Raw genomic sequence first — 72,089 nt, 5'->3', positions numbered from 1 at the left:
CTGCCAAGTAAAGCTTGACTGAGCTATTAGCCAATCCACGCTGTTTAACCTCCCACAGGAACTCAAGAATCTCAGACAAGGGGGAGAGAAAAGGATCCATATCCCTTCCCCGACACCACTCAGAAAAACGTTCCCACTTGAACGCATAGGATTGTCTGGTGGACAAGCGTCTAGCATTCAATAAGACATGAGTCACTGCGGAAGAGAAAGTCAAACCGGCTTGATCAGCCAGGCCGTCAGTTTGAGTCTCTGAATGTCATGATGCAGAACTCCCTGCGACGACAAGAGGTCCGGGGTCAGTGGAAGACCGATCAATTGTCTCTGAACCTGTAGGTGAAACCATGGCTGCCTCGGCCAGAAAGGGGCTATCAGGATGACCGATGCCCCGTCCCTCTGGATCTTGCTGAGGACTCTGGCCAGGAGAGGGAATGGGGGAAATGCGTAACACAGGGGACCCAACCACTTGACTTAAAATGCATCCCCACGAGACCCGAGGCCCACACCCTCTCTGGAGCAGTAATGGTGTGTCTTGCGATTCTCTTCCGAAGCAAAGAGGTCCAGATCTGGAAACCCCCATGCTGAGAAGATCGGGAGCAGGTATTTGTCTCGAAGGGACCACTCGTGATTGTCCCCGTGGAGCCTGCTCAGCTGGTCTGCCTAGAGGTTCTCCACCCTGGGGATATGTACTGCTCGGAGCCACACAGAGTGATCTATGGCCCAAGTCCACAGTTTTATTGCCTCGGAGCAAAGAGTCACAGAAGCCATGCCACCCTGTCTGTTTACATAAAACATCGCAGTCATGTTGTCCGTCAGAATGAGAACGGACTTGTTCTGCACGGCATCTGAAAAGGAGACCAATGCATTTGAAATGGCCCTCAATTCAAGAAGGTTAATGTGGTCTGTACGCTCAGACTCTGTCCACACCCCATGGGCATAAGAACCCTCACAGTGAGCCCCCCAGTCCAAGAGGGAAGCATCAGTAGTCACTGACAATTGTGTTTGACGATAGCCAGAATCCACACCTTTAAATAAATTAGCATCCTCCAACCACCAATCCAAAGAGGCTACCACTCTCCTTGGAACCGACAGCCTCCTGTCCTGGGAATCACTGTTAGGTGAGAACGAGGCATTAAACCACAATTGTAAAGGCCTCATAAACAGCCTAGTGAACGGGACCACAGCCGTGGTAGAAGCCAGACACCCCAGGAGAGTTTGGATAAAACGGCCCGATTGGAAACGGCATCTCTTGAGTCTAGAAATAAGGTCCTTAATTCTAGACGCCCTCTCAGTGGGCAGAAAGCCCACATTTTTAATACCATCCAAAACCACTCTTATAAACTGAATAAAACGTACAGGGACCAATTTCGACTTCTTCTGGTTAACAAACAGTCCCAATCAAAGACATAACGTCAATGTAAGGGACACCTGGTTAGAGACATCCTTGGCCGATTCGCCCACCAGAAGCCAGTCATTCAGATATGGAAACACCCGGCATCCCTGGAGTCGCAAGTGGGCGACCACTACGGCTATACATTTAGTGAACACCCTCGGGGCCGTAGCCAATCCAAACGGCAAGACCCTATACTGAAGAACCTTATGGTCATAAGTAAATCGTAAGTACTTTTTGTGCTCTGGAAAAATGGAAATATGGAAATAAGCGTCCTTTAAATCAAGGACTGCAAACCAAGAGTGCTGGGGCAACAGGGTCAAAACCATTTGCAAAGTGACCATTTTGAACTTCCGCACTTTAATCAATTTATTAAGAGCCTGCAGATCTAAAATGGGCCAAAGGCCACCATCTTTCTTCTCAACCATGAATAAATTAGAATAAAACCCCAAATAGGGAGAACCACGGGGCACCTCTTCGATCGCACCTTTCTGTAAACGGTGGCCAGTTCAGTCAGGAACTCAGCTTGCGGAGGCCCAGAAGAAAAGAGAGGGAGTCGTAAGTAAGGTAAGTGCAGAAACTCAATTTTATAACCAAACTGAACAATTTCAGAAACCCAAACATTGGAACCAATGGAGCACCATTCCTCCCAGTATGCACTAAGCCTGAAACCAAACATGGGCTCAGGCCCCTGTAATTGTCAGAATTGTTTGTGCATCTGGGGTGCATCCTTAGCCTGTTGTTGTTGGGAACCAGGCTTGGAATGGTGACCCTGCCTGCGTCTCGGAAAGGCTTGTTGAGGGCTCTGGTAACTCCTCTGGGACTGGTATGCATACCCATGGTAAGGCTGATACCGGTATTGTCTGCCTCGCTGGGAAGACCGATAGTAAGGTCTAGAAGGATGTTGCAGGGCTTGGTGAAGGACACCATAGGACCGTGCTGTAAGACGATCCGTTCTCTTTTTCGACAGGTACTCATCCGTCTTCTCAGAGAAGAGGGACACACCTTCGAAGGGTAAGTCCTCCACTTTATTTCTTGTTTCAGGTGGGAGAGCGGTTGTACGGAGTCATGAGAATCGTCGCAGAACCACTGCGGAGAGCAAGGACCGAGCGGAAGTATCAGCTAAGCTCCTGCCAGTGTTTATTTGGTGGTGGGAGAGACGGGTCGCCTCCTCCTGAATGACCCGGAGAAGGGTCCTCTGGTCTTCAGGAAGCTTCAGAAGGAAGGATGCAACTTTCTTCCGCAAGAAGAGTTGATAAGCTGACATCATGGATGCATAATTCGCCACCTTAATGCCAAAGGCAGCTGAAGTATAAAGCTTTCTCCCCATAGCATCTATCTTTCTACTGTCCTTGTCACTGGGGGCTGACAGGGAACCTTGTTTAGACTTCGCCTGCATTTCCTCTGTGACTAAGGAGGATGGAGGGGGGTGAGTTGTCAGAAACGGGTGAGCATCATCTTTGATGCGGTACAGACCTTCCATCTTCCGATTAGTGGCTGGTGTAGATGCTGGCTTTAAATTTAACTTTTTCCACTGATCAATAAAACCATCAATTAGTGAGAAAGCTACAGAAGGCGTAGACCCAGAATAGATGTGTTGGTATATTTTGTCCGTAAATTTGGACTCGTTTGAAGTCATTTCCAGGTCCAATGCTTTAGCCATGCGATGAAGCAATTCATTATAGGCCCTGAAGTCATCCGTGGGTGACGGTTCCTCCGTAGGGCCAAGCTCAGCCTCAGGTGAATCCAAGAGGGGGGATTCGCTATATCTTGGTCAACTCTGATGATAGTCAGTTTCAGACAGATGCGGAGTTCGATGGGAGTCATCGTATGACTGGGTTCGAAACGAAGGGGACAAGGATTCCCTCCTATATGACCAATCCGAATAAAGCGGGCTGTCCCCTCAATAGTATGGGGTAAACCACCCGACACTGCTCCGATGCTCCCTCGACCGGCTCCAAGAAGGATACAGGCTATAGCGATGCCCAGATCCACTCCGATAGCTCCTCACAGATCGAATCGAGCCCGATTCATGAGAGGTCGATCGAGGTCGTCCCATAGGAGTAAGAGGTTTTTCGACTGATGCGACATCATCCTGCTGAGACGTCCTCACAGGAGGGGTCATCGCGGGGGCCTGCACATCAGATCCTTTGTGCCTCTTATTGGGTGGGTCGGAACCGATCGCTTCCGATGGAGCCGACAGTGGAGATGATATTAAATTCTCCAACACCGCCTTGTCACGCTTAGACGAATGCTTGCGTTTTTTCTTTTTCTTTTCCAGCTTGATGAGAGACCTGGAAGAAGCAGGCGGTTCCGAAGCCGTTGGGTCCGAGGTGGCTGTACCTTGCGCGGGTGGAGGAGTCGCTCAAGAAACCGACGGTGTTCGACTCCGAGGAGTGATGCGGTCTGAGACTGGGGCGGACGACGTCAAGGGAGGTCGGCTCCGAGGGGTCTTCGGAACCGATGGAGCCGGTTCCGATGCGCTCCGAGTCGAGGAAGCATCTTTCGGTCTCGATTCTGAAGGACACGGAGAAGGTAAAGAGCGTGGAGTCTTGGAACTCCCTGAGTCAGCGTGTTGAGAGGCAGAACCAGACACGGCAGATGGTGGTGCCTGTGCCGGAGGATCAGATACTGCCATAGCACGCTGCCAAAGAGAGGCATGCAGTCGATCCGCTCGCTCTGCCCTAGCCTTAGAAGTGAAGGCACGGAAATATTTACATGCCTGGGTATTATGGGTTTCCCCAAGGCAATACAGGCAGTTGGAATGGCCGTCTGACCTGGTCATCTTTCGATTGCAGGTGACGCACCTTTTGAATAAAGCTGTATCCAACATCGCAATCATGTAGAAGAGACAGAAACCTCATCTATCGGCGGTGAAAAGGAAACTGAGGGTATGTGTGGGGCGCTCCACCTCCTATAAGGCCGTTTCGGCAGGAAAACGGCTGCACATTAGTGCTGGGAGGCGTGAGCGCCCCCTAGTGTTATTAAGCTATAGAAATCTCCGGAATCGGAAGGCCTGCGCATGTGCAGTCCCATGTGGGACTGCACAGGAAGACCGTGGATGAACATCAGCTTTTGCATAAAAATATTAAAAACTGAAGTTTACCATAGTTTTAGGTGGGTAGCCATATTGGTCAGCAGTAGAACAGCAGGATTTGTCCAGTGGCACTTTAGAGACTAATTAGATTTCCAGGGTATAAGCTTTCAAGAGTCAGAGCTCCTTTCTTCAGATACTTGAGTTTACCATGACACCCATCTACTCCCTGTACTGTTCTTGGATAGTCTGTTCTTCAAAAAAGGTTGTGATTAATTCTTTTTTATCTCTTTCCATAAAATTAATATAGCTATCCCCAAAGTGTAGAATCAGGTTCCTATTCAGCCAAACACCACCCTTAGAGAGCCAGCTCAAGCAGATGGTGACAAATAACCATTTTTCTTCTAGTTAATCAGGATATTCAGACATCCTTTGAGGTGCCTTTCTCCCGCAGGATGACTCCAAGTGCCTAGATCTTTGAAGAAATATCTATAATGAAAAATTCAAATATATTCTAAAATGATCATAAATAAAATATAATATTTTTCATCTTTGTTCTACAAAAACAGTTGCCTTTTTTTGGTATGTATTTACAGAAATATCCAGCCATTTGTGTTTTCTAGTAAAGACTCTCACAAACAGCGGCAGGCTTCAGAGCAGATTAATGTCTGATGAGAGAGACTGTATAGTTTTACTTCCCTTTTCCTGTTTTCAGCGGATATGAATGTGCACCGAAATAGTTTTCAGGTAATATGTGGCCCATTAACTGCTTTAATATTGTATTTTTATCAGTTAACATTCCTGTTCTCATTCTTCTCTTCCCTCCACCCCCATGCATTTTTTTCATTTCCATTGGTTTCAGAGCTTGTAAGGGGTTGGCGGGGGAGCTCATCTATTCAACTCTGACTAATAGGAATAACCTCAAAACCAGCACATGTAAACAAGACTGTGTTAATCTAAAATGAGAAAATCCTGCCAAAAGCCACTGATAAAACAGGGCAGTGATCAGCAGAAAGTGGCCCTAGGTGCAGAAACACCAATCCGTATTATCCTGTTTAGTGAAACCATCATCCAATTGCTCTAGTTGGATAAAGTTTCTGTCAGGCAATATTTGTTGAATTGCTCTTGTCCTTCATTGCTCACCACACAGAGGCAAGCAATGGCAAACCACCTTTGAACATCTCTTGCTTTGAATACCCTAGAGGGTCACCATAAGCCATCTGTGACTTGATGGCAGTTTCTATTACTACATTCAGATTATTTATAACAAGTGCATTAAAATAGATGAATTTGGGTTGAGTTGGAATTTGAGTCATTATTAGCCCAATACACATACCTATTGTTTGACATCTTTTTAACTGTCGAGGCAATCTGTGATTGGCTCGATAGGTGTCAGAGCAGATGTCTACAGGTTTTGTTTTTAAATAGAGAGATCCAGGTGGTGTGTTTCTGTTGTTGTAGAGTATGAACAAAGCATGACAGACGGTAGCACTAGCCTTATGAGCAAAAGATACTAACAGCAAACAGCAGCATCTAGTGACAGAACTCAGGATTGCAAACCCCGGAAAACTGTAAATAGCAATACCTAGTGATGGAACATGACATTGTTTCTACTAAATCAAAGAGAGGCTAAAGTTTGAAAAAAGTAGTAGCCCTCACTTCCAGAATTATTTATGGAAACCTCTCCAATGAAACTAGAAAGAGCATATGTTAACTGCATATTAACTATAGTACCCCAAACTTAGGTCTGCTGTGAACCATTACAGATTCCCAGAAAACCAGATCTGACTCAAATATCATATAGAAACAGATCTGATGACTTGCCCTACCCTGTGGACTACCAGAGCTCTTGCCAACAAGTCTCCCTTTTTTGTTGGTCTTTCTCTTTCCTCTTCTATTTTAGTTTCAAGGCTAGCCATTCTCTCTACCAATCATATCATACCTTCAAAGGGTTTCCACAACAAAGACAGAAATCCAACAGAGAAGTGGCAAGAAGATACGCAACCCCACCCTAATTTCATTGTGCTCACTGGAAAACAAATAATGATAGCCACCGAGAGATCCATATCCACCTGTCACCAGGGCTTTCAAATCATTAGTCAGGGGTTTCCCTCAATCAATTAAGTTGCTGTTTGATGTAATACAGTTATATTATGCTAACAATCCTCATTAAAAAGAGTCTAGTTGCATATCTGTTAGCAGTCAGACCCCCCTCTCCACACCGCAAGGGCAGTTTAAGATATGAAATATCATAATCCATTTACCATAAGTCCTAGGCGGTACCTGGTCTCAGGCAGAGATGATGCCAGCTGGCCTGGAGATTTTAAAGTTACCAAGCCATGAGTCATACAGTGAAGAATGACTGACTGGTAGCCCTCCCTGCCCCAGAGAGCAGCAAAAGTAACAAAGCTTCGTGAGAGAAACTCTCCGCCTAATCTCATCAACAGCTTCCTCCATCTTTCCTCCAGCATATCTGATAGCCTTCCTGCCTGGCACTTACCAGGGCTTTACCTATAGTCCATCCCTGTCAGTCACTTCAAATCTCTCCCAACTCCTTTGTTCACCTCCAGAGATAGCCATTAAGCCAATGTTTTGGGGCAAATATGTCAGTTTTGCCCCCAGATACATTTCACCCTATAACTGGGCTTCCCAGCGATGTGCTCTGTGTGTGCTTGTTCTAGATTCAAACACCCACCCTCAAGTTCACTTAAGCCCTCTCTTCTCACTATGAAACACTGGTCATTTTGCTGCTCCTCCCACAGACTTTCCCACCTTCTTCAGGACTGGTAAATATCACCCTATCCCAATTACTCTCTCCCATTTTCTTCCCTGTTTTCATAGCTAGCCTTGTATGTGTGCTGTGTGTGTTTTGTGCTTGTTTTTTTGCCTTTTATTTCTCTTTATATAAAGAAACCTTCCTGGTTGAACATCTGCCTGTTTTATTTGAAAGTTCTCTAAAGGAATAATCCCCATAAACTTTGTTGGAGATTCCCACTTACCCCCTCTTGCTGTGTCTTCTCTAAAGCTAATTCCCCCAACTAATTAATGAGACCTCCTGTTTGGGTAACAGATCAGCATCTTCACCCAAAAAGCTTTTCCACACATTACTCTCTACTGAACAGCTGAGAGGTACGTCTGACATCCCATACTTTGATGATCTAGTTGGACTGCCCCTAATGTGCCTCTTCACCATCGTTCCTTCTTTCTTTATTAGGAAACATTCCCAGGAGCTCCCTCCTTCTCACCCTCCACCAGTCACAGACCATAAATTAGAGTTCATCTGAACTCTCCTTCCTTTTCCAATATCTAGGGGAAAGGAACCTTTTTATATTATATTCAAGTTTCCAGCCCTATAATTAGAGCTAGATCTGCCCCACTTGCTAATCTCACCCCAAGTGTGGGCACAGAAGTTCTCCTGTTCTAGGAAGACACCAAATGCGTTCCCTGCTTTTCCTTCCCAGTTCTTTGTTTCTCTATCTGGATTTGCTTTGGTTATTGCAATTGCAATATATAATAGTTGCCATTGCAATATATAATGTCATTGCAATATAATAGTTGGCCGTTCACCTCTTTACTGCCCACATTGCCTTTATTAAGGGCTATTCTAGAGCCTTTGTCATGGGGTAGGGGGGCCTTAAGAGGTCCTGTTTAATAAAAGCATCCCCTTCTAGGAGACTTCTGCCTCCTTCAGCCCTGGAGCAGGCAAGGGCCTTAATAGCTGCCATCGCTCTGGTCTGGGAGTTCAACTAGGGAGGGTCCAGAGTATCCCCTCACCTTTCCAAGCAGTGTCCCTATATTAGGGAAGTTGTTGCCAGACAATGTCCCCCCTTCAAATAGGGCTTTATATCATTTCTCCCAGAAGCCAGTCTCCCTGGAGCTAACTGGTCTTCTTTTCCCTTCAGTTCCCTTATTCCCACACAGGGTGGGGGAAGACTCTCATCTTTCTCCCCCAGGCACACTCAAATAGTCAACAGGGGGAAGGCATGGGAGTTCCATGCTCCCCCCATCACGCTGGCGACAGAGGAACCACAAGGCGTGCTGAAGCCCAGTTCAGTAAAATTCGCAACCAAAGAGGCAATTTTTATTGAACTGGGCTTCAGCACAACCCAAGGATCCTCTGTCACATTATCATCCAGCATGACAGGGGAGTCACGGGTTGTGCTGAAGCCCAGCTCAATAAAAATCACCCATTTGGAGGTGATTTTTACTTAACTGGGCCTCAGCACGCCCCAAAGCTCCTCAATCAAGCTGGAAAATGACGTCATTTTCTATCATGATAGGGGAGCACAGCAGGTAAGTACCATGCTGCCCCCTCCCACTTTGGCCCCTGAGGCCCCTGGCAACCCTATCCTAAAGCTGGGAAGGATCTTGGGAAATGTATGCCTGCAGTGCAATTGGCAGTAATGCCTATTGGAAATATACTCTAAAGTCTCATGTTTCCTTGAAGCCTACAGGCCCTTATGATAACCTTGTATAGATTCATGTATTATTTGTTTGTTTCCTTTCATATATCCCATATAGTTTGCTGTGGCCACATAGATCTTTTAAGGGTTTTTTCTTTCCTCACTTTTTATCATTTACTGTGCCTTTGTAGAGAGTTATTCACAGTGTCTCAATAAACATTGATTTCTAGCAGCTAAACTTTTGACTCTGTTTCTTCCTACCGGCAGTCCTTATCCCCTGGGTGATGATAATACCTGATGAGGGGACCTAATTAACACCAGTTATCTCAGCCTTGGTTACCTAGTTATAAACAGAAAAGACAGTTTTGTTTCTTACAGAGTTGCTGTTAGGATGACAAGTTCTTGCCCAGCTGTCTCAAGAACCCACATTTTGAAATGAGATACCAAACAGTGGCTGATAAAGTGGCTGGATTCCTGCTACAGCATGGCCTTAAATAGGCCAAGGAATGGTTTGTAAGGCCACTGAAAGAGGTCCAACTCCTCTGTGCCAGTCTCTTTCCAGCAACTGGTTCCCTCTTTCTCTTCGTGGGAGCAGTTTGAGAATAATTGGTCTTTTGGAAGCAAAGTAGGAATTTTGAGAGTTCTTAAATTTGCTAAGAGTAGGGCATTTTGTCCTTCATATTGCTTTTGGGTAGAAGGCTTATTAAATAGGCCTGGTCTCAATGAGAATGGTTAGGCCCTGATGAGTCTTGGCACTATTAGTATGGGCATATGTTGCCAGTTGGCAAGCACCCTGAGGCACAGAGAAGCACAGAGGGAGAAGGTACCCAAACCCTCTCTGACTGACTTGAAATGGGGATAAGCTGGAGCTCAGGCAGTGAACCTTCATACTGACCAGCATATTATTGGGTTTAGTTAAGGCATGTTAACTAAACAAACTGCATGCAGAAAGCTCTCATCTGAGTTAGAGAACCATCAACTGTTTATTTATCTAAAGAAATACATTTAAGTTTAGTGAAGAGAAAGAACTAGTAACTGATCTAACTAGCTAGGATGGCTTTAGATTGAAAGTAGGCCATCTCTCTCAGAAGGAGACACCATGCTGCCTCTCCTGGTGCATGCAGGGAAGAAGAAGGGAGGAGGAGAGAAGGGAAGGAAAGAAGTTCCCTTGGCAGGAAGGAGACTGAAACCAGCCTATCTGTCTGACTAACTCTATGTTGCCTTCCTTTTGCTCTGTTTGCAGTCCTGAAGGTCTGAGCAAGAGACATCGTCAGTCCCTTCTTCCAACACATATGGGGAATGGTGTTGCAGCCCAACATCTCTCAGCACACATTTGTATACACCCAAGAATAAGCATGAAGCAGTGACTGTACTGTACAGTGTGGAGACTGAAATCTTCCTAGTTTGGGGGCAGGGGGAACTTACTGAGATGCCCCAAACAGGGAGAAAGAACTGCCTTTGATTTGCTCTGTTACCTTCAAACCAAAATTCCAGATCATTGTTTCTATTCATTTAGAAGCTAAGTTAACAGGCAATGCCATTGACGTGTTTTAAAGTCACAGAAACTTCCAGGGGGAAAAAATTATAACATGTGGAATCATCCTTTAATGAATAACATATTAATGTAAGCCTTTGGCGGTGGCGGTGGTATTTATTTCTAAAAGCAAAAGAAGAAATTGATAAATCATTAATTGCATATCAAGAATATGAAAAAAAAATGAAAAATAAGAGGCCCAGAAGTCTCTGGAATCCCTTATAAGCAGTTGTTATTATTAATAGAGCTCAATGAAGAAATTGAACCCACCAGTTCAATTCTCATCTTGACATTTCAGATTGCACTAGTGCCTGTTAATCAGTCAATAAAGGGTTGTCATCTGGAGGCGGCCAGTTATCCCCAGCAATCAGTGACAGTTGCCTTCCTCGTCATCCAAGCATGGGCTCTATGTTGACAGGTACATTTTTTGGTACCGCTTTTTATGGCTACAACCATTTCTTAAGGCACATCACAGTGAAGCAAAAGGGCATCTGATGTTTCAAAACCCCAGTTTCATTTCAGAGATGCTCGCAGGATTAGACACTGCAGAAAGTTCTTTTCTTAATTTAAGGTATTAAATTTCTAACCCATCCTCCCTACAAAAAGGTTCAGGGAGGGTAACAACATTAGTAAACTATAACAACAGTAAATACACTATAAATACAAAGTATGACACTCAGTTTAAAACCATAAAAACATATCCAACGGTGGCAAAGATGTTAAGACTATACACCTCTTCAGCAATCAGAGGGGGTAGGGCAGGCAGGTCATAGATGTTTCAGATAACGACAGACCAAGGTCTTCCAAACAATTGCATGCCCTGATTGCCAAATTACAATTACAGATCTTTGTTTTAATTCATTCATAAATTAATTCTTCAATCAATGACAGTGGAGCAATATACCACATCGAGTTGCAATGAATAAAAACATGGTGTCCTCTGGCTGTCAATGGCTGGAACACAAAATATATGTTTGTTAAAATGTTTATATCTTGCCTTTCTCCCCACCCATAAAATAGCCTTCAAATCCAAAGTGACATCATATCACACTGCTCTAGTGTTTCTGCTGAATCTTAAGCGGTTGGTGTGATGTCACTTCTAGGTAAGTTTTGTAGCATGGTGCACTTTAATTATAAAACAGTCAAAGATCAGCAACGTTCTCCGCAGAAGATCTTGTTTCTTTCCACTGCTGCAGTATTCTGTGGTGCCCTTCAGTTTTTGTGTTGTATATCACCTGGAAGCTGGCAACCCTAGCTAAAAGCTTTTCAGTTTCTTGTTAAGTATCACTATATTTCTTTCCTGAGCCAAATTACTGTCAGTGTTGAAAAAAATCAACCAGTAAGTTAAGGAAACTGATTGGTTGTTGTTGTTCCACTATGCAATTGTAATAATTTGCTTCCATGTTGTAAACTGGGATGTGATTCTTGAGATATCCCAGTCAGTGGGTGGTATGCTCATAGATGGTTGTACATTAAAAAAAAATTAATCTGAAAATTGCAGATTTTTTGACATTCTTTCTGCATAACCTATGTGACACTGTATACTAAGGGATTTGATTTTACTATGTTATCATATCATTACCAAGAAATCAGCTTTGCTGGTGCAGAATAAAGAAAAAACGAGCATGGGGGGGGGGGAAAGATTTTCATCGTCATCTCATTGCCTGATCATATTAGTGTCTCTGTATCCTATTAACAACTCTCTAACAAAATACAATTTTTAATGACATACTTTTTTAGTAATACAGTGTGAATGTCACTAATATAATTTCAAGGTTTCTATCAAGCATGAGTTCCTAGATTACAAAATCATTTCTTTATAATGACCAAAAACCAAAAATAGGAAATGCTTGCTTTCAATTTGATTTTAAAAATGAATATTAATTCTGACTCTGTGCAGAGTTAGTGGTAATCCTTCCCAAATAAGTAGGAAACCATGAAACAGAGAAGTGACCAGATTTACCAGCTCTACCCCTGCCCTTGCTTAATGGAGTGACAAGAGCAAAGGGGGGGGGAATGGTGTCACATGATATTGTGACATCAATTCTGTACCTGGATGTGATGTCATGGCCTCACATGATGCTGTTTCCCCAGTTTCCACCCCCACCCAAATGCTCCCCAGTGCTCCCGGCTGGCAACCCTAAGAAGAAAAGGGGGTCATATTTTAAGATTATATCACACCATGTCATTGGAAGAAGCACAAACAAAAAACAGATTCCTTTTCATTGTTTTCTTAAAGCCCAAATATTTCTCAAGTGTTTATGCATAAATTAAAATGCTTTTGAGTTACTCTCATACTATTTGCACATATAGGAATGTTAACACAGAATATACCAATAATTAATTATTTCACTTTCTGCATTTCTGTGTCTCTCATTTGAATGCCAATTATACATTGGTGTAGGTATTGCTGCAGGTCAAACGATCTTCACAGAGCTGCCAGGTTTCCCGCTATGGCAGAAGGTCTCTTGCTGGCTGCCCTAGTGGCCCACCATCGCTCTGTGTGGCAGCAGGAGAAAAACAAAGAAGGAGATATCATCTGCACTTCTAGTGAGAAAACACAGAAGTAAAGTAGGGTAGCTCTAGGAATGCTAGGGACTCTATCATTTTACTGTAGAGTTTCCACAGTTCCTAGAGCTATGTCGCTTCTCAGTTTTCCAGAAGAACCTAGAAAATTGTTTAAAGTTCTCATTCAGCCATGAAGCTCACTAAGTGCGTTTAGGCCAGTCACTCTGTCCCAGAGTTTAGTTTAGGGTTCCTGGTCCCCTGATAAGGGAGGGGAATGCCCTGCTCCTAGTCTCTGCCCCCCACCACTTCTTACCTGGGCGACAGGGGGGAAGGAGCAGGGAACGGCCCTGGGAGCTCTGGAGCAAGCTCCTGTACTCTCCGAAACCTCTGATGTCTCACTGGGAATGACAGCACAACAATGAAGGGAAGACACCCCATGCAGGGGTATTTTGCTTAAAATTGACCAGTTTGGACCCCGGGGGACCTGGCAACCTTAGCTTAGCTACATGGTGCCATTTCCCCAAGTACATTCCTGGAGTGGGTTGACAGAATGTTATGCTTCCCAGAAGTATGTTGGCCCAATTCAGATTGGAAACATAGTGTACAAGGAAAGGAAGCTTAAGTCTTCCCTGCCATGCTGTTTTCCTGACCAGAAATGGCCCTGGTGAGCCTCTACTGGGGAAACTTCTTATGTACAGATAGACTACACGTAAGTTTCCCTAATGCACCAAATAACATTTCCCTGGAGTCACTTCAGGTTGAAAAAACTGTGCTTAAGCCCCACCTTCTCATGAGTCATGGTTCCAACCTGAATCTAGGCTTGACAACATCCAGTTGGGCCTGGAATTCTCCCAGAATTAAAACTGTTCTCCAGACTACAAAGATCAGTTCCCCTGGAGAAAATGGCAGCTTCGGGACAATGAATGGTTTTCAAAGTGTGTTATTATTATCCTCAGGACAATCACCCTGTGAGGTGGGTGGGGCTGAGAGAGATTCAAGAAACTGTGACTGACCCAAGGTCACCCAGTTGGCTTCAAGCAGAGGAGTGGGGAATAAAACCCAGTTCTCCAAATTAGAGTCCCACGCTCTTAACCACTACACCAAACTGGCTCTCACGTCAGATAGGAGGTGATGTGAAATACTTTTGCCTGAGAACCCAGAGAACAGCGGTCAGTCAAAGTCTTTGTAAACTTTCATTTATTTATCCTGTGGCATTGTTTATTTAAATGTCCTTGATAATAATTGTGCTAATCTCACATTATGTAATCCGCCTTGAGTCTCAGTGAGAAAGGTGGACTATAAATAATACAAATAAAATAAATAAATAAAATATACTGACCTAGATAGGCCAATGGTCTGGCCCAGTATAAGGCGTTTTCATGGTTTCAAAAGCGCAGCTCCATTATATTGTTTCGTAGTTGCTTTACGGGATCTGCGAATGACAACAGCATTTCTATTTCATTCCGTTACATGACTGAATTCCTATTAAACTTTTGTACAGCACGAACACGAGCTTCACAATTGCCCCGTCTTTCAGTTTGCTGGGCCTGAAAGGCAAAATGCTGGTGCAGAAGCTTGAACCTACAATTTTTATGCTTTCGGAGTACAAGAGAATTTGTAAGAGCATTAACTCTTTTAAGTTGATGAGGTTTTTGAACCTATTATTATTGTAACTACTACAAAAGTAACATTATAAGAATCAATATTCAATCTATGAAGGCTTTAGCTGCATTGGGAAAGTCACCTTCTTTACTTAGAAGGATTGAGCAGATTTTATGTCCCATAAAGCAAACTAGAAGAACAATTAACCAAGTATTATTCCAAAAGTGAAACTTCAATTGTTCCACTAGCTTAAAGAGAGACCACTGAGGAATTTGGAGTATTCATTTGAAAAGCCAAGATATCTTGCTTGATGCTGAAAGAAAGGGAGGAATAGCACCATCTGCTGGGCGTATTGAGTATGTGGCTGAAATGAATAGGGGATTGTATCTAGTGCATTTTTGATGGTTCTAGTTGCATACATTTTAATATGAAAATAGACCAAATAAGGCATAAAATAAAGATTCAAAATCAGCATGCAGTTGCAGAAATAATAATAAATGGGTAAATTTTTGAATATTATCAGTATCATGCAATCCATGAAGATGCTCTTCAGACAGCAAAATTTATACTGATCCAGCTAGCTTTTTCGCTCAGTATCATTGCATTTGTCTCCACGCTATGATCCCCATCACATATGACTTTTGTACATGTAGATCCCATGATTCTGAGCAAAGCCTTTATGGGTGATCACAGACATCATCCCCTTCCATTTTCACCAGCAGAAAAGGTGGTTGGAGCCAACCTGCTAGGCTGATCATCCATTTTCCAAAAGGATTACATTATAATTACACAGAACATCACTTGTTCTATTTAGAAACCATTGATGAATTTTTCAGTAATGATACAAAGATAAAAGCTGCAGAAGTGCTAAAGAACCATTCTTCTGATGTTTTCACATTGTTTGGCGACTCATTGTGGATGTTAATTGCAGGGCAATCAATGCAGATGGCAAAGGACTGTATGAAATGGAGCAAAATGGGAACAGCAGAGAAAATTGTCTATGCATTAGAAAGCAAATACATGGTAAATTCCCTTGCTTCACTTCTGCCCTCATCTGCATTACTGAAGTAACCCTGTTAGTGTATCTTTAAAAAAAACGAATTAATGACATTCCAGTTGTTTCAGGGTTCTGTCAACTAGACTCAAGTATAGTAATTGAAATCAATTAGTTTGCGAGGCCTGAATTTTAAGTACATTGCAATAATCTTTAGTTACAGCTTTCATTTGTGGAAGAAAAAGTCTGTCCCAAATATTTGAGATTTCACTTAAATGAAGGGACTAATTTGCATTAGCTTGTCCAGTATCTAAAGAGGAGGAGAGGTATACAAGTAAAATACATTTGTATCCCGACTTTGTGTATTATGTGGCAGACCTGTTACTCCACAAGGAAATTGTGATGCTTAAGCTGTACACACAAGCAAAATGTATACATTGCCCTTGTTCAGGGCAATGTATACATTTTGCTATGGGAGGATATGCGCAGGTTTTGGAGGTTACTTTTATGTGTGGATGTAGTGGATTGGATCCAGGCAACTTTTTCCCCCACTCAATTTCACCTAATTTTCCTTCTTACATGTGCATTTTGTACATTTTGTTGTAAACTTTGTTGGATATTGTTGCATTTTGCACTCTGCAAAATTACAGTTTGTTGCATTTTGTTCTCACGGTAGAGAGCAGTGGGGGTCCCACAAGAATTGGTATTAGGTCCAGTTCTATTTAATTTGTTCATAAATTATCTGGAGTTGGAGGTGAGCATTGTAGTGGCCAAGTTTATGGATATGCCAAAATATTCAGGATGATGAAAACCGAGGTGGATTATGAAGAGGTCCAAGAAGATCTCTCTAAAATGGGTGAGTGGGCAACAACATGGCAACCTATTATCTATGCAGGCAAGATGCACATTGGGACAAAAAAATCCCAGCTTTAAATATACATACTTAAATATATGTATATATATATACACACACAAGCATGGAATCTAAACTGGCTAAGGCTGAGAGAGATCTAAACTGGCTGAGAGTGAGAGAGAGAGAAATCTTGGGTTTGAAGTGGATAGCTGGCTGAATGTCAACTCAGTGTGTGGCAGTGGTGAAAAAGAGAAACTCCATGTCAGGGATTATATTAAGAAAGGAATTGAAAATAGGACAGCAAATATTGTAATCCCCTTGTATAGACCTATGGTGAGGCCAGGTGTGGCGCCAGGGTTTCTGGCACCCGAGGCTGCCCCTACACGCATGCACAGAGTGTGTGCACGTGTGCATCGGACTGTGTGATGTCACTGCGTGTGACATCATCATGCAGCAAGCTGGCCCCACTGACCGGCGGGCGGCTGGGACGGCATGCAGAGGCTGCCCGCGCTCCCAGTCGGGTGCGGCGGGTGGCTGGGGAGGTGCACGTGCATCCTCCCAGCCCTCCTGCTCTGTTGTTCCGCACGCCGCCATGGCCACCTGCTGCGCCTGGCCCACAGCTGCTGCGTCTGGCCGAGGGCATGTGTTGGCAGCGACGGCAGTGCAGGGTGGGAGGGTTGGCAGGCTGCAACAGCTGTGGGCCAAGCATGGCAGGCAGCTGGGGTGGTGCGCAAGTGGCTTCTCATCCCTCCCACTCAGCTGCCAGCGCTGCTGCCACCAGCTCTGCGGCGAGCACCCCCGCCACGGCACCCCCTCTGCCGCCCCCTTCGGCACCTCAGCGCTCAAGGCAGGGGCTGGATCTGCCCCAATGGGCATGCTGGCCCTGGGTGAGGCCTCATTTACAGAACTGTGTGCCGTTCTGATCTCAAAAAGGATATTGCAGAGGTGGAAAAAGTACAGAAGAGGGCAACCCATATTATTAAGATGTTGGAATATCTTTCCTGTGAGGAAAGCCTGAAGAATCTGGGACTATTCAGTTCAGAAAAAAGGCAACTGAGGGGAACTTGTTTGCTTTGTTTCATAATAATACCACTAGGGGACCCTGAATGAAATTCAGTTAATGAATTCAGGACAGAAAAAAAAAACCTTTTTCACACAACAAATTGTGGGATTCACTGTAAGTGGATATAGCGATGGCCATGAGACAGATTCATGGTGGACAGGCCCATCAATAGCTAGTGTCTAAAAATAACCTCCATATTGAAAGATAGCAAACTTCTGAAAGCCCATGCTAAGAGGCAACATCAGGAAAAGGTCCTGACCTCTATGCTCTGTTTATTAGTCCTCCAAGGAAACTGGTCGACTGCTGTGTTAGAGAGGTTTCTGGACTAGATGGATTGTGAGTTTGATCCACCAGGGATTTTTTTTATGTTCTTGCAGGCCCCATCATTGTCTTTTTGGTGGTCAAAGGGAACCCTCTCCACCCTTTTTCACTAGCAGAAGAGCTGGTTGGATCCACTCCAATGAAAAGATCTTACCTTACTAGTTATTGTTATTACCTCCATATTGTAACAAATACTGTACCAGATACTGTGATGTTAAAGGGTTCTTCATTTCCAGAAGGCTTCTGTTCTGACACACAGATGTCCAATGATTTTTGGTGTGATTCCAACAATGTAGTTACGATAGGATTTTTAGAACATACTATCCCTTTCTTAGCATGCCCACCCTCATTACAAAAAAATCTAATTCTCTGTCTCTCCAAATTTCTGTAAAATTCACAAATGTATCCTATTGATTTTCAAACCTTCGGGTTTTGATTTTCAGCCCACAGGAAGTACAGCACAGGGAAACAATGATTATATGTACAACATATTGATCAGGAGCTATTGATTCAAATCCCCATGCTCTTAAAAGATTAGTTCCTTTAAGGATAATTCTTTCAGCTGCTACTGCTGCTTCTTTTTAACAAAACAGAGAGAATGTAAGACACAGAGATTCATGTTTGCTCAATGCTGAAAGATTGTCTGTAAAAGCTACTTGCAGAAAAGAAGAAAGTACTTTGGATTATGCATAAGAGACTCAGAAAAAAGTCCCGACAATACAAAAGAAATTTTCATCAGATGGAGAGATTCAGGCTGCCCTATCTCAACTGCTCAAGTAACAACAAAAAATTAAGAGATTCCAGAGCTCACCTTCACTGTGGTACCACTTACTGAGATAAGGAGAAGATTCCCTTCTTCTGTTGTCCAGCAAGCAAGGATTCCCTTTATCCCATAAAACCTGAAGAACAGGTAGGTGAAAAGAGGTATAACCCATAACTGGCAGTTAAGTATAAGATGCTTTTTAGCCATTTTGAATTTTAAGGGATAGGATAAGGGCACTCTTTCGGTTTGAGCCAGGTGAAGCCACAATTTTGAGTTGTGATGAAATGAATCAACAAAAATGCCAAGGAGAATCAAAATAAATAGAAAATTTGCCACAATCCAAGGCAGATGCAAGATTTCTTCTGCCTGTAATGCCAAACTAGGTCTGGGGCATCAGGCTTCAAGGGGCACCAAATCAGATGAAAGTGCGTTTCTTTTCTCCATTAAAAATGAATGTTATTCAATAAAAGGCTTTTGGTCTAAAGTGATACAGCAAATTAATCTCCTTACTGGTTATGTTATGCCAGCACAGCCGGAAGCAATGCTTTTAAATTATTGGCAAAATAATACTATTCCTGTGGTAAGAAAGGAACTAATAGCCACTTTATTAACAGCAGCCAAAAGCCTAGTTGCATCCAATTGGAAAAATCCCACACATTCCACTTTATCACAATGTTTCAACAAGGTATGGGACTTCTTAATCTTTGATAAGATCTCAGATGACCTGTGCAGAAAATTGTAATGTAAAATACAACTTGCTGGATAAATGGCAACCTGTACTTGATAATATTTTTAATTTATCATCTGACTATGTCAACTCTATCTCAAACAAATTCAAGAAATTTTTATGTATTTTTGATAAATGGCAACCTTGTTCCAGTCCAGATGGAGCCTCATACTGTGGGTGCTTTGCTATGCACTTTTAGCAGTACCCATTCCTTGGATAAGTGTTATTGCCCCCTCCCCCAGTCAGAATAAAGAGGCAGACACAAGGCTTGGGTACTAAAGGGCCACTTTCATTTGGCAGCAACACTAACTGTAATGCAAACTAAACCTGGCAAGGGCCTAACTAGTGGTACAGGTCAAGCCCTGGGGTTGCTCCTGGATGCCGTCTTGATTTGTCTGGGCAAGACCCGCTGCCCCGGGTGTGAGCCATCCATATGCATGTCTGGGATCCGGCCGGCCTGGCGGATGGTTTCCCCCTTAAAGCTCCAAGCACCCCACAATGGAGCATGAGGGAAGGACTTGTACAGGGGATCCCACCAGGCAGCCTGCTCTCTCAACTGGCTGCCATAAAGCATGCCAGCTGATCCTGACAGGCCCCTAATATCCCCACCAACGGGGATGTGCCAAGGGTACTCACCATACCACTCAATTTCCCCCAGCTCCATTCTGCTGGTGACAACCTATATCGGCACCACCACAGCCAATAGCCACCTCCCATGCAAGCAGTGCAAGGTAGGCGAAAAACTTCCTTCCCAAGGCCAATCAGGGAAGAAAGAAAAATTCTTACTTGGCCCTGAAGCAGCAACCGGTCTAAACCTACATTGCTACAGGGCAAGCAAGTGGGCTGAGCACGGGGCAGCAAATGCTGAGCAAGGGGGTGGGGCAGCCTTTTAAGGCACCTAGCCCTGCACCCCAAACACATGGCCCAAACATGCCAGGGGACGCTGCTGCTTATCCTTCCAGGGCAGCAAAGGCAGCCCCCTGCCTTAAGCCTTAGCCTGCCGGCCAGGAGGGCCATATTATTTAATAGTTTACCCTAGTTATTAATAATATTGTCATTGTTATAGTAGGGCTTTTGGGGGGAGATGCTCCAGAATGCCATTCCAGAAGCTCTAGAATCTGCCAATGTGATTCCTTTGGCCCTGCGGGCTCTGCAGAGGAAGCTTAGCTGCTTTGAGTTCATTCTGAGTTTTTTTTCATTTGTGAGTGAGAGAGAGAGAGAAAGAGGGAGGGCAAACAGCTTCTGGGGCTGGCTCTCCCGAGGAGGTTTAGCTGCTTTGAGTTCATTCTGCTTTTTTTCCATTCCTCTGTGAGTGAGTGAGAGAGAGCACGAGCTGGGACCCGGCAGGGGCTCTGCAGGGAAGACTAAGCTGCTTTGAGTTCATTCTGCTTTCATTTCATTCAGGGGTTTCTGTGTATGTGCATGCTGCTTTGAGTTCATTCTGTTTTATTTTCATTGGGGGATGGGTGGGTGAGGCTGTGTGTGTATGTGTGCTGCTTTGAGTTCATTCTGCTTTCTTTTCACGGGGCTGTGGGGGCTGTGTGTGTGTGTGTGTGTGCTGCTTTGAGTTCATTCTGTTTTCTTTTCATGGGGGTGGGTAGGGCTGGCTGTGTGTGTGTGGCTTTAATTCTTTTGTTGACTAAAGTTGACATTGTTATGGTTCCCACATCTTTTTAATGCAGATTGGTTCTGTGTTAGTTAAATATATCAGTTATGGCTATTTGTATTAGTTAAAATATCCGTTATGGTTATTCTAGTTTCATGCTAGAAACGGATAGCTGTGTCCAAGTCACAGAAGGCTTGCATCAAGCATATAGGCGTTCTTATGTCTTAATAGCTATAACTCAAATGGTTCTCCCCACCCTCAGCTGATTAACATCACTGAAATTCCAGTGGATATATGGGTGTTAAGGAAGTTTTTATGAATATTGTTTGTCTGGGACATCGGAATATTTATGAGCATTTCACAATGTCACAACACCTTAGCCATTGGTAAGGTAGAGCTGGCAGGCAACCAAAAAAAAAGCCATTTTAAACTAAGTATAAATCTACTGCAGCTAAAGTTGAGTATCTCATTTTGAATTGCTCCAGTGAAGCAAAACCCTCCCTGAAAATTTGAAAATTCAATATTCATTAGCTTATGAATTTCAGACTCTGTGGAATTTTGAGAAAGAATTTTGGAATATTTTTCCTGTGCTGGCAGACGGAATCTGTTAGAATTTAGATTTGTGAGATGGGTTTTGGATTTTTAGAGGCCCCCTCCTTCTTGCATATTTTAAAATATGATTCCAAAGAAATGAAATGTTTGGGAAAGGGAATGGAAGATTTCACTTTTTGTAGAGGATACAGAAAGGAAAAAAAACCCTTTCTCATAATAGTGTAGTTTCCCAAACTTACTAACATTTATCTCATCGTAATGCATTGTGCTGGGTTCTGGGAAGTGGCGTCACTTCCAGAAGTGACATCACTTCAGGAAGTGACATCATCATGCATTTCCAGGAGTGCGCGCACGCTTTGCGTGCACACATGTGATAATTTCACATTGTGCTGTATATATAAATAAAGTCCCAGTCCCAGCGTAGGTTCAAAAGAGTGCCATCTAAGTTCAGGGGCAGTATTAGCAAAGGACAACAGGGAAAGCTTCTCCAGAGCCTCCCCTTGTGGGAGCCCCTGACTACCCACAGCTCTATCTCCTCAAAGGAGAGGCAAAAGAAGAAAAGCAGGCTCATGCTACTGCTCGTACCTATCATCTGGGGCTTGGACAGCTGGCTTCTGCCCACTTTGTACAGGGCAAGAGGACAGTGATTCTGCAGTCCCATCCTGGACTTTTGCCCAGGAGCCCCAGAATCATTAAGAGCACGCTGCTTAAGTTTACTGTCTGGGGACAGGATCTGACCTTTCAATCAGAAGCCCAATGTGAGCTAGTCATTCAGTTGGGTCATTTTACACCACATTTAATCATTCTTACATCTCTTTTTGATTCTTGAAAAAATGCTTTCATTCTTCCATGCTGCAAGAAGAGATTTGTTGGACTGGCCACTGTCTTAGAACAACATGAAATAGCTTCAAAATCTTCAGCGCTATCCTCTTTTTGGGTTAAATACAGTACCTTTGGCACATGTTTATGAGGCCAGTGGGGGCAGATGCACTGCCTGCTGCATCTATTCAGTTTTAGCCAGATCCATGTAGGGCAGTGGAGTCGCTAGCCTATACAGCTCTCCCTGACTGAAATCTAGAAGTAGGTGAAGAGTGTGGAGGGGGGGCTACATAGAAGTAGACACTGTTTTTAGAATTTTTGAGATAATACATTAAATTGTGCTGTTTCATTTGATACAATGAACATAGGAAGAGAGGGAAGTAATGGCCAAAATTTTTTTCCCCTCAGTATCCAGCTTGCTGCCCTGTTTCCTGCACTATTTCATCATTAATACTTTCTTCCCCAGCCACTGTGGGTAACCAAGCAAGATCTCAGTTTAATTTTGGTAGTCCCTTTTGTGTCAGTAAAGCTATTCTCATTAAACACAAATGTGTGATCTGGGTCATTTTCTATTGATTTTGCACAAACAGGTTTTCCCTCAGGAAGCAAATTTCTTAAACTGTGCACACATGTATGTGTCTGCGCAATGCAGCACGGTATTTATGAAGTGCTTGGCAAGCCTATTATCTTTTCTTATGTTGTTTTCCTTTTTAGTACTCTTGGGGGGAAAAGAAGTGGGGAACTACTCTTTGAAACAAGAGAGACCAATTCAGTGAAGTATACAGTCACACAAGTAAGAGATGTTCACTGACTTCTAGTCCAAAAAGCTTATGCTTTTTATCAACAGAAAGAAGTTGACAGAACCCAGCAATACTTGTGGCTTTTGAGAATATTTTTAAAAATGAATGCTTATTAAGGACCAAACCAGACAATATTCTGGGAAATTCCATGTTTAGAGCTTTCAGTGTTCTTCAGACTCAGCTATCAGACACATAGGGGCCTAATTCAGATGGGCAAAGGCATGGCTTTTTTTCAACTGGAACGCAGTGGAACGGAGTTCCGGCACCTCTTGAGAATGGTCAAATGGGCAGTAGTCCCACCCCCTGATCTCCAGACAGAGGGGAGTTTAGATTGCCCTCCGCGCTGCTCAGCGGTACGGAGGGCAATCTAAACTCCCCTCTGTCTGGAGATCAGGGGACGGAGCCACCGGCCATGTGACCATTTTCGCTGAGGGCGATTTTAAAAAACTCCCTCCTTATTCCAGCTGACCCAAAGTGACGTCATTGTGCGGTCCTGGGAGCGTGTGCGCACTTTGCGCATGCGCATGTGGTACCAGGGGCACCACCTCCCGCCAGGAGTTGCCCCCTGTGCTGGCAACCCACTGAGTTCCACCACCTCTTTTCCCAGAATAAAAGCCCTGGGCAAAGGTAGAGTATTTAAGTTGTTCTTGCACACCATCTAGTCTAAAATGCCTCAGTAAACTGCTGTTTCCCTGACAAGCATACAAGTCGTCATAGTTTTCACTGCAGAAGCTCCCTTTTATCCCTCTTTGACTTTGGCAAAGTTACTAGGACAAAGCAAAAGATCTTCCCTGCCCCACACAGGCGATAAAACACAGAATGCTGCCTCATTTTTACAGTAAAACTAGAAACAACACAGACATTTCAATGGACCAATGTGAGCACTAAGAAGGAAGCGTGTCCTGCCTTTTCCAAACTATTCCACCCTTCAGCATGCCTAGCTAATGATATATATCATGAAAAACCTCTCATGCCACAAGCTGTGATGTAATTTTTAAAGCCATTCTGCATGGGAATATGTTGAGAGCCTGATACGCATTCTGCAGTATTTTTTTCCTAGACACCCAGCTGAATACATTATTCATTGATGAAGAAACTTTGCTTAATGCATGTAAGGGTTGAAGGTGTTCACAGGCTCTTTCATCAGACAGAAACAAGAATAATTTATCCCATTAGAGGCTATCCTGTGTTGCCCGTCCAGTGGTCACAGATTTATAACTGCTTTCACAAACTACGTACTATGTAACATTAATCTTTGTGCTAAAACCACAAACACAAAAAGATGACATCGTAGGTCAGCCAAAAGCCCTATTCAATGGGCAGGTTGTGAGCCCTAGAGGGGGTCCTCAGTTTATGCCTGCTGTTCTCTTGTTGCTCCTTTCCCTTTTCTGCACCCCACACAATGGCTGCTGGCAACCAGTGGCACCCAGAATTTAAAAATGTGGCCATGAAGCTGCCATATACTGATTCAGACCCTTGATTGGTCAAGGTCAGCACTGCCTACTCTGTCCCCTAGCTGTTTCCTAGGGTGCCAGGGAGAGGTCTTCTACATTACTCACTACCTGATCCTTTTAGTTGGAGATGGTCTGCTACTGAGCCGTGGCCCCTCTCCAGTTGCTTGTGTTCATCTTTGTACCACTGCTGGAGGGCTGAGGGGAACAAAGTGGATCAATGCCTCTCCCCAGACCTCAGATGTTTCTGCTGCTGACACAACTGCACTCTGTTCAGGGCTACAGTGTGCATGGTGGGTATACCTGGGCCGCTTCCTCAGTCTAAAAATAGCATGATACTTATGGGAGGCTACTGGCTTCCTCACGCAATTTTTGATGCCATCTGTTTACAAAAACGCCACAAATCCTGTTTGTGCTATTTTTAGACCACGGGGAAATGGTCCTGCTGAGCAAGTAACAGTTACGTGGTGGGCCTTCTCTCTTCCTTTCCCACCATAGTTCTTAAAGCAGTCATGTGTGAGTGTGTGTGTACACACACAGGGAGAATGATGGCAGACACGTTCATCCCAGACCTCAGATACACTTGCTGCTAGACGTGACTGCTTTAGGGGGCCTCATGATACTGAGCCTATCAGAAACTATGGCAACCAGTGCTGCCATGACAGCAACCACTGCAAGAAGCAAGTGCACAGAGCAAGGCACAGCCATCAAGTCTGGCTCCCCAGCTTCAGATGCTGAATCAAAGAGCCCTACTGGGTCAGACCAGTGGTCCATTGAGTCCAGCATTCTTTTTCACACAGTGGCCAACCAGTTGCCCTTGAGAGCCAACAAATGCTGCATAGAGGCCAAAGCTTGCTCCTCATACTGCCTCCTAGCACTGGCACTCAGAGATTAACTGCTTCTTGATGGAGAGATTCCTTTACATCATCACGGCTAGTAACCACTGATGGATTGGTTCTCTATAAATTTGTCTAACCTCCCTTTAACCCCATTTATGTTAGTAGCCATCATTACATCCACTGGCAGTGGATTCCACAATTTAAATACTTGTTGAATTAAAAAAAGTTATTTTACTCATCAACTTCACTAGTGTCCCCAAATTCTAGTATTATAGGAGAAAAAAATTCTGTGTTCACCCTCTACCCCATGCATAGTTTGATAAACCTCGATCATGTCCTTCCTTAGTCACCTTTTTTCTAAACTGACAAGTCCCAGACTCTTCAGCCTTTCCTCATAGGGAAAGTGCTTCAGTCCTATGATCATCTTGGTCGCCTACTTCCAGACTTTTTCCAGCACAGGTAAGGCAAAGCCAGGATTTTCCAGTCGTCAGAGGGTTGGATTAGAACTGGGAATGAGGCTGAAATCCCCATTCACCCATAGTTTACTAGATGACTTTATGGCCACTCACTTTCTCTCTCAGATTATCCTATCTCAGAAGGATGTTGTGAGGTTAAAATGAGGAAAGGGAGTACAATGCATGCCATCTTACCAGAGCTCCTTGCCAGAAATGCTGAATGTAATATAATAAAGATTTGGGAGGGGGAATATCTTGATGTATGTCTTCTCCCAATCTCTAGAAACAGCACTGCCTTCAGGAAACAAATTAAGATTAGCTCTTCACATTTTAGCCAGTGCATTACTGAAGACTTTTTAAATGTAATGACCATTCATATATCACCATCATTATTAATAGCAATAATTAGCTAACATGGATTTTTAGTGCAGGGTGTATGTTTTTAAGAAAACCACAATATTCCTGGAAACACCAAAAAGCAAATATTGGACAAATAACTTTGGGTACCTCAACTCTGTATTGTGTTTCCTTATAACAGTAAGAGTTCTGAGACTGTTTCATTATTCTTAAATTATATTCCACAATTTATTTAAAATGAATTTCTTTGCCTTTTACAAAACTCTCAGCAACTAAACTATGAAATTAAACACATAAATTTAAAAACAAACATTGAATGTATGTTGTTAGTAACGATCTCAGTTTGTTGGGAGTGTTGTAAAGCTCTGCTGATGGAATAGAGAGGGCAATTTTGCTCCTTTTCCCCTACACACAGCAGCGTCTCCAGCTGAGATGACTGTTGGATCTTGATGGCCCTACAGCCTCGGAAATAAACTTTCTTGGGGTGGTAAAGGACTGCTGGGGCATGGGGAATGTCAGAAAGATATGCAACCATCAGCACGTACTTTGACAGGTTTTGTGATCCATCCAACCCAGGACATAACCAGATCCAGACCTGTTTAGCTTCAGCAAGCTTACTGTATCACATGCATTCAAACCACTCTTGGGGACTACAAACTTGAGTGCTTTTGCGGATAATGCAGATGCTGAACCTGCCCACCTGAGGCTATTAAAAAGCCCTCTCTCTAAAATACCATGAGCTCCTGCCTGTTCTAGCAGAAGAGAATGACAAAAAATGTATTCTTTTAAGACCACATAGAGAAATCAATGTATCAGTTTACAATTTGTGAGTCAAACAGCCTTCAAAACAGCTAATTAAAATCTTTGTGCCACCAACATACCTAAAATGCTACAGAACTCTTTAAGCAAGAAGGAACACTGTGATTTCGACTTCTATCTGCAATCAGCCCTCATTCGCATACTAGTAACCTTGGAGGGGTTGCATGGGATGGAGACGGCGCTCAGATGGGAAACATTTTAAATATGCAAGAGAAATATGAAGGCAAGGGACTCATTGTGCTGTCTCTTACCCAGTAGTTCTGAAGTTTTTCAAGATTACAACATTCAAGCAGCATGGGTCTCTAGATACAGTTGCTCAGTGAGGCACAGTAGGATAGCAATATAAAGATAAAACATCCAGCTTAATTAATTTTTAATTTCCTACACTCCCAATTTAGGGAGTAAAAACTGATTAAATATCTTCCATTTTCTGGAAACAGGAAAAAAGTGTGCTAAAGAACTGTGAATTCCACCACCTCATTTTGGGGGAGGGGGTAATTTAGGCAGAATTTCTGCATTCACTTTTCTATATATATAATTTTAAAATTACGAGTAATATAAATTGATTTAATGTGAATTGCTCTGTTAAGATGTGTACACAAATGGCTGAATGAACATTAAGATTCATAAGAGATGAACATAAAAGAAAAAATGAATCCTTTGTAGCCAAGTCTGTAATTATGTGAATGAGGATATGATGTTAATGAACCAAAGGAAGAATGAGACACAAATTGACCTCCACAGAACATGATGGTAAAGAAAACTGCAAGAGGCCATTCTTATAAGTGGCTCATCTTCCATTGGTTCAGCAATCTTATTAATAGAAAAAAATGAAGATAAATATAAGCAAAAACATTTTTCATTAAGCAATAATGTCATAGAATTATCTATTAGCATTTCTTTGCTGGCAAGAAAAACCTTGATCACAATTACAGAATTACAGCAAACTTAAGCTTTAACCTTCATAGTTTTTGTTACCCCCCCCCCTTAATTAAAAACAGTACATAGGACAGCGAGTCAACCCAGCAAAAAAAAATTACGTGCACTAGCCTTCATATATGACACCAGTTGTTTTCAGGCAACAGATCAGGACCCTCTGGTAAGTTATGGGACATCTCTTGCGGAATCACAAGCTTCTATAGAACTGCCACTTTTTTGCTCTCTTTCTAAAGGCCCTCTGCATAAAGGTCATTCTGTTGCCACAGAACACGGGTGACTGTGTGTGTGGGGGGGAGGAACGGTTGGTTTTTGTTCAGTTGCTAGACTGATAGCTGGCTTAGGTTTCCTATTCCTCTTTGAGGAAAGAGAGGGACATGACAAAAATCGGTATAGCTAAATACATTAGGAATTATATGTTATTTTGAGGGTTCTTTGTAGAACTTGACCACCTCGCATTGTTCTATTAAATCCAGCACCTAAGTTTCCCTAAACCTACTGGGGAGTTCTGTATCGTCATTTGTTTCAACTCCCTTTTTTATCCCTTCATTTACTGCCCCTCTCCCCAGCACGTTTACTCTACTGCCCGTGGTTCTGGGCTTGACACGAGTGATGTCATAACTCTGGTTCCCCCTCTTTCTATCCATGACTGTCACACAATTGCCACCAGCCCACCACCTTAAATATGCTTTCACTTACACTGAGATTATTCTTTTTGTAGGAAAAAGTAAGCACCTTACTTATTTTTATAAATAAGTTATTTATTTAAACCGTCTTTGTATTGATCTAGTGCTCTAATGTTCTAAGAGTTCAATATGCATTTTCTCAGGTAATCTACTGTTAAATCCACCTAGTAAGACCATGACACTATTGAATTGGGGACTTCTAGGTCTTACACCATATAACCTGTTCACACATGCATCACACTATCAATGAGACCTCTGCATCATTACCTGCACCATCACACCCTTTATTCTTTCTTGCAATGCTCTTCTTCTTCTCTTATACTTCTTATCAGGGCTTTTTTTCTGGGAACTCAGTGGGTTGCCCTCGGCGAAAATGGTCACATGGCCGGTGGCCCCGCCCCCTGATCTCCAGACAGAGGGGAGTTTAGATTGCCCTCCGCGCCGCTGGGTGGCGCAGAGGGCAATCTAAACCCCCCCCCAATCTGGAGATCAGGGGGCGGGGCCACCGGCCATGTGACCATTTTCAAGAGGTTCCAGAACTCCGTCCCCCTGCGTTCCCTCTGAAAAAAAGCCCTGCTTCTTATACTTCTACTCTTTTTCATCTGAGCACTAGATATATCCAAGCAGGGGGCATCCCTTTTATCTGCTTTAAAGTTAGCATTGTTCTTTAAACAGCACCGCCTACCACTGGTTCCATCCCTGCCCATCATGGCAACTAATTTCTAACTAAATGGGACTAGATGCAACTCGCACAAACAGTTTTCACAAGCGTTTGAGTTATCCAAAATGCAATAAAATCTCTGTGTAGTTTTTCTAGGACTTAATTTAGTCTGAGGCCCAATTGCTTCTCACTTGAATTAACAAATGTTTTGTTAATAGCAGAAGGGTTGGATGCAGCTAGTTTTTTCACTCAATCTTACTGAATTTGTCTCCATACTACAGCCCCCATCACATGTGGCTTTTGTATATGCAGGCCTCATGATTTTCGCTATCAGGAAAACTAGCTGGATCCATGCACAGCCTATTTTTCCAGTTCTCTAGCACTAAATGGAGCAATTTGGCAGGGCTGCCAAGATGCAAATTGACTCAAGTGCATTGTTTTGATAAACCCGTATTTTTGTGAAGCATCTGTTTTTCTGCTTAATGAACAATATTGTTTTTGGTCAACACTAGATAATCAGCTCATGGAAGACAGAAGCAGTACAGGGATTTCTGTTTTATTGAATTCGTCTCTTAAATATGTTTCTATTATTTATTTAAAACGTTTATAGGTCTGTAGACTTTTGTGCCAAGATCACTTACTACTACTACACTTCTGATGCTCAGAATACATGCATTTTCAAATGACCTTAATGAGGATTGCTTAGTACATTTTGATCATCCTTTTGTTCACTTAACCACAGGGAAGGGAGCCATTTTGAATGGTAGAGAACCATGGCTACTCCCGACTTGCCATCCATGAACCTGTATGACACATGCTGCTAGAGACACAAATTTCACAGGTACCACATGTAGCATATTTTGCTTGCCTTGTACAATGAAATATGAATTAACCATTAAAGGCTCTTATTTTCTCTTTCATCACATTACAGAAATGTCTTCAAAATGATATTTTGTTTCATTTTCAAATACTTCTCCTGAAGTTTTCAGTCACCAATATGCCACGTTAAGATACCTTCTTCCCATTTACCACCTAGGTATCCATGTCCTAATACTTACATGCACAAGGTACAGGAGAGGATCCCTGTAGGCACTCCCCTAAATGGGGGGGTACCCCAAATACTGTACTGATCTACTTTTTCTACAGAACACTCAACTAATGAGAGTTAATCCCTTGCTTAGGGAAGTTTGCTTTCTCCAAAACTGTTAAATTGCAACCCCACAAATAACAAAGCTGACTGTCCTGGTTTCCTGGTATTTCCAGTGATATCTAGTGTTGTAGCTTTCTACAAAAATATTTTAGTTTATTATTTAGTTTATAGATTATAGTCTGCCTTTCTCACTGAGACTAGAGGTGGATTTGCATAGTGTAAGTCAATATGATCAAAAGGATGGGACATCCAAGAGTGCAATAGGCTTTAGACTGCAGAAAACTGAAAACGAGCAGAAATCTGAAAAAAGCATAAGCATTTAAACATGACACATTAAACAATGCAGAGATTATAGAGCAGGTGCATACAGTAAACAGTAGTCTAGTCCATAGGCCCTATCCATTTACTCAAGCATCTTTCTGAACCATTTCATTACAGTACCCGTGTAAAAAAAGCCATCTTGAATCATTCAGTTTTGCAGTTTGCTGAAAGCCAGAAGAGTATGAGCCTTCTAATTTCATCAAGCAGGCCAGTCTATAAAGTGGGGGCCACAACAAAGAATGTAAGTGTATGAGCAGTTGGTTGTTGGGGGTTTTCCGGGCTGTATTGCCGTGGTCTTGGCATTGTAGTTCCTGACGTTTCGCCAGCAGCTGTGGCTGGCATCTTCAGAGGTGTAGCTACACCTCTGAAGATGCCAGCCACAGCTGCTGGCGAAACATCAGGAACTACAATGCCAAGACCACGGCAATACAGCCCGGAAAACCCCCAACAACCATCGTTCTCCGGCCGTGAAAGCCTTCGACAATACATTGTATGAGCAGTTGTTAATTTTGCCCATTTGCAACATAGCATCTGCAGAAGGCCCTGCTTAGATGAGCCCAGCACCCAGGGCAGGAGTATAGGGGGACAGGCAGTCCTGCTAATATGAGGGACCAAGGCCATGAAGGGCTTCATATAGCTAATGCCTCAGACTGAGCCCAGCACAAAATAGCCTATCTTGATCTATCAATTTTGTTAAGTCAAGACACTGTTATTGAACTAAGAACACTTCTTTACAACTTATTCTGAGGTGTGGTGGGAAGGAAGGGTTGCATCAGTGTTTAGTTCTTGTGGCCTCTTCTTACATGTCCAGGGTAAGGCCAATCACAACCTTGGAGTCAGGTAGCAATTTTCCCCAGGCCAGTTTGGATAGGGATCCTGATGGAGTTTTGCCATCTTCTAAGCATGGAGTAAGGGTCACTGTGTGTGTGTTGGGGGGGGGGGGGTAGTATTTGGGAATTCCCTGCATTTTGCAGGGGGTGGACTAGATGACCCTATAGGTCTCTTCCAACCCTGTGATTCTATGATTCTATAAGGAGTTAACCAAGCAATATGCTTTTCTGCACAAGATAAACACAGAAAGAGGCACTGCTGGAAGGTACCAAATTAGATTTATTCTTCTCTGCCTAAATCTTATGATTCTATACTTAACAGTGACCCTTGGTCCTTTTAAACCTGCCCTTCCTCCATTTTTCAATGTTATTTTTCCCTTCCTTCTCATTCTTTGTTTTGCTCTTTTACATGCAAACAACCCCTACCAGTTCTTACAAGTGTTTGACTTTCTAATGAGATTTCCCTTTCTTATGGAAGTCTACCGTTTAGGGTTTTTAAAAAATATATATATATTACCCTTTGAACACAGAAATAATGTGCATAAAACTTGTAACCTAACATATGGAAAAATTGAAACTGGTGAACTTGAGAAATCTGGCCTTTTACTACAAGAGGATAGGCTGATCCTGCTGGATCAGACCAATGGTCCTTCGAGTCTAGCATACCATTTCAGATAGTGATCAACCAGTTGCCCTGGAGGATAAGTAATGGTGCACAGAGGCCTCTCCCTGTAGTTGCCTCCTAGCACTGGTACACAGAGGTTTATGACTTCTGAATAGAGGGAATGGAATTTCCCTTTAACCATTGCAGCTAGCGGCAGCCATTGATGGACACATCCTGCAAAAATTTACTTAATTCCCATTTAAAGCTATCTATGCTATTGCCCATCACTATATTCACTGGCAGTAAATCTTACATTGTAATTACTTTGTGAGTGAACATGTGCTTCTTTTATTAACTATTTTGGGGTTTCTCTAAGTTCTAATGTAAGTCAAGTATGAGGAGTGCATTATGGAGAACTGCTTTCATCTAAAGAAAAACCAGGGAAAGTTCTGGTGCACATTTCAAAATATGTATGCGTACTCACCAGCCGTTCCAGATTGTGTCTACCATTTGTAATATTTTCCTAATATAAAACTTTTTAGAATTATCTTAGAATTTTCAGAACTTTTCCTCACTATATGATCCTATAAACTAGTTTCTCTAGGTAGTTTCCACCCTTCCTACAGCTCTCTCTGTTTATGTGAAGGTACAGCTAAATATGAATATTTGGGAGCGAACTAAAGGTTTCCATTAGAAGGAATCTGAGCTATTCCATTCAGACGGCAACTTTTTTTTGCTGTAAGTAAAAGCAGCTAGTTAGATGTGAAAAGAAGAACAGACAGTAATATAAAACCAGTTTATGTAAAAATAAGTATAACAATTATTTGCATGGAAGTCAGCCTCCAATTCTGTTCATTTTCTAAAAGTACTGACATATTCAAATATATTTAAGAAAAGTTACAGTATGACTCCATGAAAATGTCTTATGTATATCCAAGTTAACAATATTAAAATGAGGTTTCTTTTTTTTTCTTCATGCAAGACAAACAGGGTAATGGTCAGTTCCAATAATGCAGGTTGGCATCTTTGGATCGGATCAAAACTTCCACAAATGGAGTTAGTTAACAGAAGTGATTTTTATTACCTTCTTGCCTTTGAACAGCCATTATTGATGGTCACAGGGCCCTACAGAACAATATGTCATGTGTTCAGGGGAACTGAATGGAGAATAAGCAGAAAGCCCTCATCTCTGGTGTAAGCTTGCTCTTTTCACACAATAGCGGGAATTTCAGCAAACTTCCCCCTGATATAGCCCCTCAGTCACATGACCTTGTTCCTGAAGATTCTCTAACCCTCAGCAGTGGCTGACTGCGATCCCAGTGGAATGCTGAGAAAGGATAAATGGAACCGATAAACAGACATTTGTCATCAGACATTTTTTCAAAATAGTAAAGTGTGCTTTGTTCACTATTTTAAAAACAGTTAAGAATTGCAGGATGCACAGTAATTAAGGTTTGTTCACATCAGTTTTGGCAACTGAACAGACAACTCATACTGCGGTGTGAAGTTTATTGTTCTACAGGGACTTGCATAATTATAACAGTGGAGGTTGTACATCTCAGCATGGCCAAGGAATGACCTTTCCTTCTTCTCAAATTTTTGGGGCCCTGAACTTCCAACAGCAGGGAATGCCGTTCAAGTGCTTAAAGATCAAATGCCAACTTCACTCCCACTACAGAAGTATAACTCAAATGTTATAAGATGCTATTTTACAGTAATGACTAAGATTAGACACAACAAACAATATAAACAGAAAGCTGCTTAACAGTGCCACTGAAATAACTATGAAACCACTGAAATCAGAGGTTTGCAACAACAAAGATTCTGGCCAAAATTTTAAAGCTTTGTTGCCAAATGTGCATTATCTATTTGGTAAGCAAAAAAAAAATCCAAATAGTACTTCTCTATGATTAAACCTATTGTATACTGATTCTGATGAATAAGAATGTACTAGGTTGTCACTATTAGGCTTCAGATACCTATTCATAATAAGCAATAGTTTATTTCACATTTTCCTTTCCAGAATGACTAGAAAAGTCACATGAAGATGTACTTCAATTTATTAAAAACTGTAGTGAAAAGTATACCTATCATATTCATCCTTAATTTTTAAAAATACAGCAAAGGGAATTTTGGCCTCATGTTAAGCTCTGGGCAGGATCTAAAGAACCACACAAACTGCTCATGGTTCTTAATTTGTTTTTCCAAACTGCATGAAAATTTGCTTTTGATACTAATAGGGTTTTAAAACTATGAAAGTCTAAAAAAATTGTAATAACCCCCACATGCTAGTTCTTGAGTGTGCTTATGTACTCTTCAAATTCCCATCATCCTTTTCATAGCAATGTTTCATTAACTATGGGAGAGGGATACATTTATTTCCACTAGTTATTCTCACTTTAAGTGGAAGTCCTGGTTATACTTGTGCAGGTTATATATAACATGATTGTCAAAATATTTTAAAATATAAAAAAGGCACATATAGATTGTCTAAACTTATATCACATTCCTTTAAAAACAGAATAACTTCTGACATCTGTAAACAATTTGTTCTCACATTTTTAAAGTGAGGTTAGTGCTGTCTCCATTATTGCTACATTCACAGTCTAGCAAAATTTTAGAATAGGTATAACTAAAGTATAAAGTCATACCTGAAGTGTAGAAACCTTCATTTTGTCTTAAATCTTTTGAGGTTTACAAACAAGTTGCGTAAAATAAACCTGAATACAAACATGAATAACTTATTCACTGTGATGAATATCTGTACTAACTGAACTTCAAGCATTCTCTGCAGTATTTTTTTTTTCCTGCATGCGCAGCATCTTCATTTTGTTCACACTGGGAGACGTTTCTGGACACATGACTAACAACTGATTAGAGCATTATGCGACTTCTTGCATGAATATCCTTCAGGCATCATATATTCTCCCATATCTGTGTTCTTTAATTCAGCCGTCTGGAGAGCCTGTAATGATCACCTTTCCTTAGATCTTCTATCATAAATGTCCCTTATGCTTTTTGTTAGCTGCTTTATGAACACTTTGTATATTCTTCCGCAGTAAGTGTGCTGTGTCTTTTGTAGTTCCAGTTCAAGGGGTAGCAGCAAGGAATGTACCAGGTCATTACCAAATGAATACTGGAAGAAAAAAAATAGAAATGCTATATGGATACAGTTCTTAAGGTCTTAATAACAGCGCTAGTTTTTCAAACCTGTTTTGAAAATGCTTTCCAATTTTGCATAAAGAATTCAGCTTAATGGAAGACTCTCTCTAAATATGGTTAATGGACAGGACCAGTAAAAACTTGACAGTATGTTTAATACAATACAATATACAAAATCCTCTCCTGGCAAGTTTGTAATATATTTCCATTACTCAAAACATCCAATTACTGTCAACTAAAAAATGAATGCAAAATGTTTTCACCTAGGCGGGGAAAAAAGCTCTTCACATAACCATTCAGGCAAACAAATTTAAAAATGAGCATCAGACACCTAAATTAATGGGTTAATTTACATGATCACACGCCTGCCATGTTGCAGCTTTTGGCCTGAAATGGGTATAATTATCTCCATCTGCCATTCTTTAACATAATATATAGCTCTTACTGAGTTGAAACAGTAGGAAAAGAGTAATCTATAGTACTATTAAAGATGGGGCAGTTTCATTAAACTGAATTATGAACAAGCACCTACAGTATTTAATGGAAACCTGAAGTAAAAACAGCCATTAATCCATTGTTACAGGTTATTTTACTATGTATTTTCTAAAAAAGCGATATGCAAACTCAACATTTCAAAATAAAATAATTTTGCTAATCTTGTTCACATCAGGTCAGTATTGATCTACATCTTTTCTGTGCCTTATGCATAAACAAAACTGATCGTAAATAAAGTTGAGAGATTTTCTTTTCTTAATATTTTTCTGGCAATACTCTAAGGAGCAAAGAAATTGTATTTTTATGAGACCACATTTTCTTTCAGTGTAGTGTATCCTCAGACCCCCAAAAGTACTTTTCTTCATTTTTATACCTTTATGACAAGATGCAACAAAGCACCATTAAAATATACTATTGATTTTTGAAGGTTATATACAAGATAGGATGCACCATTAAAATAAGCAACATTGCTTGCATTTTACAGTTCTTCAGTGAGAATGCTGAAATACTGATAAATAGTTTATTAGAAACCTTATTTGCAGAATATGGAAGCTGAACAATTATGCCAGGCATGAAAGATTTCCACAGGCTTTTACACATTATAAATTGCACAAATCAAATCAACTAAATTACACAGAATAAGAATTCGAAAAGATAACAAAACTGAACTTTGTAGTTTTCGTTACTTGTTTTAGCAAAATGTGAGAGAAATTATTCACAGCTGTTCTAGTTGCCCACACTGTGGCCCTGCCAGTGTAGCTTTCATAACTGCAAGCACTTTGATGAGAGGGAGTCTTGTGACTACAGCACTATGCCGGATGCCCCACTGAAATTCTGGGGAGGGGGACTGCTGAGGCAAGTTGTGTACTCATTACACTGAAGTTTAGATTTAAATAAGCTGAAGAACAACCAGAATTTAAGCAAAGTATGATTGCAACATCCAAGATCATGAATATATCTCAATCTTTCCTTCTCAAATCTGATAATGAGAAACCAGTATCACAGCAAGTTTTGGTAGCCTTTGGCATACCTTGCAAACTTCAGACACCCGACCCGACTACATCATTACCTTTCAGAAACTATCCAACACTTATATACAAGCTGTTCTTGGACAATAATCATGCCATCATAAGCAAAGCCACACCCATAGAAGGCTGCTGTCTTCAATCTAAGGGTAGAACTCTTCTTAGGATGGCACTGTAAAAGTTTTTTTTTTTTTTTGTTCCCTGCAATTTCAGCACAAATGTTTTGGAATTCTCACTTAAACACGTTAACTGAGGTTTTAAAAGAGCGCTGCCTAAAAAAAGATGCTATTAAAATTCAAAGGGATAGGTTCATCCCCCAAATTAAAAGTGTATAAAGAAATTAAAACCAATATGTAAATAAGACTACAAAGGCTTACATATTTTATTGCTTCATACACAGCCTGAAAAGCAGGTTGTTTGTCATCATGATAAACGCCTCTGTTTCCATGAAGGATAAATATTCCTGCTTTTTCAGCCTCCTGACAATTACTTCCATAAATGCAATGGTCTGGACGATAGTTCCACTGGCAAGGAAACACAAACAGGCTTTCTGTACAGAAAATAAACAAACACATACAAAACGTGATTAGCGGGAAATTTATTAATTATACTTTCCATTACTTTCATTTACCTTGTAAAGGCTCAAAAAGGAACCTGAAACATACTCACCCCGAAGCCTTAACAATTTGACAGATATACAGCATCCACAAGCCCCATAATAACGAGAACTTAGATTTTAGGTAGTTAGTTTTAATTTAATTTAATTTATTGAATTTCTAACCCACCCTCCCTGCAAGTGGGCTCAAGGCAGGTAACAACATTGTTAAAATGCAACAACAATAAATACAATATAAAATTAATAATATAGTACTAAGTACAAAATACAATTTAAAACCATAAACCATCCAACAGCAGCAAGGTGGTAGTAGTAGTAGTAGTAGTAGTAGTAGTAGTAACAACAACATTCGATTTATATACCACCCTTCAGGACAACTTAATGCCCACTCAGAGCGGTTTACAAAGTATGTCATTATTATCCCCACAACAAAACACCCTGTGAGGTGGGTGGGGCTGAGAGAGTTCCAAAGAGCTGTGTGACTAGCCCAAGGTCACCCAGCTGGCTTCAAGTGGAGGAATGGGGAATCAAACCCAGTTTCTCCAGATTAGAGTCCTGCGCTCTTAACCACTACACCAAACTGGCTCTCAGTAAAACAATACACCTATTCAACAATCAGAAAGGGTAGAGCAGGCAGGTTATAGATGTATCAGATAAATAGCGGACCAAAGCCACAACAGAGAGGCCGATTAGGTAGCCCGCCCAAACCTCAACTATTACCATAGGACTGGTGGAACATCTCTGTCTTACGGACCTGGCGGAACTGTAATAAGTCCCACAGGGAAGAGAGAGTTTCACCAGGCCAGTGCTGAAAAAGCCCTAGCCCTAGTTGAGGCTAGGTGAACATTCTTTGGGCTAGGGACCACCAAAAGCTATTGATCAGCTGAGCAAAGAGCTCTCCAGGGAACATATGGCAAGAGGTGGTCCCGCAGGTAGACAAATATAGTAATGAATGAATTCTTAACATAATATAAACTGCTACATCTTTGATTTTTGATAGTACAAGATTTTTAATTTAGTGTATTTGAAAATTTTTAGCATAGTAAATTGTCCCCTTGGATTTCAGTGTTCACATCTGCAGTAAGAGAACTGGTACCTTAGGTAAGACAGAGTAATAGAGAATGCTTCAGATAGCTGATTTGGACCATTATGTCAATTTAGTTAAAAATAGAAAAATAATAGAATACAGCTCTGCATTTGCTTGAATCACAGGAGCTATTATAGTGTTTCAGTATTTACAAATCATAAGCCTGATTATGGCAAAATTTGTAAAGGAGAAGTTTGCAGAGAACCGACCCCCTTTGAAGCACTGTTTATTACGAACTAGCAACAACACCCGTTGTGTTTAACAATACAACATGCTCTAGTGGGGCCTTGTGAGGGTATGTGCTGTCCAGCAGCATCCCTTTGCTCCACAGCAGGCTGATTTTGGCCTCAAACGGGCCAAAATCGGGCTGCTGTGGAGCGTGGGAGCACTCCAGGGCTTGTCGCGCCACCCTGGCAGCGTTCCTGAGCTCCGCACCAGTCCAATTCAGCCTCAAATGGGTGGAAATTGGGCTGGTGCAGAGTGCAGGAGGACCTCAGGGCCCGTCGTGCTGCCCCAGCAGTGTCCATGCGCTCTGCACTGACCCGAAGTGAAATTGGATCAGGGCGGAGCACAGGAGTACTCCAGGGCCTGTCGTGCCATCCCAGCAGCGTTCCTGCACTCTAAAGCGGTCCGATTTGGCCTCAAACGGGCAGAAATTGGGCCAGTGCAGAGCACAGCACTCTAGGGCCTATCATGCCGTCCCGACAGCATTCCTATACTCTGTACTGGCCTTATTTGGCCTCAAGCAGGCGGAAATCAGGCCGGTGCGGAGTGCAGGAGCACTCCAGGACCTGTCGTGCTGCCCCAGCAGCATTCCTGCACTCTGCACCAGCCTGGGTGGAAATTGGACCGGTGTGGCCCAATCAGGCCACGCCAGGCCTTCCTGCAGCTACTGCAGAGCCCTGGGAGGGGTGCGCCAGCCCTCCCTGCTCCTTCCTAAGCAAGCCATATTAGTGATGACTCTTTATCCTGGTGCAGCCCAGAGTGTGCCTGCACGGGGATAAAAACTGAGTCATCACAAACAGCTTGCCTTTTATATAGTAGGATGGTAAAACCTCTTTTTTTAAGGGTAAACCTCTCGCTAGAATAAATAAGATGTGGAAAATAAAAAATATATACAAAAGGAGAGCCTTCATGGACAAAATTAAGGGGTATTATTTGCTTGTAAGACTCACAGCTTTGCAAAAAAAACCCAAACTAAAATAAAATTGGAAAGATACTGAATGTATATTTTGCTCAGTGAATATCCTAGCTATTGATTATATTGTATTCACCTGCAGTGTATAATCTGACTCAGCTCTCAGTGGGAAAGGCAGACTATGCATAAATAATAATAATATATGACAAGATGTAATAATCTGTATGGAACAGACTATGTAAAATAAGATACAGTCTATCAGCTTGTTGATAGAATAGCATTGAAGAGCAACAGTAATTACAGATAATAGTGAATAATATTTCTCCCAAGAAGGAAAAGGATGAGGCATTTATTTATGTTTTATTATACATACTTTCATATAGTTTGTCATCTCTCTTATTTTTATTTTGTCTGTATCAGAGCAATTGCTAAGAGCTTTATTTTTTTTTAAAAAAGGACTGGAACATTTTATTTTTGATGAAGACAACCAAAGTAAGAAATTCACTAATACCACCCTTCAAAGACTACTGTATCTACTCACTGGAATCTATTCCATGCAAAGGCTCTCCTGACCTTGAAAGGCACGGTATTTACCAAATAAATATGCAGTCCACATTGTCTCAATAATATTCAAGGAACATTAATTAGGGTTTACAGTAGGTGATGTTTGTGGAGGATTTCTGGTTCTAAGACCTCTGAGCTCAACCTTTTGACAAATTCAATTGCCCAGCCTGCTGTGCACCTCGACTGTTGATTTAACATTTTGCAAGAGCTGTGCTACATAACTGAGTATGATACTAAAAACAGAGAGCCTTTCAATGAATAAATAATACATAATTTTTTAAAAAATAAAACATTCTGTGGATCAAGTACTGATAACTTACTGAGATGACGATTTAAATACCATGCTAAGAAGCTTTAGAAAAGCATATTACCTGGATTATGGGAAAACATGATGTTCAGAAGATCCTGATCACCCCATGTTATATTCAACTTGTATTTTTTTAGCAGTGGCATAAGAATTTCTTCCCACCGTAACCGTGCTGTTGTCATATCATTCTACACCATACAAAGCAAACACCAAGAGAGGATAAAGTAGAGTAACAACAACAACAACATTCGATTTATATACCGCCCTTCAGGACAACTTAATGCCCACTCAGAGCGGTTTTACACACTATGGAAACTTTAACTTCGTATTTATTTGAGTGTACTGAGATTGACTGGCAGGCAATGGCGCACCACTTCTGGTTTTCTGTTGCCTTGAAAGTCCCATGAGGGGTTGCCATAGATCACCTGCAATTCAATGGCACCTTACACACACCCATTTAGACTGGTTAACTTTCTGTTGAAGACCGGCAGTGCTGAATGTTTACATTGCTTGAAAGACAAGTATTTCATGAATTATGAATAAATAGTATAATTATAAAAACAAATATCATAAAACACTTATAAATAAATACAAATTTTAAGGTGAAATAAAAACAAAATATCATTTCTAAACTAAAATTAACTGTTTTTAAAATACAAAACACATATACCAAAACACACTGTGGCTACTTAAGAATCACTCTAGGCATAAGAACAAGAAAGGTTACCAGTCCTTCATTCAAAATAGACCTTTATGTCACAAGTTCTTTGAGCAGTGTGTTAAACTACACCTGGAAACAACTGTCACATGCCCCATATAAGTAGTTAACTGCAAGATTACCACATAAAATTAATAATACACCAAAGAAAATAAGCATTACAATATATTCCGATTTCAGTTACACTGACTAAATTTAGGAGATTTTAAAAGCAGGTCTTGGATTTCAATGAAGTAGAAGAATGCAAGACTCTTTCTCCAAAAATTCAGAAAAACCGGTGCCACCATGAATATTTACTATCTAGACAGATAGATCCTGTCTAAAATGTCCATGCATGGAAACATAGCGCCCTCCCCTCCACAGACTGAAACCTCTTCCAAAATGGTGCTCTTTGATAACAGGGGACATCAAAAGTAGCATACAACAGTGGCAGGGGGTGGGCAATAGAAGGTCTGCTATGGGAGGGGGGAACAGTGAAAGTTATCCCCCCCCCCCGCAACAGGTGTGGATCCTTGATGGGATCCAACCTATGAATTCCTAGAGACCATCACTGGGGGCGGTGAGGTAGCTGTGAATTTCCTGCATTGCGCAGGGTGTTGGACTAGATGACACTTAGGATACCTTCCAGCTCTACATTAATTTCCTGTCTTATGTGCAATCTCTAAAAGCATCAGAATGACCAGTAAAGAACCCTACTAGCGTGCAAATTAGAAATCTCCATTAGAAATTGGGATTCTATATCGTCTTTTAATCGGACATTAGAAAAAGTGCATTATGTCAGGTTTCAACAAACCCCAGGCACTAAGTCACAATGGCGACCACGAGTTTGCTCTTGGCAACTAGAGCTGCAGATCAGGGGCCCCCTACTGCTCTCAGAGGAACAGGAAGGGTAATAGCCAGGGCAATGGCAGCAGGCAAAGTGGAGGGGTGGCAGAGCCAAGCACCACTATGAAAGCAAAGCAATCCTTCCTCACTACCCTGGCACTACCCTGACCACCTCTCAGCTGGGCAAACTTCTCCAGCCACTTCCAAGCTGCTTGTTGCAGTAAACATTTGCCTTTTTTGCTGCAGTGGAACCTCTTTATAAACCCTGGCAAAGCTGCCAGATAACCTCCTCCAGGTTCCAAGGTGGTATTACTCAAGTAACAGACTCCTATATGAAAATATACTTATAAAACTAGTACAAGTCTCAGCAGATCTAAAGCATAAGAAAACAATAAAGCTACCCTGTCTAGCTGTTACAGTTAGTACCTGGAGCTGAGCTTGAACTTCACTTCAAAACACGCAGAGGGCTGATTAGGAGCAGGGCTTTCCAAGCCAGCAGCCTGTAACTTCTTGATAGAGTTACAGTAGCTGCCTGACAGAGATTTGTAGGCCACAGGACAAAGTCACATGGTATCGGCATAGGAAGCACCAAAGCCAAAGCACAGAGGTACCAAGGCACCCCCAAGCTGGGACCCTAGGCCAATTACAACTTTCTGACTGGTATTAACAAATAGGTGGTCCAGCTTCTGGTAACTTTCAAGAGCTTTCACATTAGTGCTCATTTCTCCCCCTTCCCAGCTCTGAAATTAATTCGTGCTGCTTTCCTGGCTAAAAGGTCTTGACTAGGTAACAGGAAGAGAACATCTCTATCCAGACGCACCTAACTAGCAGGACAGAGCTGTTAATTGTCCTGTTAAGATTTGATGGAACAGGACTCTTGTTGCATCACAGCCTGCATTACATGTTACGACAAGTATGTATGTTTGAAATTAGTGTGGATCTGCAAAAAAGTTGTGCCCATCCTTGGCAGTGCAACACCCACTGAATGATTAAATTTTCAGCTTGAAGGTGATCTAGGACATACTCCTACAAGCTTTTCAGCTGTTGGAGTGGCCCAGAGCACTCTTTAATCCACTCCACCTGATTTGCTATCTCAGCTTCTTGGAAAACAGGAATCCAGCCATTATCATACATGCTCTGATTACATTCTGAATGGGAGTCAGTGGTGTAGTGGTTAAGGGTGTGGGACTCTAATTTGGAGAACCGGGTTTGATTCCTTACTCCTCCACTTGAAGCCAGCTGGGTGACCTTGGGCTAGTCATGGCTCTCTGGAGCTCTCTCAGCCCCACCCACCTCACAGGGTGTTTTGTTGTGGGGATAATAATGGCATACTTTGTAAACCGCTCTGAGTGGGCATTAAGTTGTCCTGAAGGGCAGTATATAAATCGAATGTTGTTGTTGTTATTATTAATGCAGGTGTGCCCAGAAACACTATTCAGAAGTTATTAACAAAAGTGAAGCAGGCCATACCCTGCTTAGAGCCACAAGATATGAGCAAGCAAAACTACTTTTCGTGCATTTATATTCGATTACTATGATTTTCTGGGCATAATTCATTATGGTTGTTATTACCTACAAAACTTCAGTCCAGCGTACTGTAAAACTCTGTCTGCCTCCTTTTGGCTATGTGTCTCATCGACTTGATTTATTATGTTGATGGGAAGGTGGGCCACAGCATTCTACATTACAACCTCTCTCTGGAACTCTCTCTAAATTAAAAGCCACTTAAGTTAGTCACTGCCTGATTTTAGGAAGCTAAAAGGCTTCCACCTTTAGGCAGGCTTTCAGACTATGAGCAGGTTTGTTTTAAGACACTATTTTTTCTAGCATGACTAATATTCTACATTGTTTTGAACAACCCCCCTGCCCTCAGATAGCTCAGGAGAGTTTTGAAGAATAAATTCGTCTGTGTAAAACACTGTAGTTGACTCGTTTAAGGCAAAAAGAAGCTCTTGTAGCAACTTAAGTTATGTTCCTAAACGAAAAGTTATCCTGGATGGTTTTCCATTCCTAGTTACAAACAGAAATGACTGTTTGTCCGAACAGACCTATAAAAAAGCAATTCTTATCAATTCTTCACACAATGGCCAGCTAGCCTGAGTTTGAAGCAATTTTTTCCACAGAGACAAGAATGTATTAATTACAGTATATTTCATAGGCCGATGGCAAAATAATGGACTCATTTTGTTCCACTGCTGCTTAATTACTTGTAAATCCAAAGGCCTAGTAAACAGTATGAAATGAAAAGGGTGGACTGTAAAAAGCCAAAACTAAAATGTTCAGAAATTAAGAATGAACACCAGCATTCAAGAATCAACTAATTGTAAAGATTTCTATTTCAATTACTTTAAAAAGTATTTTCTTTTGTGATGTTTAAGTGCTATCAGTAACTAACATTCTTTATAGATTTGGGATACAATTTATGGGTACAAGGTTGAAAAGTCAGTAATACTGTAATGGTTAAATAAAATGTTGGTTTATATAGCAAGAGAGAATATTTTCAGGGGAAACAGAATAATAGATTGTGTTTAAGAGTAATCAACTGATTACTAAATATCACTGGATAAATTGTTCTTAGTATGCAATAGACTTCATCAGGAATTACTTATTCCAAATGACAGAACATTTAGTTTAGTCATGATATACTTTAAAAACATTAATATATGAAAGTGTAATGTTTTGCTGTTTTCTCGCTTTCTTCTGCAAACCTGATAAGTTACAAGCAGATTACCAGCACTAATCACAAAGTGCAGACATGTGTCTTGAGTATTCTTAAAAATTTCACTATCTAGCACTATGAGAAATAAACATAATTCTTATCATTTAAATCAGTATATAAACTGATCGAATAAGCAGCTTTAAAAGCATCACACTTTATAGCAGTGTTTTAACAGAAATTGGAAGTCTGTAGCAAGCAGTCCAGTAACGCCACCTTCTGGTCTGCTTGTCTTCCACACTTACATCACAACTAAAATAAAACAAGGGAAAAGCAAAAGGCTTCTCACAGGAGAATGTAAGTAGCATGCAAAAAAATTTTTGACAATGTAAAGTATAGTTAAAGATATTTTCTAAGTTCTGATTTCCTTTTCCCAGTTCTCTTCATCTGACAATATGACAGTATGTGTGCATGCTTAGGATAAATTTTATAAAATCGGAGCCCAGTTCTGAGAGACTTCTTAGTCTAAGGTTAAATTTCCCCTACCAGTTGGCTGCTCAGCCCACAATCCTTAATACACAGGAAAGATTTAAAAAGGAGAGGCAGTTGTCTTCCTGATCCTCCTTTCTTGGAAGAAAAGGGACATTCTCTGCATCCCACACGATAGCTTTTGGGACTGTTCTGGGGCAGATAATCAGGGTCCTGGCCCCTTGCTCCCAAATTGTGGCAATTCTATCCAGAGGATCTGGGGACAACGCATGCTACACCGGCCTCATTTAATGCAGGACCACACACCATGCTCCTTCAATAAAGTAAGAGTGCTCAGTGAAAGAGAATGCATTCAAATGGTGATGTTTAACATATCCTTTTAGCCTGTATATGAAATGGTTATGATAGCGTATACATACCTTGAAATATTTTCTTCTTATACGGGTCATATTCATTAACATTACTCCAGAATTTATTCCAGTTTTTCCATAATATGGATGCCTAGCAAAGCGATTATACCATCCAATACGAGGCTCCTCATGCTCTGGTGCCATTGCAGCAATTTGAGAAGAATTAAATTTTTTCAAAAAAGACCAAATATCATCAACAGGTCTTAAAAACAAGATGTCTGTATCAACATATAGCAAAGAGTCCACATCTTTGAGAATCAACTGTAAAGGAAAGATTTTTGTAAACACGTATTAGGTCAAATGCGGATCAATCTCTGAAAGACATCTTAAACAGTGAACTACTGTATAAGTGAAACATCCATTCATCACAATGGACAGCTTTAAGTTAGCTGATTTTCACACTGATTTTCACAGGCTAATACAAGCAATTTCGGATTGTATTCACTGTGCACTAAAATTTAACATTATGCAGAAAGAAAAACAAGAATCAATCTTTTATGATGCTGAATTAAGCTATTTCAGGTTACTTATTCCATATTTTTAAATTTCATTGCTTTTTAAATCATTTTTAATTTTATAAGTCGCTCAGAGAGAGACAGACACATTTCTAAGTAAATCAATAGAAGTGTGTTCTCATACCAAAGGTAGACAATTTTTAAGTTTTTGAGCATTATGAAGAAACATAAATACAAAGTTTAACGAAGACACATAATTTCCCTCCTTGCCCTGATGTTATTCACATGTTTTGATCTCCCTGTACATGCCTTATAATAGCTAGTCACACATACATGCAGGTATACACATATTCCACATATCCTGATATGCATATTTCCTACTTGTAGTATACATAAACACCGTAAAGGTCCAACATGCAACCAGACGTATTTCCTCTCTTACATGAAAAGAGGAGAAAAGTTCTGTATCAAAACTGAATTGAATTTCAACTGCTATATGTTCATCCGGCAAAGTTTCCCTTTTGCCAAGCAGTGAAAGCTTTCACCTGCTGAGAGCCCAAATTGTTATGCTCTGAAACACATACACCTTAATATAGTGCATTAAATGACTCTAAAAAGAATGCAGGGGTTCTGCCATAGCCACTACCACTTACAGGCAAGAAAAGTCTTTGAGAAGCACAGGGCTTGAATAATTTCTTCCATTCTGCTGCATTTTCAGTTGGAAATGAGATGGGATACAGAGTATAATTAAATTTTCCTTGATGCGCCAAACCATCAAGCTGAAAAAGCAAACAAACATTTATTTTAAAAGCATACAATAAGAAATGTCATGAACAGCTGTCCAACTAAACTGATACTCTAATTTTCAGAGCTGCATCAGTTTCAGATACCTCAGTCAAGGGCCTCAATTGCCATTTATGGCATTTGTGCTCTTCTTAAAAAATAATTGTAGGGGATCAGTTGTAGAATAAAGATTTCTGGGAACTTTTTTTTTTAGAAGTACTATCATACTTCTAAAAAGAAATTCCCAGAAATCTTTATAAATAAATCCGAAAGACTAAAACATAACAAAGTTAGCATTTAATGCATTGAATCAAGCATATTTTCAAAGCTAGTTTGTGTTCCAGCATTGTCTTTCCTTATTTTAAGTGCATAACTGATTCTTCTGTATGTGGGCACGAGCTATTAGCTTAATAAGAACAAACCAGGAGGGGCAATTTTCTGATCAACTAAAATTACTTTATTAACAAGGGCTTATTATAATTTAGTAAGGGGAGAATAATACTCTGTGCAACAATTGCAAAAGGGCTTGCAATTTATAGGTAGACTTACAGTGCAATCCTAAACAGAGTTACTTCAGTCTAGGCCAATTGAAATCAATGGATTTAGACTGGAGTAACTCTGCTTAGGATTGCACTATTAGACATCAGAAACGGAGGATATACTTTTATTTATAGCCCTTTTCTTCCCAAGGGGGATCCAAAGCAGCTTACATTATTCTCCTCTCCTCCTTTTTACGTAAACCTCACAACAACCCTGGGAAGTAGGTTAAGCTCAGAGTGTATGACAGGCCGAAGGTTACCCAACAAGCTCTCATGGCAGAGCTGGGATTTGAACTTGGGTCTCCCAAATCTTAGTCTGACACTAACCACTACACAACACTGGCTCTCATATAAAGAGAACTTAATGCTTACATTTTAACTGTAAAGGCAAAATCCCATAATTTTGGAAAGTAATGATAATCTTACAACAAATGAAATGCATATGATGCCACTTGTAATTGCAGTGGTGATAACAAACTGGAAGCAAGCTGTCATTTTCAAGTCTTTTGACATTTATTGTCTTAGTAGAAGCTGAGTGATGCTGTATAAACAGATGCATGGCTTTCGCCATGGTGTTGCTGGAGAATGCTGTCAAGTCTCAGCTAATTTATGGCGACCCCTAGCGGGGTTTTCATGGAAAGAGACTAACAGAGGTGGCTTACTATTGCCTGCCTCCGCAAGTCTGGTCTTTGTTGGAGGTCTCCAATCCAATTACTAAGTAAGTCTGACTCTGCTTAGCTTCCAAGAGCTGACGTGATCCAGGTTAGGGAAGCTTTCACCATACCAAGATTCTTATTTTAATAGTTAAAACACTGGAGGATATATTTTGCATTCCTCCCTTCATTTCAGGATTACAATTTTTGCATGCTATAAAAATATTTGAAGGAAAGCTCAGTTTAAAAATATTCAAGAGCACTTAAGGTAAACTATATCCCAAAGAACCAAAAAAAACCCTCCAGTCCAAACAGTAATTTGCTCCTATTACCAAAAATAAACAGGCCTGAGGTACTCAAAGATAAACAACTAGATATTCAAACAAGAGAAAAGTTACCGCTAACCACTCACGTTAGCAGTTAACACACATATTATCTGGATACCTACCATTCCTTTGAAATCCCTATGCAGTGGGTCCTCTGCAAAGATATGGAACTGTAGATGCTTGACACTGAAAATAATGGCTGATTTCAACATAGTAACTGTCTCCTCCAATCTTTCACCACAGGCTACCACTGCCAAGTGCATCTTCTCAGAAGACGGTTTCACCAAATCATATCTAATACAAAAGAATACAGGTAGTAGTAGTTCCCAAAGAAAAAATGTTAAAGACAAAAATTTTGATCAAAAAACAAATATCCGTTCTATAGTTGTAAAATACTCTATGCAATAAAACAACGTGTACAGATTGAACTTGCAGGCATGTGATTTGAGAGGGGAAGTACCATTATGATTAGAGACAGAAAGAAGAAAGCAGTCATTTTCAGCTGCTACCAATGAAGTCCCTCTTCTACCACTTAGGTTTGGTAATACAAATGACTTTCAGATAGTTTAATTTATGCAGTGTCTGAGAGCATTTAAATATATTTTGATTTTGCAACTTGTAACAGTTATTCAGTTATAATATGTTAAGAGAGATACTACTTATGTTAAAACCACCGGTCTTTTACCGCTTCATCCCTGGTCTCCCAAAACCAGCTCAAATGAAAAGGCACTGCAAGCAATAAACCCAAATTATGTTCAGGCATCTCTATATGTTGGTTCAGGAGAAAAGTTCCACTTTTGAGAGTAACCACCATGCAGGTGCTTTTGTGTGCACTGGTTCTCAAATATTAACTTCAACAGATTATTTCCCTCAGATGTTTTAAAAAGACAGAGGGAAGAAGCCAACTTGCTAATTACAGATCAGATAACTGTGCTTGAAAACAGGGAGCTGGCAGAGACACTGGACAAGTGGGCTAATCGGCCTCAAGCAGTGCAGCCCTATCAAGTATGACAGCCGCATAATCGAGTACTTTGTAAAAATACACAGCATAAGTATAATGAACTTGAATACTTATAGGAACATGGATAGGGATGAGAAGGTAACAAGACAAAGTCAGTGAGCCGTCTTTCCTATTTAGATAACTAGTTTTCTGGATGTTTTTATAATGGAACTCCTGCAAGAAAAGGTATGAACAAATCCACCCTAGAAACATAACAGCAGGATCCAAGCTCAGTTTATTTTTATTCCCTATTTTAAAAAGTGTTCAGGGGAAAGAAGAAACAGACAGCTACAAACAACTGGGTTCTAAGAACTGGGCTCTACTTTCTTCCAGCTTCTTTCTTAATTCCACACCCATCTTCAACTATTTGCCAGAGGCACAAAGCAAAATAAGATCAAGATTCTGCTTCTGCTTGCAAACAGGATGCACTCACAGAAGATTCTGCACGGTTCTGGCTCCGCATCCATTCCTTTAACTTCCTGAACTGTCTCTAAACAGATGTCTAAAATATTTGAGGCCAAGTCAAAAGAAGTAACATTTTTCTTCAGTTACTTAGCAAGCTTGAAGTATCATCTCTGCTCTGGAGTGAACAGTATCAGTGACCAGCAATAAATATTAAGGCCAGTATTCAAAGAACTTTTAAGCACTAACACCAATGTCAAAATTCACTAGTTTTTCACAAATGGTATGACCGGCAGTTAATGAATCACTTCAATTTAGAGTTGCACAGACACAGGGGTCTCCGCTCTGCTGTAAGACACCATCCCATATACATAGATTTCTCCAATGCAAGCAAACAATCCATTTCCATAGAAAAGATATAAAGTCTGTAACTGCTGAATCCATTTTTAAATACAAAATAATTGATAAGCTTCCTGCTATATTGTATTTAGAATTAACAGGATTGCTTGTGATTAGGTTAATCAAAATTGGTTTTTTAAAAAGTTTAAATCAGTTTTTTTAAAACATTTCAAAACTCTCTTTAAAAACATTTGAAGTGAAAGTTACAGTTTACACTTACAGGCCACACTCACACTAAGGCCACTTGCCTGTGCCATTCAGACTTCAGGCACCTGGATAATATTGTCCTCTGGTTTAGAAATCTAGTGGCCGGGGGGGGGGGGGGGATCCAATTTGCCTTCGCACCTCTATTCAGACCTCTAAACCCACTGGAGTTTATTTTTAAGCTTTGTGCAAGGAAGGTAATAAGGAGCGTTAAGCAGGTCAAAGCAAGCCATAATTGTGCCCATCATAATAAATGGGAGTTTAATCATGCTTAGCATGATGTTTGAATGCAACTATAATTTTAACTGACTAATGACCCCTATTTAAAACAAAACCTGCTTTTCTACGTAAAGAAGAACCCACGGGGGAAATGTCTGACTTCTGAGGTTCAGCATTATATATGACATGATCAATCACACATTCCCATCATATATTGCTATACTAATTGTATTGCAGGCTTCCCAGAGAACCCACCAACAGCAAGTCATCATCATCTGTTCAGACTAGGGATCCCATTTTGTATCCTACCAGAATTATCCACAGAGCCCACACGCATGACCTCATACTCTGTTTTTTATTCCATCCAGCTACCTGAGTTTTGCAATGTGCCAAGTTTGACTCTGTCAAACTCACTTAACATATCTTTAGTTTTTATCTGATGACAAAATGCTATTTTGTCTTTTAACTACCAGACTCTGCATCTGGAGAGTTCTAGACACTTACAGCCCTCAGAAGTGAGACCTACTTTATTGAAAAGGGTTTACTTCAAAGAGTATGTAGGAGTGCAGCCGGAGAGCCACACTCAGCATTATGAGTAGCTCTGTTATTCCCCCCTCCCCATTTTTTTTAATGCAAAGCAGCTTTTCAGGTGGAGTGGATGACTGACAGGAAGGGGGTGCCTAACCATTTTCCTATCAGATGCTTGTTCAAGTCCGCCCCCTTCAAGATACCTTCTCATCTACAGGGGACAAAAGACAATGCCTATATTCTTCTTTCACAAACAGAATTCATCTGTGTTAAGATAACGAACCCTGTAGTGTAGAGTGCTAATCTACAGTACTGCAGACCAGCTCTGCTCATGACCTGAGTTTGACATATTTCTGTAGAACGTATGGGTTGCAAGATCAAAAGATTTTTAACTTAGATGCAAAAACATATACATTGTTATATAAACAAGTGTATCAGAATGCATGTTTGCTTAGGAAATATATACAATTCAAAATGGGATTCTTGAACTAAACCCGGAAGGATTAAAAGAGGTGGTGGTGGTACTGCTCATGAAAAAGCCTTCCTTGGATCCTACAGATCCTTCCAATTAATGTCTGGTCTCAAATCTGTCATTTCTGATAAGATAACAGAGAGTGGCAGCCAGTTTCCTGGATGACTGGACCCATTCCAGTTCAGTTTCTGTCCCAGCCATGAGATGGAGACAGTGTTGGTCATTCTCACAGATGATCTCCACAGACAGCTGGACCAAGACAGGTCAGCATTGCTGTTATTGCTTCATCTTACAGCAGCATTTGACACAGTCGATCATGATCTTTTGACCCACTGCCTCATTGACATAGGAGTTCGTGGAGTAGTCTTGAAGTGACTCACCTCATTTCTCCAAGGTCAGGGACAGAGGGGTAGTGCTAGGAGAGAGGGTGTCTACTAGGTACCATTGCGAAATCATCTCTCCAATGTTGTTCAACATCTATACGTGCCCCCTTGCCCAGCTGATGTGGAATTTTGGGCTGGGGTGTCACCAGTACGCTCCAGCTGTATTTGCTGATGGACAGCCATCCAGATGTCTCCCCACAAAATCTGGCCAAGGGGCTAGAGTCCATGGTGGGATGGCTGAAAAAGAGTCATCTGAGACTGAATCCAACCTAAGTGGAGGTTCTGTGGCTGGGCAGGGGCATTCTGGTTTGGGGCACCAACTCCCTACTCTTGACGGTGCTCCCTTAACACCAGTGCAGACTGTCAGGACTTTGGGTGTGGTTTTGGATGCCTCCTTATCAATGAAGGCACAGATCACAAATGTAGCCAAGCTGGCATTCTTCCAGCTATACCAGGTGAGACAACAGGCCCCTTCTTGTCTCGCCCCAACCTGGCCATAGTAATCCATGCAATGGTCACCTCTAGATTGGATTACTCTAACTCACTTTATGCAGGCCTACCCTTCAGACTGATCTGGAAACTCCAACTGGTCCAGAATGCGGCAGACCAAGTCCTGACTGGAACATCATGGACAGCACACATTCAACCTGTGCTATGTCAACTGCACTGGTTCTGGTGGAGTACTGAGTCAGGTTCAACCTTTAAGGCCTTGAGTGGTCAGGGGCCCGTGTACCTTCGGGACCGTCTCCTCTGATATGTTCCCCAAAGAGTGTTACATTCTGCAGAGAACAATCTACTGGTGATTCCTAGTTCAAAAGAAGTCTGGCTGTCCTTGACCAGAGCCAGAGCCTTTTCTGTCCTGGCTCCCACCTGGTGGAAATCTATCCCAAATAACATCTGTGCCTTGAGAGACTTGATGCTGTTTTGCAGGGCTTGCAAGGCAGAGATGTTCCGCCAGGCTTTTGGTTGAGGACAACGATGGATACCATCCGAATAGCACTCCCTCTTCCTCCTTTTCCTTCCTCCTGCCTTTTATTTGTTGTGGGGTAATGATTAAACTTTGGAATCTGAAGTATTATCGCCAGTCTGAAAATGTTTTTAACTATAGATCATTTAAATTGTTTATTATTCATTATTTTTATCATTGTTGTTCACTGCCCTGCACTGTGCACACGCATGCACGCACACACACAAAATTTAAATCCTACTTTGAGGTCAGGGAAGTGGTTAGGAATGTGAAGGCCCATGAAAAAACTTTTTTTCTGGGGAGGGTTTTAGGGGGGGAAATCCTGTGAATTATTTTATCTTTTGGAATGAGAAAGATGTTCCTTTTAAAAGGTTATCACTCAAAATGTATGGTATGAAAAATGTATAGTATGAAAAAGTTGGAAGAGTGTTTCATTTTTCCAATGGAAAAAATGGGACATATGGGGAAGCATTAGGGCAAAAAAATTCCTGTGAAATATTTCCTCTTCTGAAATGTATGAAATAGGCAAGTTTTACCTGTTCCAAATATACCACACAGAAACCCCTGAGGACGGCATTCAATTTTTCCAATGAGAAACAAAAGTCAGGAAAATGTTGGGGAACACAGAGGGAAAAAACTCCTACGATTTCAATTGGGAAAAAAAATCTAAGGCAAGCTTTTACTCAATATTCCTGGCAACTGGGAGAAGCTTGGGGCGGGGGGACATGCAGCAGCAGTGTGTGCGCCATGACATAATTTCCAGAAACAACACTGTTTCTGTGTGTTCTGTAGAGCTACTTGACTTCACTTCTGGGTTTTCCTTTTTTAAATTCTCACAGTCACTTGGAGCAGTGGCAGACAATGAAGGTAGCTGGTGGGTGGCCTTTAATTATATTTATTTATTTATTCTCTGCCTTTCTCACTAACATCCAAAGCAGATTACACACTGCATCATGACAGCAGGAGGCCTCACAACCCTACCTATACAACATATTTTCAAGAATATGTTTATCATTTAAATTTCAATAATTTTGACAATTAATGTGCTATAATGTGTTTAATGAATTTTTCAATAGAGGATAGTTATAAATAACCAAACATCCAAATATGCTAGTAATCCTATATATTGTGACTATATGAGTGTTTTGTTTACTACAGAATTTGATTTCTACTTTTAATTTTTATTTCCTCCCCCTACCTCTCAGGTGGTAGAAATTAATATATGTGCAGCAGTTTGCAACTTTCTTTCAAATATTGAGTATATCTGCAATTTTTCTTTTAAAAAAAACTAAGACATTTATAATTTTAAATTTCGTAAATATGCCTAATAGCACAATTTCAGCTGCTAACTAAGTCATAAATAAGACATTTTATGTTGCTAGTTCAGTAAAATAAGCTCAGGTTTGACAGGAAACTAAGTATTGCATATATTTCAATTTCCTCTTATATTTCCAGGTTTTTTTGTTGGGGCAGGAGACATTTCCCCCCTGCATGGCTTCAAAATTTCTGGGAATGTTACATCTCTAGTGGCGGTGGTAGATGGTGATTTAAATAAATCACTATTTAAATTATTTTGATGAAAATACATCCAACCCTAGTTGAGGGATGTGACACCAACAACAGTACGGCACAGTGAGTATAAGGGGAAAAAACTCATCATTGCTTCAACATTTTCTTATCTTGTCAAATAATTATTAGCAAGGCTAAAATTAGCTAATTGAGCTAGTGAGACTCTGTCAAAGCCTACCTACGAGCAGCTTCCCAAAAGCAGTTCATTCCACAAACATCAGAGGGCAGCATCCAATAGGAATTCCAGTAAGATACAGACATATTCTTACACCTAACAGGATAAGACAGAAACAGTCCTGTATGAATATTACTTGTTTTACATGGTTCTATTGGAATATTTTTGCTTGCTCATAAGAAAATTAAGTCACTAATTAATCATTAGTGCAAGGTAGTAGAGCTTCATGGAATGTGGAACATTAGTAAATTACATATCAGGACAACTGTAACCAAAGTAATCCTCCAAAACTAATAGTGCAAGCCTAAGTAGAGATATACCCTTCAAAAACTCACTGACTTCAATGAACTAAGCAGGTTGTAACTCTGCTCAAGATCCATATAGTGCTGCTTAGATCCCTAAGCAGAGAGACCAGTTCTACTAAAACCGGATTTAATTGCTGGCTCACAGAGGAATTTCTTAAATATATCAATTATTTCTTGACTATAAAAAGCAGCATTACATTTTTTTAAAAAAAATTCAGTCAGATTTTTAAAAACCATTCCAAAGTACAAGTGCTTAATAACAACTGTCATTATACATTCCTAAATTACTTTTAAAATTATCTCACCTCTTACTTTTAAAGAAATCCTAATTACCAACTATGGTTGCACCTATTATTTTAAATCACTACTATTAGCTGCCCAATAACTGAGGCTAAGTCTTTGCTGCCATTTTCACTAAACTCTACTGGTCCTCTCCTTTTTCACTTCTAACATTCTGCCTGTACAGGAATGCTAGTCAGAATTTCATGTGCATGACTGTTAATCCATTATCTTCAGCAACTGTGCCTACCCGAGCATTCTCGGTTGTAGCTCCTACCTGGTGGAATGACCTGCCTGAAGAGGTCAGGAAGGGTCCATATCATTCCACAGAATGTGTAAAAATGCAGTTGTTCAGGATAGCCTTTTTATAAAGGAACTATGGCTGTAGTAAAATGGAATTGTTCAGGAGAACACATTCACAAAGGTCCACAGTTTATGGCACTGTCTATTATCACTTTTTGCATTTTTTAACAAAATGTCTTATACCGTTCCTATTTCATTCTTTATAATTTTGTAACCACTTTAAGTCTCAATAAGAAAGGTGGACTATCAAGTAAATCAATAAATACACTCCCTAGAAAGGCCGCCTTCCCTCTGAGAATCAGAATTACTGGTAGACTGCATTTGTGAAGGAAAGCCGATAAAGAGGCTGAGCTATGAATTTCATCTATAATTTGCTAATGAGCATCTACTTGCTCTGTTGCACATTTCCCCATTATAAATACAGAATATATTTTAAAACTCAGGTCATTTTTAATTAACTGAGGGGCTTTCTAAAACACAATAATTTATATCATGTTAATACATTAATCTGCAATGGAAAATCATGCAAAGGAGAAATAGCAGATGCTCAGCATTTCTAAACTGCTAAGAAACTAATCTCTTTTAACATCAATTTAGCCAACTCTCATGAAATCAATCTATCAGTAACAATAGGTCCCCTGAAGTTGTGGCTAATACTACCATGTTGAAATCTAATTTGGTTATTTACACATTCAAGTGAAAAATGTTTTCATGGTTTAACAAGAATATACATTGTCATAACAGATATAAAATGCCACTGCAAGCACAGACATTAATAGGAAGAAAGATGTTACTTGAATGATATTTTGGCTCAGCTTTACGCAGTTCAGTTTATAATTTTCAAGTAACAGTAATATAGCACTGATCTGGTAACAGTTTTACATTAGCACTGTTACTATCTAGTCAGAAATTTCAAAGCAGTAAACTCCACAAGGAACACTTCTCTGAATTATTGTTCATCATGAAATTTAATTAATACCATATATTACATTATACCGAAAGGTGTTCATCAAATTAAGATGTGTCTAATCAGCTAGTTAAAGTATATTAAACTGAAACTCCTTTTCAGAGAAATAGCTGCTGCAATCCTTGCATTCAAGCCAAGCCACCGCCTGTACCCTTGCGCCAGAGCTGGGCCTTCATTTCCAGTCTTTAAGTTGCCATGCCCATGAAGAAGCTCATGCAATCATACTCTACATTAAAAAAAAGAAACAGCAGCTTTCCTATTTAGAAGTGAACCTCCATCTATTTTAATTACAGAGTTTGAGCAAGTCAATACATGGCCAGCTGTAAATAGGCATCTGAGGTTGCGGAAGTATGTTTTCTGCACAGCATATTCTGGAGTCAGAATTGCCTCAGGTGAATTTCCTATGTTCATTAACACTTCTGTAATAGTTTGTCTCCTTTCAACTAAAAGAACTGAAACAGCAGATAAGAGTATTGCATCACCTTTCATCTAGTATTAAGAGGCAACTAAAAGATTTGTTTAGGCATGACCAGAGATTTTACCAAATTAAATCTCAATCCTTACCTTACTTAAAAATATTTAAATGAAAAATAAATATATTACAGTAAAGTGATTGACTTTCCAATGTGCAATGACAGGACATCAAGAAACAACTCAGGACCAACAGCGTTGGAATGAACCCAAAGACCATAAAGTTGCCCACAAGGCATTAATTTCTATGAAATCCTGTATTTTAAACAGTGAAGCAGAAGTTAATCTCTTTACATTGAACAATTTATATTGTGGATTAATTAGTACTATATTTCATTTTGACCTTTTTATTAAAAAGGAGCAGCATATTGATGAGAAGGTAAGTAATGAGCTGGAAGGTGCCTTGTTCAAATCTCATCGCAGTCTGGTTCCAACTGACCAGGATCCTTCATTTTGCAGTCATCACTACTGCAATTACAGTGATGTGCTCTAGTAACGAAAAATCCACATAGGCGTTTCCTGCATACTTTCCTCTAACAGCCACCATTTTACCTGCACTTTTGCCTCTTGTGCCAACAGCGTGCTTCATTTTAAACTGGTACTTGCTAGAGTGTTACAGTACCTACCGTCAAAAAAAAACCCTTCCAAAAACCCGAGTGGGTCACTGGGGAAAATGGCAACTGCATGAAAATGCCCACCAATCTGTCCCAATAATGCAATTGGACTGCAGCAAAGCAAGTCTGTGAAAGAGCTCACTGAGGATACGGAAAGGGTGATTAGATCACAACTTTGGGTGGATGCCTGCCCCTAAAAGGGCACTGCCATTCAGAAGAAAAAGAGGGGGGCACTGTATGTGGAAACAGCTTCAGTGATAACCGAAGACCCATGTAGATATAACTCTACTGGTCTTTTAATCATGGTTAACTCATGGGAATGTTATGAGTAGAGATGGACACAAACAGCAATATGAAAAGCCACGAACAGCCCAATCTGCTGTTCCTGAACAAGCTGTTCAAGAGGCCCCATTCTAAACAAACAGGTGGTCGTTGCAAGCCTCATTCATTGCTGTTCGTCAAGCCAGACAGTCTGGCACCTACAATCAATTCCCTTGGCAACTTAGGCAGGGATTGTCTGAACTCTGTCTGAACTCCTGCTTTTGCCCTGGAAACCCCAATCTAAGCCCAATTTAGCTTGATAGGCAGGTCTTCTTTTCAAGTGTGGAGCTCCAAATTTGTTACAAGGGAGCAAAGAGCAGGGGGGAGGGGGCTCCCAGCTCTGACTTTGCAGACAGTGGAGAGGGAGAGAGACAGTTGCTGTTGGCATTTTGATAGAGAGTGCATTGGAGCTTGAATTTTCTTTGTATGTTGTGGGATAGGGATATACCCCTTCAAGTTCCAGGGCTGCTGCCAGGCTCTGGGCTAAGCTATCATTATTGGTACCTTTCCTGCTGCCTGCTCAGGTCAGGTTTCTGGGAGTGGTGCAGTAGGGATCTTGACCAAACTTGGATGATGGCTGGAGGAGAGCCTGCTGGCCCCCACGAACAGCCAACCATGAACATGTTCGTGAACTGGGCCATGTTCGTGGTTGTTTGTGAGTCCCTGTTCGTGGATGGCAACGAACAGCGAACATCATGTTCAGGTTTTTTTTCTGTTCGTGCCCATCTCTAGTTATGAGATCATAAGCTCCTTCCAAAGCCCCTCTTCTTACAAGTTCTTTCTTTCCTGTGACCTGAATCGACTGGCCTGTCTTAGTATTATGAGAGGGAAGAAGTGACTCTATCCTCTTTCTTCACACCAGGCAAATCTTATGAACCACTATCATATCCTCTTAGCCGCTTTTTCTTCTAAACCAAAGAGACATGAAAGCTTCATCCTTTTCTCCCATGTACCCTTTATCATTACAAACTCTCACAATCTTGAAAGAACTTTGAAGAGAAAAACTCATTATGCATCTGGACTAAAGCTTCCTTAATTTATATAAAGTTCTTTTTCCTGCAGCTCCTGCCACAAAACAGAAATACTGTTTATATGAAGATGACGTTTAACAGGAAAGAGCTCCTGAACAAATATTGATAGGGAACATTTTCCACATTGATTGTGTATTGCCTTATCAGATTTACAAACTCTTTGGCTTTCACCCACCAGCAGCTCATTTTAGAGTCATTACGAAGTTTAATTGTCTGCTACTTTGAGTGTAGCCTCTGAGCTCAGACTATCAGCCCAATAGGAAACCTCAACACTGTTATGATGTACCAAAATAATGTCCTCCATGAACCTCTGAAAGTGCATGGATAGCAATCATTTCATAGCTTTACCCCCCAAAGATGGATTAATACTAGAGAGATGGGGGGAAACCCCCCCAAATAGGGGGGGAAATTCTCCTTCCCTTACTCCGGACTTTTCAGGTTTTGCAATGGAAAAGTTGGAAATTGGAAGGAACCCTGAAAAAATTCCTATGAAATATTCTTCTCTTTCAAGATTTTACTTGCTCAAAGTAAAGATTTTACTTGCTCAAAATATGCAGTATGATTTTTAAGGCAATGTATTTATTTAAAATATTTATATGTTTGCCTTTCTCCTGATCATCTCAGAACCCAAGGCAGCTTTAGAAAATAGTAATTCCCATGTATCCGGTAAACATTCATAATATTTGCAAAAATGTATTTACTGTTTAAAATGTGACTGTTTGTTGTTGTCAATGTTATAAAGTTTAAATACTCAAATACACTGATTGTCCTATTGTGACTTACGGAACCATTTCTGTTAAAATACAACACTTTATTTGCTTGCTACCAAGTTTATAGTCTTTAATTTTCAATTCACTGCAAGGATTTCAGGAGAACCCAAACTACCAGTGCCTTAAGGCTTAAACTATACAAGATGTCTTTGAACTTTAAAAGACAGCTGCACATGTCCCCAGTTGGGATCAGAACCACCCAGGAATGGGAGAATCTTTTTTCACTTCTAATATTTATTTAACATCCTGCAGGGAAGATTGATTTAATTACCAGAAACTGTGCGAGGGTGGAAAGATTAAACCCACCCTTCCCTCCTCACTCAGTCCTAACTGAAAATGGGATTCTCTTGTCTGTAATTTTGCCTTGAAAGACACTGCTGTTCCAAGGGAGAGCAAGAATGTGCACAGCACAGGAGCAGATAACACCTGTCCTAACAACTGTGCTTTCTCTCAAACTGTTAAGAAGTCCTAAGTGTTTGCAGAGGTAATAGAAAATGCTTGAATAATTCACAAAAGTTAATCTGGTCTTGAATTAGATATAACATGAAGAACTAATATTCAATTTCTATTGTTTTCATTTTTAAAGTCACTCAGTCATAAAACAAGGAAAAGGAATAAGTTCTGTGCAGGGGCAAGGAGTGTACTGTCATCCATAAGCTAACGCTACCATGCATAGTCTTGCTATGATTCCAGCAACAGTACACTAGCCAAGCATTTGGGGTGGAAAGGGGAATCTGGAATGCCTGCACAGACTTTTTTGCTCATCATAGCCATCAACACCTCAAATAGCTTACGCAACTTTTTTCAAGTCATTACTTCCAATGCCAGACTGCAAAGTTATCAGAAAACGATCATATTATTGAGTAGGACAGCTGTACTCACGCCATGATTTACAGACAGCCACATATACAGTAATCAACTAGATGATCCACATTCACATTCATCTGTGGCATGAGGCCTGCACTTCAAGGAAGCTTGCAGCTGGCATGTTTCGCTAGTGGCAGCTGTTTCAAAGTGAGATTCACCGCCAACCAGAAGCCCACCAGCAAGGGTCATGCCCACTTGTCTGAAACATGGGGAATGTGCGACATTGTGGAACCATGCTCAGAAGAGCCACAGGTGGCATGTCAAAAAGCCACATGCGACTCCTGAGCATCACTGACCTACGACATGAAGCAACTTTTTCATTTTCAAATCAATTTTTGAGGGATAGGTGTAACTTGTACTACATAATTCCACCAATACTTATGAAGCTAATATGGCATTGATAGCAGACTGATTACCAAAGAAATGCTGGCTATCTATTATGTGAATTTCTCACTTTGCAGGAAGGAACCACTGGACCCAACCTGTTGAGTATACCTCTATGGATGCTTCTGGTAACATCAATTCTAAGTTTTACTAAAGAGGTTCAAATTAAATAATAATAAAAAACAAATGCTATTTGACTCACACTTGCATGTGCACAAGCTAATTAATACCCTATCCTCCAATCAGCCATCCTGCACGTTCTCTTTGAATCAATGTTGTGTGCTAGGGTTCTGTTAGTTCACCTGAGCCCACTTTTCCCAAAGCAGTCTGCTTGCTGCTCTGCATTCAGAAAACCTGCAACAGAAATTTGTTGGATACAGGCCCAGGGAAGGTGATGTGTGAAGAGTTATATTTTACAGGGGCTCTCTGCAGGATCACGTAAGGGTAACACTCTATTTGTCATTCTGTGTACTGCTGTTACACATGATTTGCGTGTGCGCACAAGTATAAAGGGAGTATGGATGACTGGTTCTGTAGGCATTGTTTTGTCAATAACTTGTTTTGGCTTGTTACTCATGTTACCAACATGCAACCTTACACAGGTAAAGGTGGAGCCCTGATCCGGCACAGCTCATGAGATATTGATCAGAATTGTTCTCTTTTGCTTCTTCACACCAAATAGGCTTCCCAGTTTAAGGAATTATGAGGAGACATAGAACTGGCCAGTTTGCTTTCCACAAACCCAACAGAATGAATTAAGATGAGAAAGGCCGTCCTTTTCATAGCTGAAAAGATTCTCGCAGAGTGGGAAATGGACATGAGGCCAATTCATGGCCTACCTAAGACATCATTCAATGGCCAGCTGGTTCCTACAGGAGGAGATATGTAGGTGGATCGAAGAGGGGGTAGCAAGCCCAATTAGGTCCCACATAAAGGATCCTTGCATAAGAAATATTAGTATCAGGGTAAAAGATGAAAAAGCTGCAAATGTACTTCCAGTCCAATCTCCACAAACTGAGGTTGTTTGTAGAGCCTAAGTAGAAAGAATACAAGTTATCCACCCAGTCATATATGCCAACTTCTTGCATTCAGGGGGTAAAAACATCTTCCCTTTCTGTTATATAGTATTAACATGGTCAAGAATGAAACGTTATCTCACTCACAAACATAAAATCATGGGGGTCAGACATCTACTGCTACTCTAGCACCAGTCTGAGGACAGAGGCATGAAACCAAGTTTCAGACTCTGAAGAAAAGAGGCACTTCATGAAGGAAAACCATTTTTTAAATTAATGAGACAGCTTCCTCCAGAATAAAATTAATTGTCTGTTATTCAGAGATGCTGTCTAGTATAGCAAACTTGTTCCAATTAAATGATAAGGACAATGTCCATGATGATAAAGTAGACTATTTCAAAACTTACAGAAACTGCAAAGCTACCTGAAAAGGGAACACTGATTAACACTTTTTTCCTAAGTATGATTGGTTAAGAGTTGTTTCCAAAGAAACAGAAAATTACTCAAGAGATCCTATTGGCCCAAACTACAAAGGCAGGATATGGGACAATACAATTGTGTGTTCATTCAACATCTCTGAAGGTACTATGAGTCAGTGGTATCTTCAAAGCCCTGCCTGCCTAGCACCCCCAGGAGCTTTAGGAGCCAGGCAAGGGACAGATGCGATGCCACATGATTGCCTGCAACTCCACAGAGTCAGGAAAGGAGGGAGAGTGTCAAGGAGAATAAAAAGAGGGGAAATATCCTGTTCTTTCCCCTGCCTTATTATCCCTCCTCATTTTTTTAACCCTCCTCATTTTTTCATGGGTCTGCATTTGAACATATATGGGGGAGCTGGAGAGTCACTCAGTTCAAGGACTTTAAGTAAACACGCTTAAGACTGGGCTGTAAAATTATCCTTCTTTTACACAAAAAAATTTATAGCAATAATGGTCAAAAGCAAGAAATTATTTCTTGTTACTAATCAGAACATGTCCATAAGAAAAATCGAAAAGAGTCCAGTAGCACCTTTAAGACTAACCAACTTTACTGTAGCATAAGCTTTCGAGAATCACGGTTCTCTTCATCAGATGCAACATCTGATGCATCTAACGACGAGAACTGTGATTCTCGAAAGCTTATGCTACAGTAAAGTTGGTTAGTCTTAGAGGTGCTACTGGACTCTTTTCTGTTTCGCTACTACAGACTAACAGGGCCAACTCCTCTGGATCTATGTCCATAAGAAGATGCAGATCTTTTTCACTTGTAAGAGACACTTGCAGGATCACCACCTCTTTCAGCAGTATCACCAGCTTCCCTTCACAAATACAGAAATTTATCCATAATTTTAAAACTTAAATTCCTCTTCATAATCGCTTGGAGCAGCCTATGAGATGGCATGCATATGTTGTTGTTTCTATCTTTTTTCAAGCTATGTCTCGGTTTCTTTGAAGGCATGGTTGTAGGCACGTTAAATCAGATCACACAGTTTTTAGGGTATTGGATAATTGTCCAGTATATTTTTTCCTGGAAAACCCAAATTACTGTTCCAGGTGCACCTTTTATTCTATTCCAATCATGAACTAGGACTCAAGGATGGAGCAGCCATAATTCTCAGCAAGTCTCTCTCTACATGATTCCCATGGCAAATTATTGCTGGCCTTGATAGTATATTCCTTGTGTTGGATTCCAAGGGCAGACTGGGCACCCTATTGATAAACCATCTGTTTAGTTTCAAAGTAGCTACCCCATCTGAGTTGATCTCTGTTTGGTGTTGAACATTCTAATATCAATGCAGAGGTAACTTTGTAGTGTCTATCCCTGCTTCAGCACAGGTCTGAACTGGTTGTAATAGGCCCAACATATAAACAAAGCAATGTACTAGATCTCATAGTTCATAGGTAACTGATGATCTGATAAAGGAGTTAGAGATACAACCAGTACCATGGCCAGAGCATTATCTGCAAAAGGCATGAGTGACTGATAATGCAAAGAAGCAATATATCTTTACTAACATGGTGTCAGCTCAATCACATCCACGGTGTCAGCTGAATCACATCCAGCTCAATCATTTAATATAATTTGACATCAGATGACTTTCCACCAGCTATCTTTTGCACAATTTTTTATTGATAAAATCTCTCAGATTCATTTCAACTTAGATGACAGTCTGAGATCAAATTAGGCAGTAGAGGAATCAAAAGCACCGCAACACCTGGTCTTTTTTTTTAATGGCTAGTTTCTGTCTGGTCTCCTTGGACAACGCTGACAAGATCCTAGGTCTCTTAAAGGCACATTGTTTGGTTAAGACCCATGACCATCCTGGTTTATAAAATCTTACAAGACGATGGTAAGAAATTAAATAATGAAAATTATTAATTTTTCCATTACAGAGGAGAATTTCCAAAGCCAATGAAGCAGGTTGTTATCTGCCCCACGTGTTAAAAGGCCCAGTCTCAAACCTCCCGTTTATGGATAAGGTGATTGAGCGAGCGGTGGATGAACAGCCGCAGAGATTCCTGAAGGATACCTCAGCCCTGGATCCTTCCCAGTCTGGCTTCTGCCCGAGACATGGAACAGAGACATTGTTGGTCGCCCTCACGGACGATCTCCACAGACACCTGGATCGAGGCGGATCAGCGTTGCTATAATTAGATCCTTCGGCAGCATTCAATACAGTCGATTATGATCTTTTGACCCACCGCCTCGCCGATGTGGGGATACAGGGGACAGCACTACAGTGGCTCGTCTCTTTTCTCCACGGTTGGGGACAGAGGGTGGCTCTGGGGGAGAATTTGTCATCCCACCATCTGCTTATATGTCGTGTGCCTCAGGGAGCGATACTCTCCCCATTATTGTTTAACATCTATATGCGCCCTCTTGCCTACTTGGTGCGGAGTTTCAGACTTGGGTGTCACCAGTATGCTGATGACACCGTTATATATGCTGATGGCCGGACGGCCTAGCTCGGCCCCAGATGTCCTGGAGCAAGCTTTTGAAGCCGTGACTGGATGAGCCTGGAGGAGATCCTAGATGCCTCCTTGAAAATGGAGGCTCAGGTCGCAGTGGTTACCAGGTCTGCTTTTTTCAATCTTCGACAGACCAGGCAGCTTGCCCCTTATCTTTCTGCCGATGACTTAACAGCGATCCAGGCAACGGTCACCTCTAGGCTAGACTACTGTAAAGCGCTCTACGTGGGGCTTCCCCTGAGTCTGTTCCAGCGGTTGCAGCTGGTTCAAAATGCAGTGGCACCTGTCATCACCAGGGTGCCTAGTAGTGCACATATAACACCCGTATTGCGCCAGCTGCATTGGCTGCCCGCGGAGTACCAAATCAGATTCAAGGTTTTGGTACTTACCTATAAAACCCTATGTGGACAGGGACCGGCGTATCTGCGGGACCGCCTCTCCCTATATATGCCCCAGAGGACGCTTCGATCAGGTGGCGAACAGCTGCTAGTGGTCGCTGGCCCCAGGGAGGCCTGCTTAGCCTTGACCAGGGCCAGGGCCTTTTTGGTCCTGGCTCCAACCTGGTGGAACGCTCTGTCCAATGAGACCAAGGCCTGGCAGGATTTGTTATCTTTCCGCTGGGCCTGTAAGACAGAGCTGTTCCGCCAGGCGTATGGTAGAGGCTGAGCTGGGCCCCTACCGGCCAAATAGAGGTGAACGCCCTCCCTGCTAGAGGCATCCACCACCGACCTTTCTTTTAACCAACTACGCAAGGAATTTTAATATGGCAGATTCGGTGGCGGACCAAAATTGTTAAACTGATTACTCCTGCACTGCCCTCTTTGTACTTTTAAGTATTTCTATTGTACTGTTTTTATACTGTTGTTTTAATTTTAAATTTTTTAATTATATTGTTGTTATTAATGCACTGTTTTACAGAATGTAATCCGCCCTGAACCTGCCAGTTCGGGGAGGGCAGAATAGAAATGAAGTTAAATAAATAAAAATAAGGTTATGACCAATTACAGACTTTTAAAGGAAGAATAATTGAGAGCAGTGACAGCTCCAGGATTTCTTGGATGACACATCTTCCCCTTCAACTTTTTCAATCGGGCTTCAGACCTATGAAACAGACACAGCCTTTATTGATCTCAATGTACAGATTAATACGGGAAACGTCTCACTATTAATTCTGTAGAATCTCTTGCCTCTGACATAGTTATTAATCAAGGTCTACTGCAGCACTGGAATACAGTGGGGATTAAGGGGAAAGCACTTGAGTACTTTTAATTTTTTCTTTATAGAACATGTTTTAAAAGGAATTCTGCATCAGTACCATGGGAATTAACTTCCGGTGGTCTGCAAATCTTAGTGTTACCACACACGCTTCTCAGTATCTATGGAAGTTTACAGAGTAAGGACTGCTCAAAGATTTGAAATGAACAATCATCAATATAGCACCACCTATCTGTTTGCCCACCTAAATTTCCAGAACCTGCTCTCTTTAATATCAGCCAATGTCTGCCTACTAAGGTGAAGTGGATGAAGAGAACAAACTGCAAATGAGCACAAAGAAGACAGAAGTGATGCTGCTTTATAAGGCCAATAGCCTGAATTTGTACGAGCCACTCTTGATTAGCATGGCCTTGTTTGAATCAGTTGAATGCCTTGCACGTTTGAGAAACAGATGGGCATGAAAGAGGCAAATTCTATGCTAATATTACTAGGAAATAGACTGAAAATAAAATGGTAATAATTGTAATGCCCTTGTATAGATCTACAATGTGGCCACATTCAGAACTTACGTATAGTTCTGATCACTATTTCCAAAAAGATACTGTAGTACTACAAAATCTGCAGAAAGAACCATCAAATTTATCAAAAGATTGGAGTATTTTCCCTATAAGGAAAGGAAAGGCTAAAAATGTGGAGCTTTTTAGTTTAAAAAAACAAAATGGAGGGGGGGCGGGAATGGAGAAAGTGGAGAAAGAACTTTTTCTCCCTCTCCTATAATACAACTCAGAAGCACCCAATGAATTTGACGTTCAGTAGATTCAGGACTTATAAAAGGAAACACTTCTTCACACAAAGAGTAGTGGAATACTCCACCCAAAGATGTAGTGAGAGCAACTAGTTTAGTTGGCTTTAAAACAGGTAAGACAAATAAATGGAGGACATGTATATCAATGGCTATTAGTCACAATGACAAAATGGTATCTCCACATTCAAAGGCAGTAAACCTTTTGAATACCAGTACTGAAGGGTTTAGATCTCTGGATCTTGCACAGGTCTCTGTAAACCACTTCTAGGCTTTCTGGGGCATCTAGCTGGACACTATAAAAAACAGGATACTGGTTTAGATATTCTGATCTAGCACAGTTAGGAAAAAGTGTGTGTATGTTTTCTTAAAATTAGTTTCATCTAGGACAGAAAGTCCCCTATCTAGATCTAGTGACACCGGTTCATACCACAGCAAGATTCACATCTAGTAGCACCTTAAAGACCAACAAGATTTTCAGGGTATAAGCAAGCTCCCTTCGTCATATATTTTACTGTTCTACTGCAGACCAACAAAGCTACCCACCTGAAACTGATTCATACCACAGTAAACTTACCAGCATAATATTGAAATGTGGTCTACACACTGCACCTATTTTAAGATATTAGGGGCTTGTTTCCAAATTCAGTTCAACTGTCTGTTCTCATCTTTAAAGCTTGGAACCTACCTATCTAAAGGGCTGTCTCCCCCAATATAAACCTATGAAGCAACTTTGCTCCTTACCACAGTCTGTTCTCTCCAGCCCCTCATGCAATCTGATTAGAACTCTTACTTTCTTGATCTTGAGCCTTTTTGGTAGTGGCTCCCCACTATGGAACAGCCATCCTGAATCTGTCAGGAGACATACTGCTTTAATTTTCAGGAAATGGTGCTAAGCTGAACCTTTTACAAAGACTTGTAATTCTATATAGTTTTGAATAGCAAATGCCAATTCCCTGTCCGAAAATGGCTAAGTTGCCCTTAGACAGGGACTTAGACAGAGTTGCTATTGAAGTTTGTTTTTAGGTATCACCATTAGTCACCTTGGGTCTGAACCTGAAATTTTCTAAAAGTGGAAGCGGGGAGCAGAAGGAACCATAAAAAAGGAAGACGGCTCGAAAGAGGGGTTAAGACAGCAAACCACAAGCCACTCTCTCCAGCATCATCTGCGACCGCAAGCCACTCTCTCCGGTAAACACACTGTTCCTACTAAGTCAAAGACCCTGTAAGTTTCAAGGCACTTGTGACCGCCCAGCACAAGTTATTTCCGAACTTGTGGTATTCTTAAGAGAAGGGTGGAAAGAAACAGAAGAGAGAAAAATTCCCCACACCTTTTCAAGTATTTGATTACGAAAAGCGCGAGGGGCGGGGGGAGTATAGCCTGTTTCAGCAACTACGAAAATGTCTGCGGAGTCCGAAATACCGATTTTTCCTTCGCTCCGTCGCCAGGAAGGGAAAGGGAGCTTCCTGCCGCCTCTCGCCCCCCGTAATGGAGGCGCGCCTGCTTGTGCGAGGCGACCGCAGGGCCAGCGTACGTACCTTTCCGACGGCCAGAGCGGGCGGCGCTCCCTGCGGCCTGGGCTTCCCGCCTCTGCCCTCCAGCCGCCACCGCCGCTCAGCTGCCTCCTGACCGGGAAGGTGGGCTCCCCTCGCCGCCGCGGCGCCTCCTGCTCGAGCGACTGGGCCAGCTGACTGCAGGCGTAGAGCAACGAGCACAAGCCGCAGCCCAGGCACAGCAGCGCCACCCGCGCCAGGCGCCGCATCCTCCCGCGGCCCCGGCGGCAGCAGGCTGCAGCCGGGGCCCAACCGGGAGCGGAAAGGCCGGCGGGGGCCGCAGCGTGCGCTCGGGCCGGCGCAACGCCAAGGCCAGCGGGGAGAGAGGCGAGGAAGGAGGGCGCCGCCTCCGAGGTAGCCGCGGCAGAAGAGCCGCCCCGTGGGCGGGCCGGACCGGCGAGGGAGGAGCCCGTTGTCCCGAGCGCCGCGGAGGCGCCGAGGGGTGGGGTCGGTGCTCTCTTGGGAGGAAAGCGGGGAGGCAGACGCTTGAGCTAGTGAGGTGGAAGGGCGGGAATCGAACGCGTGGCGGCATCTAGCGTTGGTAGACGCGAGCCCCAGCTTTATCACCCCACCACGGTCAGCAGCAGCATCGTGATAAAATGCAACCGCAGGATTCCTCCTGGTGCTTATTTTGGCTGCCCCGCTCGTTAGTGTAATCCGCACGGGCCCCTCAGTATGCAGCTGGGCCCTGCGCTTGCTTACCAGCCCTACGGGATTCAAAGGCTTGATTATATTGATGCCTTTAAATACTCCTGAACATGGGTGTGTGTGTGTCCGTGTCCTAATAAGAACAGCGAGTCTGTTGCTGTAGCAAAAAAGAGTCAAGTAGCACCTATAAGACAATATTGGTTGTAGGGTGTGAGCTTTCCTGAGCCGCAGTTCACTTCTTCAGATACAGCTAGAATGTGACTCCATCTGTCCACCTTGAACTAGTTTTGTCCTAACAAAACATATAGACGATACCCAAATAAGAAGGCAGGAATTAGAATAACCTGGCTGTATGCATGATTGCTGGAAAAAATATACCTTGAGTCTAAATGAGAAAGGCATCTCTCTTTTCCACAGTCCACCAAATATTTGAGTTGGAATTATTGATCCCTCATGGAATCAGCTCAATGAGGTGTTGCCTGTGTGTGGCATGTAGCCAATATCGCCTAGGTGTTTATTTCATCCTTCGGGAATTGCACATAGCAATTTACTTATTAAATGTGTTTAATAAGTAAGTTCTCAAAGCTCTCAAAGCTACATAGGATTGTAGGTTCCTGCATGGTCACTGTTTAGGGGGCAGCAGGCTAGAGGCCGCTCAACATAACAAGCTGTTTTCATTAAACTTTTTCTCTTCACCAAGGCCGTTTCCGCATGGCTTACCTCAACCCGGAATGCTGTACAACATGCTGAAGAAAACGCAGAATATCGTGTTTTCTCACACGAGTTTTGTGCGATGTTGCGCAACATCATGCAAAACCCACGTGAAAAAACGCGATCTTGCGCATTTTTTTCAGCACGTTACGCAGCGTTCCAGATTGAGGTAAGCCGTGTGGAAATGGCCCTTCTTACAGGAAAAGTTGCAGAGAGCATACTTGCACTTTTTTCTAGTCATGTGTTCAGGCAAATAAAACAGGAACCCACATGGCTGGAATGATTAAGCCATATTAACGTCCTTTGTCTTGAGAGGGAGGTAACCTGTTTATACTATGGAACCAACTCCCTTGAGATCATAGCTCTGCTCTAACATGACTCACAGACCCTTTCCGCACCAGTTAATTTCACCAATTCATTCCCCAAACTGCATTGATTTATTTGCAACCCTCCGCACCCTATTTTGTGCCATTAGTAGTGGGTTCAGGTTTTTTTGTGGCTTTCCCCCAAGTTTTCTGGGAGCAGTTTTTACCCAACTTTTTAAAAAAAGTTTTTCCAGTTGGCACTTTCCCCATGTATAATCTTTATGCGGCTTTTAGTGTTCAGTCCTCTTCTGTCCCTCTCCCATCCCTGCCAGCCTGCTTCTTTGTGATTGGCCACTCTCATCTATTTAGCCACTCCTTCTTCCCTCCTTTCCAGCCCTCTCCCCTTCCTTTTTCTTTTCTAAATCCAACCTTGGAGCCGTGCACTGATGGTTTGCAAGCATGCAGGAAGTTCAGCATTCCCCATAGCTCTTATTGCTTTCATTTTCCCGTGTTTGTAGGAGTTGGAATATTGTACAGGGGGATGACCCGAGCCTGAATCAGCCAATCAGATAAACAAAGAGTGGGGAAAATTCTGAGAATAGTGCCCCTTTCACTGTTCCAGTGAGGCATCAATTTAACACGAGCAAAAAGAAAACATTTTATAAAGGGCCAGCACTGTGATGCCACTAAAGATGCCATTCCGATTTATTTGCGTATGGAACAGAATGAATAAAGCAACACCACACCATTAAATGGGAGAGTTGCAGAGGGAACACAGCCAAGCTGTTTGCATTGGTTTCATCTCGACTTCTTGAAAAATGAGTAAGTCTGGAATGCAGAAGAGACTACAGTTCAGCCCTAAACAGACAGCCAAACTAAATGTGAAGGCGAACTTGTGGCCACTATGAGCTCACCATTACCATTTTAAAGAGATTTAAAATGCCTCAACCATGGCGCTTTCCCTCCATACACTCCATGCCTTTTCAAGTGCTGAAACAATATGTATGTGTATGTGTGTCAAGTTGCCACTGGCTTTCTAAATTTGTGCAAGTCAATGGGTTTAGAACGGACTATTTGATTTATTGCAATTACAGTGCAATCCTATGCATGCTTACTCAGAAGTAAGTCTGATTGTGTTCTGTGGAGCTTAAGGGTACAGGGGATTGCAGCACCAAGCTCACTCTTTTATGTATGTCCTGTAATTCTTTATGTATTACTTGTATTACTTTAAAAAGAAATTTTGTATTTGGGATTTGATCAGGGAAGCTTATTAGCTTATGTGGCAACTGATTGGCAGGTAGGTCAGACTGAAGCCGTTCATGACCCAGATAACAAAGATATAATAAATTCTAGACACATAACTACCACATTTATAAAAATTGCAGTGTAGATGTATATAATGTAAGGATCTAACCAACCCCATCCCCCAACCCACTTAAAATTTGATCAGAATTCTTATTAAAATGTTTATTTGATGGGCAAATTATTCCTTTCCAGTATGTCCAGAATTGAATCACAAGAATGGCACACTATAGCAATTAGAGAGCAATCACAAAATTAGACAGCTCTTTCTTTACACTTACTCTGATGGAAACTAAATTACTTACAACATACCCCGTGAAGGGGTTTTTTTCTCTTTAAAATGTATTTATTCTCATATATGCCACCATATGGTTGGTACAGTGTTGATATTGCCCATATGGGCAAGTTGTGAAAATGAAGCAAGTCTTCTAAAGCACATCTTCTTCCATTCTCCCAGCACAGCATTCTTCTTTTCCTTTTTGGGGTGGGGGTGGGAGTGCTTTTCCTCAGGACTGCTATAGAAAAATAGATGGTCCACCACCAAATCTCCCAGTAGCTAAAAAAGAACAAAGAAGGGAAAGCATCCCCATTCTGAATTCCTCAAATACAGCCTTGTCTGCCTCAGGCAGCTGCCA

The 72,089-nt window shown here is 41.4% G+C and overlaps 1 protein-coding gene across 2 annotated transcripts; it reads right to left on the bottom strand.

Annotated features, from left to right (window-relative positions):
* Positions 1 to 32,857: 32,857 nt before the first annotated feature.
* On the bottom strand, positions 32,858 to 68,798 carry GXYLT1 (glucoside xylosyltransferase 1). 2 transcript variants are annotated; one of them, XM_054989401.1, is made up of 8 exons: positions 68,474 to 68,798; positions 54,645 to 54,737; positions 48,446 to 48,617; positions 46,676 to 46,801; positions 45,577 to 45,828; positions 40,534 to 40,657; positions 37,135 to 37,307; positions 32,858 to 35,211 (listed from the first exon to the last, which is right to left on the bottom strand). In XM_054989401.1, the coding sequence occupies exons 1-8, from the start codon at positions 68,695 to 68,697 to the stop codon at positions 35,050 to 35,052; spliced, it is 1,326 nt and encodes a 441-aa protein (XP_054845376.1). In that variant the 5' UTR covers positions 68,698 to 68,798; the 3' UTR covers positions 32,858 to 35,049. The 2 variants fall into 2 exon arrangements, with proteins under 2 accessions (XP_054845376.1, XP_054845377.1); XM_054989402.1 differs by lacking the exon at positions 54,645 to 54,737.
* Positions 68,799 to 72,089: the final 3,291 nt, after the last annotated feature.

The sequence above is a fragment of the Eublepharis macularius genome, chromosome 9 (assembly GCF_028583425.1).
Source record: "Eublepharis macularius isolate TG4126 chromosome 9, MPM_Emac_v1.0, whole genome shotgun sequence".
Lineage (NCBI taxonomy): Eukaryota > Metazoa > Chordata > Lepidosauria > Squamata > Eublepharidae > Eublepharis > Eublepharis macularius.
Note: the sequence above shows the minus strand (reverse complement) of the source record. Positions and strands in the feature narration are given on the sequence as shown.

Bases quoted from the DNA above. Each gene is read 5' to 3' on its own strand.
- GXYLT1 (XM_054989401.1), bottom strand. From the start codon at position 68,697: ATGCGGCGCCTGGCGCGGGTGGCGCTGCTGTGCCTGGGCTGCGGCTTG. The intron at 54,738-68,473 runs GTACGTACGCTG...TTATCCTGTTAG, and splicing joins CCGCTCTGGCCGTCGGAAAG to GTGTAAGAATATGTCTGTAT. The intron at 45,829-46,675 runs GTAAGTGGTAGT...TTTCCTTTACAG, and splicing joins CTCAAAGACTTTTCTTGCCT to TTGATTCTCAAAGATGTGGA.